This window comes from Scomber japonicus, chromosome 23 (genome assembly GCF_027409825.1).
Source record: "Scomber japonicus isolate fScoJap1 chromosome 23, fScoJap1.pri, whole genome shotgun sequence".
Lineage (NCBI taxonomy): Eukaryota > Metazoa > Chordata > Actinopteri > Scombriformes > Scombridae > Scomber > Scomber japonicus.
The window spans coordinates 10,308,905-10,380,496 of NC_070600.1; the positions used below are offsets into that span (position 1 = coordinate 10,308,905).

Sequence of the window (71,592 nt, forward strand, 5' to 3'; positions counted from 1 at the left end):
TGGATACACCATCTGAGCCAAATGATATCTGATATATCTTGACTGCAGCAGCTGAGATTGAAAGAGACAGGAAAAACGCCGAAAGGGGGGAACTGCGACACGTGGCTCCATGTAAGGTCAGAAATAAAAACAAATAAATATGGTTGAAGGCACTTGTAAAGACAGTTTTGGAAGTGGTGCTCCAGCTCTGCCACACTGGTTCTTGAAACTGAATTATGCAGTTAGTAAAAGAGAAAAAGAAAGAAGAAAAAGATGATGAGCTGTCTGTGAGCTGAAATATAGCACATACAGCTCTGCAGATGATAATGGTCATGGTAATCACACATGTACAGTAGATATCTATGATGAGTCATGAAAGTTCAGGCTGGAAACTCATAGCCTGCAGTCCATTAGCCCACTCTGTGGCACGATAGCTATAAACGACCAATCACACCGCTTTCCCTGAACAGAGCAAACTATTCATTTGTTGCCCACTCAGTCTGCTGCTGTGTAATCCACCAACCTGATCTCTCAGAAATACATGAAACAACTACAACCTCTTAACCCTAAATCATGTGGTGGTGGCTTGTAATGTGTACAAATCACGAATATCTGTGCTTTCCAGAAGCATTACAAATCACTGTTAAAAAATAATGTGTTATGATGTGACAACACTGTAGTTAAGGTCTGGTTAGGTTTAGGCACAAAATCCACTTGGTTGGGGTTAGGGAAGATCATGGTTTGGGTTAAAATGATCACTTGAAAAGTGAAGTTACTACTTCCTCTAAGTTACTGTAGGCAGCTTTCATAGTCATTGCAACAGTACACACAATGATAATCGTAGTCACAGTTTTTAAAAAACTATCCTGACTCACATTTGGAAACGGGAAGTGAACAGCAGTCTCCTAACAGCTAAGTCCACCCAACCCGCCAGATGTCATCTGAACTGTGTCACCTTTCTGGGTCATATTCACAGGATAGTGGAAAAAAATCCTGAGCTGAACTTTTTTCCGTGCCCTGGGAGGTGGGGGGTGCTATGTATGTGGCACCATTTTAACACATAACATATATAACATTATTTGAAAATAACCCTTTTAACTATCTCGCCCCTTATCTGTCATATTGTCTCATTGTTCTTAGCATACTCTGACTACAGATTATACTACATCAATACAAAGAAAGGTCAGTAGGTGGCAATAGTACTCCAAAGTAGAACAATATTTGATTAGTAGCCTAACCTTTGACTTAAGTGTAAAATATGCACCATTTATTTTAAATAGTTTTGAAATAGTTACAGTGCAACAGTGCAGTGTAGATAATACTGTAATCCTAAAGTTGTTTCTTCAAAACAACTAAAAGTTAAAGTTATCTAAAAATAGAAAATTAATAAATATAGTTTACTTCAGGAAACGACCATTCAGTTCCTTTAATAATAACATCTTTGGTGTGCCCTACTTCTGATTGGCTATTGGCCTACTGTTAGTGTGGTTGAGAGTGAGAGCTTTGTTTCTCTTGGATCCAGAGAAATGTCTGTTAGATCTGTGCGAACCCCCTTTTATTTTAACGCAGTCACGCCAGTATGCCGGAGATCCGGCACGGCGCCGGAATACTATCAGCCATGTATTCATGTGTCTACCACAACAAAGGATCATCATTGACTTTCCATTGGCATTGTTTCCGTAGGTCTGGCACGTAATTTTAACACATTATGTGACACCACCACCAAGTGCGGTGTTACGAGGTTGTGGTCATTTGACATATTGCTGGCAGGACATCAGGCAGGATTCGCTCTTGCTTTTGCTGCATGATGCAACAGTTTTGCTGCTTTGGCTCACCCACCACCACCAGTTACCACCTGCTTAGATGTGCTTTTATGTGCTGCAGAGAGGGATATTATACACCCTCTGATAGGTGTGCACTGGTGTCTGCAGGCAGGACACAAAAGCAGGTCTATCCGCTGCCACCGTAACTTGAAAGTTGTAACACCATGTCATCGTATTTGGTAATTCCTTCAAACTGAATGTGTAAGTTGTCCTTACTGCTGAAGATCAGAATTTTACTGCATGCAAACAGTACGGTGTGAATAACAGTAATTATACATTACTCAACTCAAGCACTTCTTTTCATCTCATTTCAAGGATTACCCTGTAAACCAACATCTTCCTTTGGAAACGCTACCTTTTAAGTTAACTGGTGCATTACTAAATTGATCAAATACAAAGATGACTATTAAAACTGATGAAAAAATTGCTTCCAATAAAAATTTTAACAAGAGGAAGGCATAGAGTAGGTTTCAATGCCATTTTTGAACAAGAAATAGAGAAATCCTCTGTTATGGTTTCCAAAGCTTGGAGAGCAATTGGACACAGAAACCAAATGTAATTTATTGATGCAGTGTGGGACTGAGGAGCCTAAAGCCTGGGGAACACACAGGCCCTAAAACCCACAAATGGGATATTGATCGCTTTGAGGGAGGGAAAAGGAAAAAAAGTTATATTTAACCATGAAGTGCCTCATTTACTCTATGGTTACTCGAGTGTTTAACATTCTCGCTTTTTACTCTGCCTCTGTGCCTCTCCCACAGCCACTTTCATACACACTACATTCAACAGCGCTGTGACATTCAACAGTGTATGTTCCTATGACAACCCATCAAATTGCCCGTTGGGAGCAGGGCTGACAGCACCTCAGGGTGTTTAAATAAGAAGACTGTGATCTCGACTATACAAGATCCTATAGTGGATGTGTTCTGTACTATACTGCACTGTACTCTGTGATAGGACAAAAAGCGGAGCTCAGTATTCTTTGCTCCAGTTGTGTGTATTCATCTTTTTATTCAGCCCCTAGGGCCAGCAGTAATCCACTGTGTGTGTGTAAGTGAGTGTGTGTGTATGTGCTACGCATGTGCCTGCTTGCCTCTGCACACGTGTACTCCTGTTTGCAATGTCCTGAATTTGACCATCCTAACTAGCACGTCTCGTAAACAATGAGTACCAGACAGTGAGAAAAAGAGCATCCATTCCATTTATGATGGATCCGGCTACAAAAGAACCAGCTATGTTGGCTAATTGCGAGCACAAGAGCTTTGCTGCAATATTCACTGGCATGTATTTTGAAACACAAGTCAGGGATGAAACCATAGCAACAATACTTTAGCAAAGAGAGAAAGGAGAATCAAAAAGCACAGTTATTGTCGGCATGAATATGTTCAAGCCCACCGAAACTCGTCTGTCTCCCTGTGCACGTCCGGAAAAATGCCTCTAAGTGGTGGTGTCCAAAACAAACAGGAAAAACAATAGGAGCGTGATTACAGGACTACTCACTCACTGCTAAAAATACAAAGAGAGTTTGATTTGATTCTGCATTTCATGTTTGGGTAGCTTCAGGCTTTCCAATTTTCCCTGATACAAAATAAAAACAGATCTTGTGTATCTGCAGCTAACTGGAAAAGGCGATCGCTCCACGTTAAGTTCCACACTGAGATTTTAACAACTAAAAACAAACATCACAAACCTTAACGTGTCAATCTGTCTAGAAAAAGTTATTACTCTCATGAAACGTATAATCAGTGCTCTGTCGTTTGATTTTTTTTTTTTGCTCAAAGCTAAAGGAATCACTTATAGAAACAAACCTACAGAGAATTATCGTATGACTCTTCAGTTCATCTCCACACTTCAAAGCATCTCTTCAGATCATGGTTTTGGTTTCACAGCCTGCAACTTCACTGTTTTGGTTCAGTCTATTTCTGCTTTGCTTGTTCATCACTCTGAACAGTTGTGATAAACGCACTGTATGCTACCTGCCCAGCATCGTACAGCAGACTAAATTAGCAACTAGCTGACACAGCAGAGCACTTAGCAGCTAAAGAACCTGATAAGTCCCACACCAGAAATAGAACTAGAAGAAAAGTGTCTGATGGGTGTGTTAACAGACAATTGTTTACTAAAACACTCTTCATAATAAATGTATATGGGAAAAATAAGAACACTTTAAGTTTACAGCTTTACAGGTAAAACCAAGATACTACATTTTAATTGTCGAGCTTTGGAGTAAGCCAGGCTAGCTGTTAACTTGTTTCCAGTCTTTATGCTAAGCTAAGCTAATAGACTCCAGATTCTAGCTCCATATTGTAATATTTAGATATTTACATTCATATTTTAATTGATATGAGAGTGGTGTTAATCTTTAGGTATAACTCATGTCACTCCAAATGTGTCAAACTATTCCTTAAAAATTTGAAAAAAAACATTTGCAATAATATGGTTTGAATACATACAGGTATAAGCGGTCCGTGTACCCTCTTTCCGCTGTGTTCAACTTGTTTGATAACAGGATAAACAAATATAGAAATCATGTTTTGTTTTTCTATTCTTCATGTGAATTTAAGACATAACATATATAACATAAAAAAAAACAGAATCCATGTGTTATTGGAATATAAATTAAACCAAAACCAAAAAGCTACTTGTTGTCAGTCTTTTTTATAGAGCCAAATTCCCTCTTTTTGTTATGATCCAGCTCAACAGGGAAACACTGTTAATTAACATTAATTAACATAAGATCCTGACCTGTCCTGTCGGCGCGTCTGTAGATTTAAACAACCAATGAAGTTACGCTGCTTCCCTATCATTGTTTCGATGTACAATGTTTCCCTGTTGAGCTGAAGTGGAAGGATCATAAGTGCATCTCCTCATTAAATGACATGCTTTCCATATTTACAAGGCACAGAATAAAAGTAAATAATGCATTGTATATTTATTTATCCTGTTATCAAACAACTTGACTACAGCTTTGGACGTAGGGAACATCATTCATATTATTCTCTAAAGCAACAAGATAACAAAATAGCTAGTTGGTTAACTATTGAATAATGAATCTAAAAATCAGAAAGTATGTGAAGTGTGTTTTTAGTGAAACCAATAGTAGAGTAATCACTGTTTAACCAACTTTCTGTTTCAGATTGCTAGATAAATGTTAGATTAATCAGGAGTGAGATATGCCAGAATTCTCCTCTCTCAACACATCAGGGGCACCATGTTTAACAAAGCAAGCAGCTCATTTTCTGATGTAAGTAGCCACTAAATGAAATGCAACACTCGTATCAAGTGTCTTAATACAAGCCCTGAGAAGTTTATTCTCTTGATTTTTCATTTAATCCTCTTCTGTATTTTTGTCAGCAGTAAGAAAAAATACACAACTGATTCAAAAACCTCTAGCACTCACAAACAACAATAGGCCTATTTAAGTTTTGATGAACAAAAACACTTGTGTGATAGAGTTGAGAATGTCTAAAATGAGAATTTTGATCCAGTCTGATGACTTTTTGTGAGTGCCTCTTAAAAAAGAAAGCAGTCAAATGGGTAAAATGTGATTCAATAGTAAAGACTCCTGAAAACTCTTTAGAAGGTGCAATATGTAATAGTTTTTGGAGAATTATAGTTTAAACATTTCAAAATTCATCTTGTGGACTGATTTCTGAGTAAAAGAAGGTTTTGCCAGGCGCTCCCAACTGCCTCGCCTTTCTGTCGTCCCCTTACAGCTCCAACACGGTGCAAAACACTAGCTAACATTAGCTAATATTACTGCAGAGCATGTAAGATAGACTGTGATATTATGCTTTTAGCTCGCTAATGTTAGCTTAGATATGGAGTCATTCCTAGACACACGAGTGCCACCAACCTGACTGCAGTTAACTTAACAACCACCATTGTTATTAATGAGAGGGAATTTCTGAATCTTACATATTGCACCTTTAATAGAGTGTCAGATCACTAGAGTAATTCTGGTGTACCTTTGTACAGATATGGAAATGCTTACCTATATTTGAGAGGCTGAGATACTGCACTACTCTTTTTAAAAAATCTATTTGGTGTTTTGTTTTCAGCAATATAGCCAACACTCCTCTCTGATAAGAGAGCAGGAGGAGGTGAGGGTTCAGTGTCTCAGTCAAGGGTAATTTGATGGGGTGTGTGACACATTTGGCTTTTGCTTGTGAAAACCGCCAAACTCACCTGTGCATATGTGAGATAGAGTGTGTGTGAATGAGAAGGGATGAGGAGTGAGAAGAACAGATTAGGAAGAAATTTCATTATTTTTTTTTTTGCTTTGTTGATAGTAAAAAGAAAAACACTCAAAAATACAGCAAGTCGTGTTCAAATGGATTGATGTCTGGTGACTGAGATAACCAATGCAGGGAGTTTGTTTTGTTTTCATCTTCATCAAACCAGCCAGTTATGCCCTGTGGATGAGGATACTGAGTTCCTGCAACAAGGAAAAATAGACATATGCTTCCTTCCTCAAGTCTTATTTTTCTTGTCTCCCCCAAACAGTTGTGATCTCCCTTGGATCGAGGACACTGTGGTATCTACCAATGGCTGCTTGTAATGAAGTTAATCTAGAAAGTTTTCTCTGTTTTTGATGTGCCTGACAAGAAATATCTCGAAAGTATTAAAATAGAAAAATAAGTTTCATAAGTTGCAGCCCTGTTTTCTGCTATCTACTGAACTCAAATCATATAGTGTGTATATTCTCAAAGTATACTCAAAGCTTTTTGTTCCTTGGGATTGTCATTCTTAGTTTTATGTTAAAGTAAAATTTAAGTTTGTAGTAAAAAATCATGTCGAATTTCTAAAACACAGCAGTGTGGTTTTCAAAAAAGATGAACTCTGTTGTAAAGAATAGATGATTTGTAGTGAATGGGCTAAAACATGCAAAAGCACAGTTATGGTCTTTTTCATTGCACGAGCATTACACACATTATAACCAAACCATGCTAACAGATTAAACCATTTCAAATTTTCCAGTAAACACATTAGATTGATTGATAAATAGATAACAATGACATTTGGTCAGAGGATCAGCAGGCACATTTACATACTACTTATGCAGCATTTCCCTCCCATAACTGCCATATTAGAGGCCTTTAATGACTGTGTATCACATTGTGTCTGCTGTTACAAGCTCTGCAGTAACACTTTAAAGTGCAGCTGTCATTTTTATGTGCCCTTATAGAGCAAAGCATGAATATGGTTTTTATGTGCAACACCACGATCCCTCATCATTGGTCATTGCAGGGATGTGGTTTAAGCTGGTGGTGTTGATGGGGGGGTGGGGGTGGGGGGGCGCAAGCTAATGAGGATGTTAGCAGGTCTTTTAGCCGCGAGCTGTCCGTTTATCAGCCGGGAGGGCCCTGTGTATAGATGTCAGTTCACGCTTGATTCACATCTGATGATTATTGCCGTCTATGCCTAGCTTGCGGTTCCGCGGCCCAATCGGCGCACTGTGCTGATGAGAGGTACAATAACCACCTTGAGAGGTGCTTAGCAGCTGTAACAATGAGGCTGAGAGTGTGGCGCAATAAGAGGATGGGGAACTAGTTGTGGGAGTGAAGGGCTCTAGCCATCAAAACTAAGTATACCCCTGACCTTTTTGTGTTCTGCAGTAGTACATTTTCAGTCAACCGTGCACACACACGGACACAAGTGCAAACACAGAAACACTCCATGTCAAACTTACACTTCATCACGAAGTCTATTTTCTCTCCGTTCCACTGTTCTTTCTCTGAGAGCCCCTCCATTTATAAACACAAAAAGACTTCCAGCTCCTTCTTCCTTTTCATACATTTCTACCTTCTTTTCCATTTTTTTCCCCCTCATTCACAAGTAAAGTCTGACAGTAACTGACCTACGGTGCCCAGTCAATCAGTCTCTTTTCTCCCTTTCCTCTCCTGTTTGCCTTTCTCTCCGCTCTGGACCTCTGCTGAATGCTGCAGGATGTCTATAAGAGGAAACAAGACATGAACATTTTCAAAAGGGAGCTCAATTGTCTAAAACGAGCTTCCAGCGAGAAAGAAAGGACTATAGCGTCCTATTTGCATGAGCAGACAGAAGGTTAATAACGCAAGCCCTGCTGTGACAAAGGAGAAAAAGAACATAGAGTAGGTAGGAGGGATGGAAAGTGCTGATCCTCCACTTCTGGCTCCTGAGAATCCATCTAAGACACAAGGGAGGAGCGTGGAAGTAATTAGAGCCCTGGATATATGATGGGTTTCATGTTCGGCACCTCCTCCCTTTTTCTCTGCGGCACCTCATTTCCCACAATGCATGTTAATAGGGGACAGCAGCAACAGCCACAAATCTAAAATAGTGTGTGTTTTACATCAGTGTTTAACAAAAAATGGGTACTTCTATAGTTGCCGGGGGGTAGGTGGAAAGAATGTAGAGCAGTTCAACTACTTTTAAAAAGTAGCCATTAATTTCCCTTTTTACACATACATATAATATGTTAAGGAGAAAAATAAACACTGCTGATGCCCTGAGTGTACAGTACATGACCCCACCTACCTGAGTCAGCTGTACCTTGAAACATTATGTGTTGCTAAAAAAAAAAAACATTATGTGTTGCTATTGAGAGTAAGTGAAAAATAGTTAGCAAGCAAGCAGAGAAGTGTAAATAGTTGAAAGTAATGGATTAACAGTTTGCATAGGTTAAAGTAATGGATAAATGGTTTAAATAGGTTAAAGTAATGGATGACGCATTGAAATAGTTCCCTAAACGTAATGGATAGATGGTTGACATAATTAGCTAAAAGTATTAGCTAAATGTTTAAAATAGCCAGCTTCAAATAATGGATTTATGGTTGGAGTAGTTTTACTTAAAGTAAATGGTTGGAGTAGTCTTCTGATTAGGTAATGAGTGAAAGACATTGTTAGCTTAAAATAATAGATAAATGGTTCAAATAGTTAGCTTAAAAGAAAGGATAAATGGTTAATACTTTCAGCTTCTGCCAATTCAATTGGTTACATAGTGGAAACCACTTATATGGATCAAAAAGCTCAGGACAGAATCATTCCTGTACAAATACTGTTTAAATAATTAGCTTATAGTAATCAAGTAGTCTGCTTACATACAACATATGAAAAACTTTAAACTACAGTAATTCCTTTTTTTTTACTTTACTCCCATTATACATGTATGACACATACCATTATTGCCTCACTGTAGCCTCCTGCTGGTTACCTGATGCTGCTGCTGCTGCTGCGTGCACATTGAAATCATGACATGAAAAAAAAAGTTGTTTTCCCTCAAGGAAAAACGTCATCTTCTTGAAGCTTATGACAAACTGCCAAAAATGAGCCAGCTAGATGCAGCAGTGACAACGACAAGCTTTACTGTATTTTGAAACAGTCCATAAAATTCACTAAAAGCAAAGCTGTCCATTTCACTACTTTATATTCATGTCATTAATATAAAAATGTCGATACGATGGTAATCTGGATGAGAAAAAGAGAAAAAAGAAAAAAAAAATGTGGTTATAATAATCATCCGCTTATAGTAATCAATGTGACCCAGACAGATGTGATCATTATAAGCGGTTTCCACTGTAGTGTGAATGCAAACCTGACCAAAACAACCCAAACACTGACATTTCTATTGCAATGACAAGTGGTCTTGATGAGGGTATATTTGAGCTCATCAGACAGGGTTGCATCAGACATAAAAAAAAAAAAAGGTACCACTGTTTTACATGATGCAGGGGGAAACTGATGAAAGCGGTTTGTGGTGGCTGGAAAAGAGAAGTGATGAGTGTGATGGGGAGACAGTCCTGTGTGGGAGGGAGCATCAAAATCAAATGTGTGTTTCTTTCTCTGTGCCTCTTTCACTGTTTGTTTTAGTCAGGATACCAAATTATTTGTTGATGATAAAGCACCTTGGAGATGAACAGACACACACATGCAGTCAAGTACAGTTAAAAGAGAAGAAAACAAACTAAAAATATGTTATCGATCTGGCATCCGTCTATCCGTTTGCTCAGCTTGCACAAGTTTAGAAAGCTTTTTTTCCCTCCTCTTCTCCTGCATGGTGGCTGAAGAGTGCAGTTCAGAAGTCACCAGAGGGATCTGATTATCAACAGGCGGGGGCTGGATCCTTCCCTGCCTCGGCATAATGAAGCTCTCTATTTTGGGACCATCAGGTGTTTTTTAGGCTTCTTGTCGCTATTCCTAGCCTCTCTTGCTTCTCCTCTGTATCCTCGGATCATACCAGCCCAGATATGAGTGCACTGGGAATAAAGCGTGAATACATTTTTTTAAAGTCTAATTCAAAGTTATAAAGCTCTTTTTTTTTTCTGGCAACAATGGGATGCAACTAAATCCGCATTGCGATAGTTTGGCTGTGACAGTATTTCAACTGCATGATGGAAACAAACAAGAGAGGGGGGAGAAAAAAAAGCTGATATGCAAACACGAGCTCCGACAATTAAACACACACACACACACACACACACATACGCAGGTGCACAGGCAACAAACACGCAGAAACGCATGTGTGAATAAACAAAGACACACCAACAACCTATAAATAGCGGAGATCCATGGCAACCTGAGATTTGTTGTTTGCCGTCACATGCTGCTGAGAGCGAGAGAAGAGCGAGGACTTAAATAACACTGGGAGATTGGTTTGTGTGAGAGGCAAAGTCAAAACAAATTACGCCTTTTCTATCACTTTGGGCCTGCCGGTAAAGCATCTGAAATAGCTTTGTGCCTGGGGACATTTTACCGCTGAAAGAATATGGTGGCAATATCCTCCCAGGACCTTAAAAAACAAGGGATGAGGGAAGGAGGAGAAGGACGGGGAATGAGAGGGTTTAGTTTTACTGTGGATCACAGGTGGCGCCTCGACCACCTAACTAACTCTTTTCACTTTATTCCTTCCCATCCCTCCTCCCCTCGCCTGTCTCTTCCTATCTGGTTGCAGTGCACTGCTGTCACACTGAAGGTCCCCTCTATTGAAAAATGTGAAATACCATTACCAATTCCTTACTGTTTATTTGACTTTTTGTTTTATTAAGGTGGGGAGGTCCTGAGTGGTCCGGCATTACGACGACATTCAAACATAATGAATATGGAATTCATACTCTTGAGAGGCAGCCAATTTCAAGACAGCTCTAACTTGTTGATTTAACTTGTTTTTCAGGCAAACAAAAGAAATTCCTGCCTTTCACTATTTAAACTGACCTTCAGCAGAACTTTTACTTTCCTCTCTCTTTCTAATGCAAATAAGCACTTGAAAAAATAAAAATAAACACAGGCTTGCATTTTCCCTCCTGTTCTGTTTTGCTGTTCCAACATGTATATCAGGCTTTAATTGATTTTTGTTTTGCAAGATAAAGTAATTTGGTGCAATTGTTTCAGTTTGGCGGCGTATTCGCACTTGCTCCCATATGCTGTTCATTAATTTGCCGCTAGTGGGTGATTTATCAACCTATTACACTTGGGCTTGCGCCCTCACCACACACAGACACACATGCACAGACACACACACACACATAAACATACCCGCCCACAGTTTGTTCCCTCTGGTATCTTGAGGAGGCATACATGTGGCACTGCTTTGGTGGCTGGTGCTGTAATAGTTGTGCTAAAGGGCTGGGAGAGAGCCAGGCCCTATCCAACTGCAGATGGATGGACCCACAGGCTACATACACACGCACATACACACACAGATACACACACACACACACACACAAAAACACACAGGCTGCCTGCCCTGACCCTGTCTCGCCTAGACTGGACTGGTACAGCCAACTTAGGAGCTATAGCGAGAATAATTGGGGTAAACAGACCTAGAGTAAATCAAAATGCTAATACCACAAGATGAAAATCACTTGTAATTACTTGATTCCGAGGCGCAAAAAAAGAAAATCTGTGCACCTTTGTTTGGGTTGGGAATACTTGCTGTGTTAAGCTATGGAGAGGCATTAATGAATTCACAAATAAGCATTTCAGGATGTAATCTAGAGAACTTGAAGAGTCTAAAATCTTTGACTTCCTGAGGGATGCAAAAACATAAATCTATATGGTTTAAACAGAGAGTAGAAAATATGATGGTCTGCTGATCTCCACAAAATAAAAAAGCTAACAAGATCCACAGGAAAGCCTTTGTTATTCTCCCACCTCTTTATGCATGAGTGTGAAGCGGGGGGGGGGGGGGGGGGGGGGGGGGGGGAACAAAAAACAAATGAAGCTCAGAGACAACTGATGCATCATTTGTTAAAACTGGATCATGCAGTTCAATAACAGGAATGTGGTCTTAATATCACTTAGCTCTCGTAGTACTTAGGAATATAGTCAATCACTGATGACATGTGTGGTGTTATATGGTGCTAACAATGGTGTTAAATCCCCTGCTGTTATTTGTGAGAAGCAGTGATAAAGAGTGGTGGAGGAAAACATTTCTGTTGTTGTGACTGCTTTGGAGAGCTGAGAATTTTTATTTATTTTTATTTTTTACAAGCATCAGTTTAAAAACGGCACAAATAAAATTAAAAACTGAGCGATAAAACTGTCTCCGGCTGTGACGAGTTTCACAGGTTTCGTAAAGTGACACCCAGTACATTTTGGAGAGTGTACGACACAGCAGACATGTTTGTTGGATTGGATGTCAAAGCATACTGCCAAGAGGAATAGTAGAGAGTCTCTGTATTATTGATTTTAGACAAAAAAGGCCTGAAGTGTCTGTGTTTGAGTTGGCTGATCTTTCCACAGCTGCGTCGCTCCTTTACCTCGCAGCGTAAAAAAAAAAAAAAAAAAAACCCTTACGCCACTGGAAGCTACTTTCTGTCAAAGAGAGCAATTCTAAAAGAAAATGCTTCACTGAAATGTTCTAAGGCTGGCAATGAACTTCCTTTGATTATTTACATGTTTCCTCTAAAGAACAGAAGTACGTCAGTGCCAAGGCATAGTACTGAAGCTGGCACCTAGATACACATTTTTCTTGGAAGTCACATCGTAACTTCCAACACTTTTTTTTATAAAGTCTGTCTCTGCCACTTTCTAATTAATTATGAGTGTTATTGTGGCACTCAAAGAGACTTAAGCCTATTTTTCACAAAGACATATCATTACCTGAGCACATGCTGTCTTACCTTTCTTCCACTTTTATAATTGAACAAATTGCTTCTTGACGTGCCTGTAATTTCATGACAGCTATTTCTGGAGACCACAGTGTATCTCATAGTATATATTACACATATATGTATGTGCGGTATCAACCACACACATGTGATATCTCTGAAAAAGTAGCATATAAGGTTCTCTGATTGTGTCTGATTCTTTTTTTCTCCTAATTAGAAAAATATGATGTTCATAGTTTGGACTTAGCTCCACCAGCGTTCGCCACAACCAAATGTATCCCCAATTGCTGAGTTTAATTTTACATGATATCTAAATATAGTCACGTTTCTATTTCACACGTCTCGTCTTCAGCCTGTATACCCGCTTTCTCTCGCGCTCGCCCACACTCGTGCGCTTTCTGTTTCCGTCTCCCTTCCTGACCGGTGGCTCTCACACGTACTTCACGACGGGTGAAGCGCCTTCAAATGAGCAAGCTAATAACAAGGTTGCATCTGAACTAGAATGAATATAGCACATATATATATAGCATATAGAAGATAGCTTCTTTTTTATTTGACACTGTATTTTGACTGTTAAACTACAATGAATCTAGGCTTGAGATTAGTTGACTCATCTCAAGTCAGAGGCAGATAGGACGGGGCTCATGTAAGAATTTACAAAAGAAAAAAGTAAAGGAAAACATTAGAGAAATCACTACTCAAGGTGACCCTATTTCGTAGCCTGCACCATCAACAACTCCGAGCATTATCAAATCAAAAGATCTTTTTGTGGATCTAAAACCATTGGAAAAGAGAAAAAAATGCTATTATCTGCCCCATAAAGTAATCTTCATCTTATAGTGCTAACAGAAGTCTTCATATTCATCAAAGAGCTGAAGCTACACAGATGAAATTTCAGTGCGTCTTTAAATCAAATGGAAATGGTGGACTGTGATCATGACTTTCTCATTAACTCACTGAGAGTCATTTCCTTCATCCTTGAACTACTGGACATTCATGACTAATCCAGTGTGGTGCCCCTCTGTGCCACCTTAAAAACCAGCCAATTTATAAAGCCATGCAAAAAAAATCCATAAGCAAAGAAACCTTTCAGCCAGGGTGCTTTTATTCCTTTTTGTGCAGAGTACTTGCAGTGCTTTAATTAACCTTAATTAATTTTATGTGAGTATTTCTACTTAATGAGCTATAACATGCAAAACCACTCGACACTCCCCCCTCCTCTTAAGGAATCAATATTTCCACTAAAGACTGTTCACATTGGCTTCGGCTTACAGTTTCTGGGATGCTGTGATGGATATTGGTGGTGAAACCTTCCTTATGCCCATATACGGATTTCCTAGCTGGGAAATATGTCGTGTTTCCTTTCCTGACAAGTGACAAGAGCCTCACTTTCAGCTACTAATGCATTATACAGAGCAGGGTTAAGCCTCCAGGCAAGCCTGCACACACACACACACACACACACACACAAACACACACAGTCAGGACCAGTATGCAGATGAAATCATAGCCGACATTAATAGGTAATCACACCAAAGTAAATAAACTCCATTAAAAAACTGACATGTTTAATTTAGCTGAGCTTTTTGCCTTATCGGCTCGGCTGTGCTTTTGTTTAACAGGGAGTGAGAGAGAGTGAGAGAGAGAGCACTGCAGGTAATTATACTCCATACACTTGTAATGTGGGGGTCAGCCCGAGTCCCTCCCCTCTGTTCTACAATCAATAGCCTCTGAGGAGGTGGTGAGAGCAAGGAGGAGGAGAGGAAGAAGCGAGGGGGGAAGAGACAGAGCGACAAAGTTTGTGGCTCCTTATATTCTACATGAATCATTTAACAGCAGGAGTGTGGGCAGGTGGGAGAGCACAAACACAGCCGAACACAAACACTTAAGTAGTCTGGTGCGACGGGGAAATATCTGGTGGCATTAACAGGGCCTCTTCAGGAGAACAGAGACTAGACCCCGTGAAAGGATTGGTTGGAGAGGAGGCACAATAAAAAAGAGCCAAAGAAAGCTGGAGGGAGAGAGAGAAAGAGAGAGAGGAAGAATCGCTTTTACTTAATCTAGCGATCTGTGGGGAAAGAAACGGCGGTGACTTTATTGTCCCCATCTAGCGAGATAACTTAGTGGCTTTATTTGACAGGAGTATGGTGATAAAAAAAGAAAAAAAAAGAGCAGATAGTGGGAAAGAAAGTACACCAATATTCCTTCTCTAACCAGTTAGACAGACTATACTTTATTTTTTAACTACCGCCAACTTGAGTGATTCATTCCCCTGTATCAGCTGCTACTGTATGTGGATATATACCCTTCCCCAAATAACGACCTCACTGCAACAGTTAGTGGTGACGGGCATCCCTCTATATATACAGTATACTGCATATCTGTCCCACCAGAATTATGTTAAGGTTTTTGTGTTGATCACAGCCCAGAATGATTTGAATTTGTGAGGGCTTTTGTCAATTTTTGCAATTTTTTTCAAAAATGTAATATTTACGCTTGTCTTAGATTTTTAAAGTGCTTCTTTTCCCCTGAATTCCTCCAAGTGCATAAAGTAACCTTGGTGCTTGGTTAGTTTTAGGTCAGCAATTCAGCATTATTTTTATATATCAATCAATTTGTTCATTTTTGTTGTAAATACTAAAAAGGTCTAAGGTGATGTTTGTCAAATATATTCACTTAACTCTTGTAGAAGACTGAGAGAACAGCAAATATTCATATTAGAGAAGCTGAAACCATCAAGTTTGTAGCATTTTTCCCAAAGAACGACTTAAACGATTGATCTTTTATCTTAATAGTTGCCAATTAGCTTTCTGTAAATCAATTAATCTACTATTTGCTTGTTAGGTATTAGAAATAGTTCACTTTAACTTTAAAAATGCTCATTGTGGAAGCTTTATTGGGAGGATACACAGCTATGAGAGTTCTGGCACTGTGGTTAAAAGGAAGGATTGTTTTGTTGTTGAGACTGAAGCTTTATTTTTGACCTTGGCTCATAAAAGCATTTCTGAATTAGTTCACACGCTGTGATCTAGACTGAGGTCTGCTACCTGGCCCTGAATCTGACAGGTCGTGAAAAAGTATCAGGTTTCGGGTCAGGTTCAGGGTGTTTTGACGTGTAAAGAGTAAAGCTTCAGGCAAGGGACTCGTGTAATTTATTAACACACTTATCTCTCTTTCTCTGCCTATTTAGTCCTGCAAATTAAAGGTCAGTAACGGATACAATTTGCAAAAATATAGCTTTGGGTGTGAGGTCAGGTGTCACATTTGGCTAAAAAGTCAGATCTTAAAGATGCAAATATGGGTTTGTCTTGGGTCTCATATTTAAGCCTGTGTAGAACTATTCTGTGGTGAAAATCGCAGCAACTGTTTGACTTTCCATTCAATTTAACAAGTGCAAGATTACGAGGAACTCCTGGAGGAACAAATATATGGTGAAACAATTATTTATGAAGCACTTGTAATATACAGAACCTTCAGGATCAAAACGCAGATAAAACACAGCACATCACACCGCGTGTGTTTGTGCACCTCCACACACGTACCGACGGATAAAAGACGCCACTTCAGCTGTGTCTCCACATGGAACTGAGATAGAAGCTCATTGTTTGCTTCTTGACTGCAATGGGGATCTGTCCTGGTCTGCGTTCGCTTTCTCAACCTCAGAAGCAGATGGAGATAAGGAGGGACGCTATTGCAGTAATGTCAGTCTTGAGCCATTCGGATAAACCTGGATGGCAGGCTTTTCGTCGACGATAAGGATGTTACTGCCACAGATCTGCGCCAGACAAGAGTGGGCTATCTAAAAAGCTGAGGAGAATGAGGCCCGCAGCTTCACAACACGGAGCGTGGTGAGCTGATGCTACAATTTTCAAAGCTCTGAATGGTATCGCAATGACGACAGTCTCAAGGTATCTTTATTCTGGATGTCTTTGGGATTGATGGTAGCTTGCACTGGTATAAAAGGCTCTTTATGTAGACACTGACAGCTAATGTCACTGCAGAGACAAGTTCAAATGCCTTTCACTCCAGCCCGGTTTTATTTCAGGCCCCATGCTGCTGTTTAGGGACGTGATTAAGCCTTGATGTATACCGGGTGGGGGAACTTTTGCTTGTTATGCAACCAAGAGTTGCCACGCCACCTCACCACAGACAGAGCTGGGTGTGGCGTTTGTGACAAGCCCGCCACAAATCATTGTTTTGTTTCATCCCATCAGTGCTTTGAAGCGTGAGGAAGCCAGCGGGGGGAACTGCGATTATTCAGCTAAATTCTGCGAGGGGAAATTACAGCTCTGTGGCAGCAGGTGCATCTACAATCAACACCACACACCCCCACCCCCCTCCAAACACACCCTCTTCGCACCCTCAGGCATAAACAGGCATGCAATCGTGGACAGTCAGGCGCATATGCCACAAAACACACCTGTATATAAAATACATATACGCAAAACGAACACACGCATCAAAACAAGCCTTCCCCAGTCACACCTGCTCTTTTTTTTTCCCCCTCCGCACAAATCCTCCCCAGCATCCCTGGAAAGATACGAGTAAGCACAATCACTCAGCGACACAGATCCGTGCATGATCTCGCCACGATGCAGCGCGCGGGGCAGGCAGGAGCTGCTCCAGAAGAGGTAATTCTGTTCCTGTTTGTTCGGCAGAGAAAGAGAGAGAGGAGAAGATAGGAGGGGGAGGGTACGGGGGGGGGGGGGGGGGGTGGAAAGTGTAAATCTAACATGTGGCCCCCGTGGCAGAGCCCCCAGGATCAAATCCAATTCTGCCAAGATACACATTAAGCCCCGTCAATCACAACAGTGTCCTTGGAATGCGGCAGAATGGTGATGAAAACGGCGGGGGAGTATCTTTTCCGCAAAGAGCCGGGATAAAGCCACTTAGGCTGGAGATAAACTCGCTTTTTACCAAGTTTGCGTGCGTACTTAATTGCTGCCTCGCGTATCCTGCGTCCTTTTGAAGCACTGGTTGTACACATCCTCAGAAATGAATGCATCCTCAAGATTTAATACAAGTATGAATGGTAGGGGCAGAGTCAGGGGTGAGGAAGTCCACACTTACCTCCATCTGTACAATGTGTCATTGAGATGGCATAGTTACAAATATGTCACCATGCAAATCTGGAAGTTCTATTTATAACCTTATTTCTCTAGTGTGCCCTCTAGTGGAATCTTCCAGTAACATGCCAAGTATATACGTGAACAATTCCATTCACGATGTAGCCGAACACGTGGTTAAAAAGCAAGTCCATCTCCAGCCTTAAACACAGGTCTGTGCACACAAAAAATATTCCTGGCACCAAGAGGGGTCCCCACGTTTAACCCCAACCAAATGCACACACACATATATGACATCTTCCACACTAAACTGCACTGAAATAGAGGGGAAAGAACGTGTGTCCAGAAACATATATGAAACCTGAACCAAATCACACACTCTGAATCTAATTTAACTTTCAGCAAAGAGGAACATCGCATGCTGTTTGGCTCGCAGCTTGAATTCATTCAGGCTACAGTGGAAGCGACAGTTAGCCTATTTACTTTTATTCTGGACTTTTGCTAATTATCTTAACTACACAAGTAATTATCTTTCACATCAAAGGGCCGCGCTCTGAGCCCTGCTGGCCTCCCCCCACCCCCCCACCCAGACACACACATATACACACACACACACACACACACACACACACACACACACACACACACACACACACACACACACACACACACACACCCTACCGTCCCCATGTTTCCGGAGCCAGCTGAATCATGACATTAATAGATAATTAGGCGATCGCCTCGCTGCCGTTTGATGGGGGCACATGTGATGAGCGGAAGAGCGACTGAATGGAGATGCATGGCGGCTATTAGATCTCAGGTGTTAATCTGCAGGCTTGGTGGAGGCCGACATAGTTTGTTACAGATTAGCGGTAAATAAATGACGCCCCAAGGGACCACAGATAGTTTTTTGTTTTTTTTTCTTTTTTGGCTTCCTACGTGATGAGTAGCCCTTTCATCTCAACCATTAGCGAGGCTGCTTCTGATCACAGTCCGCTCTGATCAATGAATAATGTAGCTGCTGGTTTGATTGGTGCCCAAAAGGCATGACTTAATGGCAGGACCTCTCAACAGAGAACATACAGCCAGTATTTGCTTTTACTCACTTTATCTGCTACATTCACAGATGCCTCTGGGCTCCTGTTTCTGAAAACAGACAATAATCAGGTCATCTGGCATCAGGCGTGAATCCTTCATTAACAATCTAACGATAATCTCCAAAGAAACATGTGACTGTGGGAAAGAATTTACATGAACTGCATTTAAATTCCTTTGAAGTTGTTTGTTTTGCTCACCTTGGAAACACTATTTCTACTTCTCCTCTGTGGTAAGAAGTAAACGCACCCCATAAATATTTATCTACCTAGGGCCCATGCTATTCTGGCCCAGTGTTTTGAACCTAGCCACTGGAGATTGGGCCTATCAGGGACTCACAGAGAGAGAGAGGGAGGGAGGGAGAGAGAGAGAGAGAGAGAGAGAGAGAGAGAGAGAGAGAGAGAGAGAGAGAGAGAGAGAGAGAGAGAGAGAGAGAGAGAGAGAGAGAGAGAGAGAGAGAAAGAGAGAGAGAGAGTGAGAGAGAGAGAAGTGGGAAGAAGAGTGGAGGGGGGCGGGGGGGTTGCAAGGGAGAGGTGGAGGATAATATTTTTGTGCGTGCTCCAAAATGGAAAGTGGACGGTTTGCGTGATGTTTAATGCAGGAGGATCGGGGCAGGGTTCAGAGTGTGTTTCCTTTACGAGTCACCTCACACACCTCCAACTTTCAGTTGCAAATAAGAAGACTCTCAGCAGCAGACATTTTGTGCTTGTAGAGAATGTTTAACCTCTCGCCCCACAGAGAGGTCAATCCTGTGTTGTTTGTTCAAACCTACAGAACTTTATTTTTAACTTCTGGCTGAGATCCCAAAGTTTCCAAAGATACCAAATATGTCAGGTTGAGTTTGAGGGGAATGTGTATAAAAAGAAGTACGTTAGAGAGGCAGAATTAAATTATTTTCTCCAACCTTAAAGCTACTTATGAGGATATAAAAGTGAAAAAAATGGATTTCAAAATTTAATCTGCATCTATTTTCATAATCAAATAATCGACTTAGTAATTTTTTATGCAAAAATGCCAGAAATTAGCTCGTTTTAGATTCACATATCATATTATTTAATGATTTTCTTTGTCAAACTAAATATATTCAAGTTTTGGACTGTTGGTCAAAAATGAAGATTTGTGGACTCTGAGAAGTTATAATGGGCATTTTTCACTATTTTTCAGACATTCAAAAGACTAGATGACCAATCCATGAGTCGAGAAAATGATCCCCAGATGAATCCATAATGAAAGTAACCATTAACTCAACTGCAGCCCTACTCACTATTAAACAATGGTTCGTTTAGCCTATGAGATGCCAAAAAAATATGAGAAAGTGTCCATCACAGCTCCTCAAAATCAAAGTTGACATCTTAAAATGTCTTGTTTTGTTGGAGCAAAAGTCCAAAATCCAAAGATATTCAGTTTGCAATGACATATGACAAAGAAAAGGTTTTTTTTTCTTGAAAACAGACTGAAACATTTCATCATTTCTCAAAATAGTTGTCAATTATGTTTCTGTTGTTTCTGAAGTTTTACTGTATTACAGCATCCAATAGTTTCTGAGGGACATATGCAAAGACCTGGCAACTCTGCTTTACTGTGAGAGAAAAACAATGGCTCAGACACAAAATAAGCAGCATGTTTCAATGTCATTCCATCCTGAATTAATCTAGTGAGAAAAGTCAAAAATGCCAAAAAAGGACCTTTTTCTGTGGCACTACTTATCATCAAAATCGTGCAGGAGGAAGAAAAGTTATCAGGCATTAGTTGCCAGGTCTGACACTGGGGTGCAACACAGGCAATTTTGGCTGTCACTTCCTGACGTGGAGCCACAGAACTGCTGCTGATGGCACAAGTTCATAATAATCAGATGCATGAATATGAAATATACACGTGCACATTTACAACTATGAACTTGTGCAGTTCCCAGTGCCTGCCCGCCTGCCTCCCTGTGCAGAGAAGTGTATCTGTGTGGGAACATGACATTTCCTCCCTGAACCCAGATGACACCTCTGAGCAGGGAGGTTGGATTATACATCCACAGCCCTGTCACACACACGCACACACGCACACAGACACACACACACACACACACACACACACACACTCTCACTCTCTCTCTTTCTCTCTCTCTCTCTCTCTCTCTCTCTCTCTCTCACCTGTTAGCTAGTGAGCTCTGCAGGCTTCCGTAACTTCAGAGCCCTCCACCTGGATGTTGTTGCCGCCCGTGGCATCCTGCTCCACCACTCTAATGAGCCTGCCTCAACTCAGTCAAAGTCATCTGATGACACTGATGTGGGAAGATTGATATTCACGCTTGACTTGCCGTCCTCTCCACTTGACTGCTGTGTTTACCTCCCCACACAATTAGTATCTGGTGAAGACAGACAGACAAAGAGAGAAGAGAGGGATGGAGTCAGACTCTGCTGTGTGTTTGTGTGTGACCACATTAGCTCCAATTGTTTATAAAGATGGGAGATGTCTTTCAACGCGGCTTGAAGGTGGCTTTCTATATCACAGGGCCATTACTAGCTCATTTAATCCCCATAAAGGTACTATACCACTCTGAATGTCGGCAGCTTGAAAATACAAAAACTGGATTGGCTTAAGTAAAATGCATATTTCATATTTTCACCCAAATTTGCATCTAAGACGTGCCTCGCTTCGGCCTTTTAAGAGGCAGCTGTAAGAATGAACCTGCAGAGCAAACTCCACCAGTGAGACAGAGCAGGTTCAAAACCAGCCCATTACATTTCTCTCCTTTCCATCTCCATTAGTTAACTTTCATCTGAGTATTAGCATACAAACAAATAAAACACTTAAGAACAAAATTGACTGCCCACTCTCTGTGAGGAAAAAAGAAAAAAAAGGAGGTGGCAGAGAAAAAGAGATGGCTGGTGATTGGCATTAGCAGACTTTTAGCTGAGCTCAGGGGGAGAGAGAGAGATGCCAAACCAGCAGCCATGTCAACAGCAGCCATGTCTTCAAACTGATTTAGCATTAATTGACATTCTCTCTAATCGGTGCATTCACCATTTCAACACAGTGATGAAAACGGTTTATATACTGAATACTGATGCCTACCTGTGAGGAGGAATGAGTGCAGCTGAGGGGAGCAGGTGGACACTCAGGTGGGTTTGTAAACGGCCGTCTTGGCAAAATGGCGGGAGATTTTGTGTGGAACCACAGCGCTCCTCAGTGGACAGACTGAAAATGGCAGGCTCTTAATGTGGAGCTGATAGCAAACATGCTGAATCTCTTTGAGTAGTTTTAAGGGTGTTGTTAACCAGTGGTAAAAAGTAACAAAGTATATTACCTCAAGTGCTACACTTAAGAATATTTTTTTTCTATTTTTACTTGTACATTTTAGAAATACTGTGCTTTTACTCCTACACTACATTTAACGTTCTGCTAGGCTGCTATCTTTCAGTAGAGATTTGGCATTGAGAATACATATGGTATACATAATATACTATAATAATAATGCATAATACTAATGTTTCAACCTTTTTGGTTTGTGACTCCTTTCCAAATATATATATCTTGGTCACATTTCAGAATGTGAAGGGTAGCCTATAGCTTTGAAAACTAAAACTCTCAGACAGAGAGACACTGAGGTGTGTAATGTGAGTAAGGTACATGTTAGTCTATGTAGAGGCCTAAAGCAGTGGTCTTTTATTCAGTCTATGGGTCTAACATGTTTTTCCCAGGATGGAAGCCCAGAGATGGTAGAACATATAGAAAGTATACTCAAGCTGTAGTTGAATAAATTAAAACATTGTTGAGGTCCTTTAAAGTGAATGAAACTAACTTATCCAATTTCTTTTCAGCTTTCTGAAAGAATAAAAAATGGCAGACAGAAAATGTTGCATTAAGTCATTCTCCACACGTGTTAGTTCCCAACTCAGACACCTCAGCAAATATAGGTATATAAGTACCTGGAGGTTGTGGGAGAGGGTAGTTTCGGAATGGTGCTAAAATGTTTAGAGAAAGACACTAAGATAAGGACATTGTATTTGTAAAGATCCCCAAACGTGTCAACACTACTAGAAGGGAGGAAAGACACTGTTGATATTCACACCTTTGGTACACTAGATACCCAGTATCAGGTTATATTTGGTGTTACGTGTTTTAGTGTGTTCACTTATATAACAACCAAGGGCGTAGAAATGAGTTTAACATTGGGGAGGACACATATTGGAAACCTGACAGATGCGTTCATGGTTTGAACAGAAATATGTCATAAATTAACTACACTGCAAAACGTTCACAAATATATTTTATTCTACTAAAAAGATACATTTTTTAAAGGTAAACACATTTTGCCTTGCTTTGTCAGCTTAAATAACTATATAATAATGTATGGACGGCTATGCCTGGATGACATTAGAGTGATTAAATCAAACAGCAAGCAAAGCACTGAACACTGTCAGTTTGAAACTGTGCTTTTACGCTATATGACTGTCCTTGTACTTGCAGGTGGCCACAGCATTTGATGCACTGAGAAGCATCAAGATTATCAGCACAGATGTCAAACCAGACAACATAATGCTGGTTAATCATAAGGTCCACCCCCTCAGAGCCAAGCTGACTTTGGCATGGTCATTCGCAGATGTGAAGCCAAGCAGGGCATGAAATTGCAAATACTTTATTTTAGGTGAGGTCTACAGAGATTTTGATCACTATTATACTAGAGTGAGTTTTGTAGTCTGGCAGTTTTACTAGCAGCTGGGTGTTTCCTGTCCATACTGGTTCTTATCCCTGTACTAGATTGAATTTTTAATCCTTAAAATATGACAGTGTTCCTTATTCTGGCATGCTTTTCTTCCACACTCAGGACTCCAGAAATCATTTTCAGAGGCCATTGATATGTGGTCAATGGGATGTGTGTTGGCCGCCATGATGCTTGACTATACTGTTCCCGGGACAAGATGAATATTGATTCATAAGTCACGAAGTCACTCTTTTAATACATCATGTACTGTTGCATGTACTCTTCTTGGAGGAACAGTCTAAATTTGCTATCTAAAGAATGACTGGGTGGGGATTTTAAAAGCAAAATTCTCTTCTTCTACACTAAGTGGTCTTTGTTTGCCATTGGTACCACAGTAGAAGTACTGTGATCAAGGTTGTACATTACATATATCACACTTTACATTAGTAAAGACAGTAGTTTTAGCAATAGCATCTAAACAAATGACAGGAAGCCTACCTGTTGTATATTTTGCTGTAATGCAGTTTTTTTTTTTAATCTTCAGTTGAGATTCATGGTTGAACTTCTGGGTCAACCAGAGGAGAATCTTTTGAAAGAGGGCAGAAAAAAACACACTTTATTTCTCAAGGTACCACAATTATTCATCTTTACCAATCTCTTTTCTAATTAAGACGTGTTTCATCCTTCCAACATTTCAACAGTTAACTAGTTAGATTAATTGCGATATGTTGAACCTTTGGATTCTATAAAGGACCGTTACATTGCCCAATGGTGCTACAAATTTTGCTCACTGGATCTTATTAAACATGTAAGTATAAAGTTGTTGCTAACTGTTATTGTCACCATCTGTTGATGTATTTTAATGAATCATGAGGACAAGTTTACTGCTAGTGGATTTGATCATTGTTTTCTTAACTAGATGCGTTGTTGGAAGAAGCGGAACACTGACACAGATGAGCTTTTGAAGGCATTGCTAAACATGGATGCAGCTGAGAAAATAACTCCCAGTGGAGTCCTCACTCATCCTTTCATGGTAGGAGGCCATCACAATTCTGGGTAAGTGTGTGTGTGGTGAGATGTAAGCCATTTCGGTCATGATTTCATTATGTGTTGTCAGACAACAGCAGGAAGTGTCAGTGTCAGTATATAATTGGATCGTTAATTGATTTGTGGTGGTATGTCCCGTTTCCTGGCCATCAATCTAACAGTGAGGTCTTTGTCTTTTGGTAGCAATGAAGCTTCACAGGTGCAGAGCATGATTGAGCCCACAGAGAAGACCAGTGCTAATGAGAGATAAGTGTTAACTCATCCTTATCTTCCCTAGAGGAGTGTGCGGTACAGAGGCCACACTTCCTGCTAGTAGTAGTAGTCAAGTTGTTTCCAGGGTCCAGTTCATTTTTTGCATAGAGTTGGGACACTAAGGACATGGATTGTCCTTGTCGTCTCTTTATCTGTTTCTTTGATTTAAAAAAAAAAAAAAAAAAACTTCTATGAAAAATCTGCAACTACAACTCCAAAGCTTGTTTTCAGGAAAGATCCAAACACTGAGCCTAAAACTCTGTTGTTTGTTCAGTTAGCTGAAGCTTACACTGTTTATTTTCTGCATTAGTAATAAGTTTAGCATTAAGTTGGACATTTTTTTACACTTCACTCATGTTAAAATGCTAATATAAATTACAAACATCTCTATATCAGACTAAGGATATTCAGCAGAGCAACAGTTTTCCTACCGTGGTCATTACATCCAATCATTCCTCAGCCTGCGAAATCCACGGACAGTCTCAGTGTTGAGAGTTATATGAGGTAAGATGATTTCCATTCCTCATCTTTATCCCTCAGATACAAACAAGGGATAATATCTTAACTTTGTGTGTGTGTTTAGAATGTTGACTCATGTGAACCAGTGATTAAGAAATGAGACATCTGCTTCCCTCAGCTTGGACAGTGATCTTCCTTCACCTCATTTTTTTGAGGATGACACCACAAAGATCCACACAGATGATCACACTCCAGCTCCTGCAATGACACGCTCTGTTGTTATCAAGGTTCATCCTGCTCAGGAGAATGCAACCAGGTGATATGACTTCCTGTGGGCATGGTACTCATATTTCAGACAGAAGAGACAGTTGGGAGGATATTTACCTCTGTCTAAAGGTTACATGGCAATAACAGAAAGTGGTGGAGCTGGTTCAACTTCCACACTGCAGTCACCAAGTCCTGTCAGGAGAAATGTGTGTGTGTGTGTGTGTGTGTGTGTGTGTGTGTGTGTGTGTGTGTGTGTGTGTGTGTGTGTGTGTGTGTGTGTGTGTGTGTGTGTGTGTGTGTTTAGGTTGTTGGCTCACGTGAACAAGATCCAAAGTAGTGAAGAATGGGCTTGCCCTGGTGTCTGATCTAAAGGACAATGGCACCACCCTCATCCACACACACTACCATATTCCATCTCCTGTAATCCCACGTCCAGTAATGACCAAGGTTCGTCCTGCTGCACCGGACAACAGAGTGGAGTTGGAAAGTGAGAAGAGTGATACCAGGTGAGATGACTTCCTCTGGATCATGATACATGTGAAGGTTCAAGAAAATTGCAAGCTCTTTTTTAAAAGCATGATGTGTCCGAAGTTAATGGGTAATCGTGTTAAATAATCATGACCTCAGTAGTGACCAAAATAATCGTGATTATGATTTCTGCCATAATCAAGCAGCTCTATGTGTAAGTTTACACTACGATAACAGGAGTTTGTGTGTTTAGTTGCAGGCTGAATAATATATATGAATCTTCAATGGACTTCAATGAAAGTGACACATTATATATACCTGAGGAATCCACCACAACTGGTAAAAAACAGTCCTCTCTGCTTGTGGGTGGATTGTTCATTTAGAGGATGGTTGAGATATTTAATGTCCACCATGACAATGAAATAGGAGGAGCAGCAGCAAAACAAGAAAAAGAAGAACTGCTTCTGGAGCTTCTTCTCTTGGATGAAGAATAACTTCTGCTGCTACTGTACTGGAGGAAGGTGAGGAGTGAACATCTATGAAGGTTTTATAGCATGAATGTCTCTAAAAACCTTAACAGATGTTCAATGGCAGCACGGTGGAAGGTCTTTCTCCCCGTGTGTTTGCGTGGGTTTCCTGCAGGTGCTCTGGTTTCCTCCCACACTCCAAAGACATACAGCTCAGGTTAATTGGCCATGCTAAATTGTCACCAAAATGTATCAAATAATATTAAATCAATTAATCTAATTGTCAATATGCAATTTATAGAATACTACATACGTAATGTTTTTAGCATTTAACGCCTTCCACATTTAGTATGTTTTGTATTTATATATATTTTATCATATATTTTTTTATATTTATTTTCACCCCCCACCTCCTAGTCCCATCGCCATCCCCATATCAGTCAAATCAAACCAGTACAAACCAATTATTCAATTAATTTTCTCATTCATACCCTTCTTAATCCAAACCATAATCCCCCCCCTCCATACCCCATACTCTCCCCCACAACTTTCAAATCCCAATAAAACTTAAACAAAATATTCAACTTTGATTGAACCTTTGTGAGTCTACCAGAAGAACTTTAAACAGAGTAACAAGACAGTATTTTTCTTGCATTCATTCAACATTTTCATATCATACATACTTTTTTTTTACACAATCACAGTACAAGTTTCATGAAATGTTCAGCCCTTCTCAGATGTTTACAGTAGTGTGTATTGTGTTGTGATAATCATATACGGGTTCCTACAGGTTGGTCAGGGTGATGCATACACAGAGGTTGGGCTCTAAGGAAAGGTGATTTTTGAAGTTGCATTACAGGAAATGTAGAATCAAGTATTTTTGAAGGTTGACCCATGGTAGAGACTAAAAGCATAGCTCAGGATATCTCATCCTCATTTTGACTATTGTTTTAAGTATCTCACACAAATACAAGTATCAATAAATATTTCAGGTGAAAATATGATTTTAAAATGACTCTGACACACAATCAGCAGATCATTAGCATACTTTTTGGGTGTGTGGGGATGTAGAATCCAGTTATATATTTTATTATTCTCCCATGCCCAAAAAAATTACATCTTTCAAACTATAAATATTACCTTTATGTCTGAAAAAGGAAGAGGGATATGTGTTTATATCTTTTATTTTTTGCTTTGCTACAAAAAACAGTCCCAGCAATATTTTGTATTACCTGATTAAAAAAACTACTACAGTTAAATACAAAATGAAATATACCAAAACTACCCAATGCTACCCAGGAAAAAAAATAGGCAATAGTATAAAATGAAATGTCTTGAAGTCTACATCTACAAAAAAAAGTTAGAAAAGGTTACTTAAAAAGAAGGCAAGTATCCACCACAAAATGTGTCACTTTACCACAATCGATTTGCACGTCGTTCCTTGAATATAAAGTGATGCAAATACTTTACAATAAGTTAACGCAGGCACATCTCCCTACGACTACAGCAAAAATCAATAACAGTCAAATGTATCACATTAAATACATTTTCACTTTTTTTCCTCCTTTTTTTGGCAACAATTTCACACATCACACGGAAAATCAATCAGCAAAAACTTCTGGGTAGCAACATTTTTGGTTTCTTGAGAACAATATACGTCCTTTGTCCACAACATCAGACCGCCTGTATGAGCTTCAGAGACTTACATACTGTATTACTGTGTATTCAAATCATATAAATATATAGGAACAAAAATATACTAAAACTATTTTAATACAAAAAGGATTAATACCAAATGGAAGCTTACGATTATAAACTTCAATAACTTAAAAGAAAATGAAAAAAGGTATACTCTCATACTTTTCAAAACATGACATTTTAGCCCTAATCTCCTTAATACTAAGGCTTTTTTTCTCTTCTTGATCATACAGCACTGGCAAAATAGCACTCACACCTCAGTGCCAAGAAAGCATCAAGTATAAATACTAAGAAAACTCCTGTACAGTACCCATTTATGTCAAAACTACAAAATAAGTTAGTGTCAGGCAACTGTACACATTATTTACAGTTTAAATACAAAGGAAGGTACTTGTAAATGGAGATGATTTAAAGTATGGAAATGTGACCTTGACATAAATATAGACTTTGGCTACAGCTGAGTCAAGAGAACGTACAACTCAAGGGCCCTCGTGTAGTCAGGAAATGTACTTTTTTTTTTTCCAATTCGGCTATTGTGCCAGCTACTGTAGCTGCTTTTTAACAGAAATTGTGATTGGCTACCTGCCATGATAATGACCAGAGTTGAAAATCATATCAGCTGCAGCCAAAAATCTATCAGCATTTGGTTGGTGTGATGTTCTTGTATTGAGTCCAGAGACATGTTTGGTAAGTTTACCAAAGTGTAGGAAATCAATCACTAATGTTTTTTGCCTTGAAATGATGAATGATGATGGTTGGAGTGAGGGTGGAGGGACAAAAGAAGCAGTCTCTAAGCACAGTTACAAGCCTGGAGGTGGAGAAGTAAGATAGACACATTCATTTCAGCAGCAGCCGTATCCCATCGGCACATGGTAGGAGTGTGTACAAGTAGGAATGGATGAGGAGAGACACCACCTGTTACAGCAGGTGCCAAGTAAACATTTGAGTCTCCTGCAGAGACAGAGAGAGGGCGGGGAGAGGAAGGTATTTGGTACAGGAGAGGTACGAGTTTGTGTGTTTGTGTGTGAGGGAGAGAGAGTCAGTGAGTGTCTTCAGTCTACGTCGCTGAGGTCGCTGACTGGCTCGTCCTGCACTATGCTCAGGTGGTTCATGGCACGGCTGAAGGCGATCTGGACAGCCTTGCGAATGCTGGATGTGCGTCCTTCCATCATTTTGATCTTGTCGATGGTCTTGTCCATCCCCAGAGGAACCATTTTGGATCTAGGAAGCCATTGCCTGGAAGAGGAGAACAGATTAAAAACATTGTTAAAATGAATACTTTCAGGGAAAATATCATATCTCTTGCAAAATGGGATTTCTCACTTTAAATAAACCTTCATTTGAATCAAACCTATAGATAATTGGTATAAATAGATGTTTATTCTTTTTTTGATGTTGTTATTTAATTTCAGATGAAAAAAACATCCTGTGTCTCAACATAAACATCTCGCTGACAGATTTTGAACTCTGCTTTATTTTTGGCACACAGCTCAACTGCCAGCTGCCTTTTTTGGATGGAAAGTAAGTGCAAGAAACTATTGTAGCTGAAAATTTGATCCAGTTAAGTTACCATAATAACAGCAATGTAAGATCTGACTCTAGTATTCTAGTATTAAGCTACAGCAGATGCTTGGATGCTAATGGATGTTAATGAGGCTTACAGAAGGGATGCAATGAACGATTAGGTTTATTTATCAATCAATCAATTGCTTCATCTATGAAATGAAGTCAAATCCTCCAATTTGAGACACTGGAATTAGCAGATGTTTGAATATTTTCATCAATAGTTTGGAGAAAGCTGTTTCAGCCTGAGAACATGCAGGTGTTCACAGACACAAAAGCACACATATGCTTAAAATCACAGGTTTTTATGCAGGTGGTTTGTCGGGGGGATGGGTGAAAACTGGTGAGATTTCACAGATCATTATAGTAGCAGCAATAGTAATTAGTAACAATAATCCTAAAAGTACTGCTATTGCATCTGTGACTGCCTTACAATAGGAAAACATGTTTGGTGAAAATAAGGAAACATGATTAAAAATGTGCATGACAAACAAAATAGGACAACTAAAGAGATTTTTTTAAACACTAATAAAATAAAATACAAGAGTTTTAATATATGTAATCAACCTATGGGTGGTAAAGGAGAAAAAAACTTTTTAACAACTGATAGGAAGTCAAAAAAAAGCTTGATGTTTCTTTGTGCACTTTGTTTAAATAATAATTTAAACATTATTTATTGGTGTATTAAATTGTTTTTTCAACTTGTCTAACATCCTTTTAGTGCATTTCATTAGTTTCAGGGCTCAATAATGATCATAACGTAATGATGAGTGTGACACAGAGACTGCAGTAGCATCTTCACAAAAACATTTTCCTGCTGATGGGAGACGAAACTTTCAATTGCCTCAAGAGGCAAGGGCCATTTGTTGTCGCTCGAAAATGTATGCTATGCAGCCACAAGAATAATGATCAGCTGACAGACAGCGTGACAGGTTTACCCTTGTCGACACCTGTGTCGACTTCAATCATTCCTACACTCACCAGCTGCGCTTGTTGTCGAAGAAGAGGACGAGGTAGAGTTTCTCTTCGGCTTTGTACTGCATCTGTTCTCCGATGCGGAGCACGTCCATGGGGGGCATGGGGATGGACACCCCGTTGTGCTGGCAGCCCACACGCGGCATGTGGGGGTCGATGATCTACACACAGCAGGGGAGTCGAGAGTTACTCACACGCAAGCTCATGAATGCTAAAGCATGGCAAACATCTAATCGTTGGAGCATATAGTTAATGTAAATATACACGCTCACACACACTATGGCATGCTCACTACCAGCTTGTGGCAGCAGGATTCTTTCCCTTATTTGTCCTTTCATGCTAAGGTCAAATTACTGGTTAACAGCTAAAGGCTGCCACCTAGAGGAAAAACCTGTTAAAAATGCTACTAAATCCATCCTTTTCTCTCCCATCTGTCCACTTGACTCCAAAAAGAACAGCTGTCATAAAACTATTGCTTCCCCCTGTGGGATAAGACATCACATTTATGTTCCAGTGTGTCTCTATGTGAAGAGATGGCAGCAACACTTGTGAGTAAAAAGACATTAGTCAGTGATTGTCATGCGTTCCTCTTCCCACAAACACTCACCAAGGCAGGGTAGGAAGGGTATCCGCTACATTTGGCCCAAACTAGCTTTAGGGGTTCCAATGCAACTGTTGCAGCACTAGTGGGCATCCAAATATTGCTGTTGCCAACCTCTATGGGAGCAGGAACAACATCAAACAAGTTAGGTGTGGGTTTAAAACAAACACACACAGAGCGGCACATTTGCAAAGCCATGCCACACTTTAAGTGCAAGAGCACAGAGCGAATCAGGGTGGGAAATTAACTTTGCCCTTTAAGAGCAGCAGTGAACGACGGATATTAGAATTTAGTGGCTGCTTTTACCTGTTTAATCAGCCAAATGTGAATTTTAGACGAGGGAAGAATGTCCAGATGCTGACTGGTTATATGCCAAGTGTGAGAGGCAGAGTTGCAAAGACTCGCCGGTCACTGCCAACAGTCACAAGAACTTGGCCGGTAGCTGCTGTTAATTTCCAACCCTGCTTTTTATGTGTGTATGAATACCAAGTGTGTCTGCATGTTCTATAAAGTTAAACTTTTTAAGACCTTATTGGATGCTAGAGGCTAGACTGAAATATGCCTTCAATTCTCCAGTCAAAACAGTTGTAAAGATTTTAATGTTTACAGGACCTGCAGACATCCAGGAATATACACAACAGCTTCTATTACAACAGGCTGCATTGCATAAATTAATTTGTAGATGTATATATTGACCCTGTTTTAAATAAGTGAATGTCCACAGTTGCATACTTTTTCAAGCTAAATGCAAAGAATTCAACGAACCGGCGGCGATTCTTGCAGCTTTTGCGAAATTCCCATTTTCGATGCAGGCGATTAATTCACTCTTATCGTCCACAGTGTTTCTCCGGACCAACGCAGGTTTGCCTTTCCCACATTTTGGAAGACTGAGAATGGTGCTGAAAACAGAAAAAGAGACAAAAACACAATAGGAGTCAACTGTGTGAACCAAACATCTGCTGTCGTGATGACTCAAACAGAAAAGATACATTACTGACAGACAGACTGACATTTTTTACCCCCTAATTCTATCGAGGTAGTGTTTTATTATTCAGTGTTTCTTCATTCATGTTCAGCTGCTGCTTCAGTGATCAAATGTATCTTTGATCTAGTGGATTACCTGGTGCCTCCTGGCAGACTGCTACATGAGGAGATGGAGGACTCAGAGGCACAGCGTCTACGTGGTTCCACAGGTCTACTGGTTCTACTGGACGCTTCAAGCTCCTTCTCCTCTTCTTCTTCAAGGAAACCGCTTGACAGGCCTGAGAGGAGATGAAGGAAAAGAAAAAAAATCAAACTCCAGTTAGAAAAATTCTGGTGCAGAAGTCGTTTCTGAGCTGCTCCTGTCAAAATGTAGCTACAGGTTGTTAAATCAACCTCTAATCTAATTCGAGAAAAACGATGTATAAAAGTAAACAAGTGTCTGTGCAATTTAGGATTTGAGTGTGCAGACTTGTAGGCAGATAATTGCGATGTTTACACTGCCAGTTTCAGCTGTTGGCAGCAGAGCTAAATGCTGCTTTACTAATTTAATCAGGCACTTAAAGAAATGTCATTCAAACTTTCACGTACGGCGACTAAAAAGAAACGTCTACCCGTGCAGACAGTTTTAAAAACGTCCTGTCATGTCATTTTAAAGCCCATTTTTTCCAGTGGGTTTTTCTCTGAGCTTCTTACCAGTGTCAAGCCTTTTAACAGGGGACTCGCCCTCCTCTTCATGCTCTCCATCCCCTCCCTCGTCCTCGCTGTCTCTGCCGCCACTGTGCTTTCGCTTCTTGCCGTGAAGCAGCGTCTCCAGCCTGGGTATGACCACTGACAGGAAGGATTTGGAGCCCAGCTGTGCGCCGTCTTCGTCTTCCTCCTCCCCCTCTACCTCCCCTTCCTCACCCTTTTCTCTGTCGGCTCCGTCAACATCCTTCTCTCCACTCTTCGGGGGCTTGTGTGGACTGGAGGCCTTCGATTTACGGAAGAGCACAGCGGTCCGGCGATTCACGTTGCCCGCGGGCTCAGCGAGAGTGGACGTGGCCACCACGCTCACGTCTTTGTCTAGCAAAGAATTCTGGAGGCTGTCGTGGGAGAAGCCATTGAGGCGCGGGGCCGATGACAGCAGGTCCGGTATTTCCCTGTCGAACTTTGCGCCCTTTCCTTGAGTCTTGTCTTCGCAGTCTGGGGCAGCGTCGATTGGTTTGAGGGTGGGGGGTTCGGGGTCTGTGTCTGAGTGAATGAGAGGAGGAATAGAGTCTGAAGGCTCCAGTTTAGGAGGAAGAGATTTGTCTCCTGGAGGGTAGGAGAAGGGGGAAAAAAGCACTCATAAACCATTCACGGCTGGAATTTTTCACTTTTTACAGCTAACATTCATCATTTAAACTGTGACCATTAAGTGTAACACTATTATTAGGCACAATTGTATTTTCTTTGGTTTTTGGGTGCAGTGCATCAGATTCTATTATTTATATTCATGTATTTTTCCTTTTGCAATATTTATACTTTGTTCTTGTGTTTGCAGAAATGCTGACGCTGCAAATGATCATATGGCTTTTAGGTTTATCATATAAGAGAAACAAGGCTCCATTTAGCAAAATACTGCAGCACTCCTATAAATGAAAATATGAGAAAAAAATTACTTCTACGTTTCTTTTTTTTTCCACTTGCTCGTTATAATGCCATCTTCACCAGACACTTTATGTGACTGCTCATTGACCGGTCATTGTGTTATGACCAGAGGTGGAAAGTAAAGAATTACATTTACTTGCGTTACTGTAATTGAGTAGTTTTTTTGTGTACTTTTACTTTTACTTAAGCATATTTTGTGTGAAGTATAGTACTTCGCTACATTTTAAATCACATCCATTACTGAGTAAAAAATGTTGGTGATATGGGATAAAGAGTTCACTAAGTAACTAAGTAACTTTTACTCTAAGTACATATTTAACAAGCTACTTTTTACTTTTACTTGAGTACATTTTTAGACCAGTACTTTTACTTGTACTCAAGTAAAATTTCATCAAAGTAGTGGTACTTTTACTTGAGCAGAATATTTCAGTACTCTTTCCACCTCTGGTTATGATGATGTTTACAAATGTGAGCTGTGATTCTTGTACTGGCAGGCGTTCAGTTGGGAACATGAGGTGTGCTCATTTGGTCCGTTCAGGGATCAGTTTCAGTAGAGAACACGAGGATGTTGTGAGGATGCACCTATAACCTGTTTTCTCTGCGTCTAAAGCACAAACATCACCTCTATGTTATCCTTAAGATGTCGCTATCTGGTTCTGTGATATGGGATAAAGAGTTCACAAAAGGTTTTGTCTGTTCTTGTCGGTAAGCCTCTTGAGAAATTCTCAGTTTCAACAAAACTTGCAGCTTCTTTGCCTGCAAACAGTTTTATGACCCACAGAATGTCTGTTGGACCTTAAAAGACAAATCAGCACTCATAATATTATTTATATTATAGGTTTTTTTTAATCAATTAATGATATAATCAAGCTGCATTTGGCTGTCTTATTTCTAGTTTGAAGCGTTTAAAGTGTAGACTGTGCAGCTCTTAACATTACAAAATGTTAAGTATAATGATTATGTGTTATAGTACTAAAAGCACCTAGAAGGAGACTACACCTCCATGTTTAGACATAATGGGGAGGGGGGAAACAACATGACTTTTTAGCTCTTTGGGGCCATGTTTTGGGTTTGGGGTTGTGGGGTTAATCACAAATATATCAGTATTGGCATGTATGTTGTCCGATATGAGCTATTTTTAAAGGTTTTAATAATTCAAGTTTAATATATCCAATTAGCCAATTACATATCTTTTGTCATACATGTTTGATAATCACATTTGAGAGATCACTGCAAAAAATATGTGTTTATATATATGTATTCTGTATATAACCCTAACCCTAACCAATATATCGTCATTGGCCCTAAAATCCAGTATTGGTCGGGCCTTACTGAGAACGTGACGAGCACAGAAAACCAGATATTTCAACTTTATTATGAAGCTGAAACAAATCAATACATACCCTCATCGTCTGGGACGTGTCCATTAGTCTTTAATTTCTCCTCTTTAGGTTTACCCGACTCTGGCTGGTAGGGAACTGATGATGATGATGCAGATGTGGAAGGGGCTGTGGAGGGAGTGCGGTGGTGGTGATGGTGGTGGTGGTGATGGTGATGGTGGTGAGAGGGTAGGACTCTTTTTAGGCTCATTTCGCTTCGCACGTCATTGATGGTCTTTTTTAACAGCTTGATGCGTTTGCTGCGGGAGGGGCTGGACTTCATGGCGCAGGTCAGATCGAACTTCTCCAGTAGCTGCTGTAGCTGCTTGTCCAGTGACAGGTGCTCCCGATTGGCTGGCACGAGTAGGTGATCCACTAAAGAGAGAATTGAAGCAATCAACATAAGATTAAAAGTTGAGTTTTTTTCAGCACATTTTATTTGTTTTTCACAATTCACAAACGTAGAGATGCATGTTTGCTTCTGAACCTACCGTCCTCCCAAGAAAAGGATGGCGGTGTTTTGATTTCAGGAGCTTCTGTCAGATGCATGCCGCTTTCCATGTCAAAGCCGATCCTCTCCACCTCGCGTCGTGCCTTTCTAAGCAGCGCCCCGCCCTGGTCTCGGAGTCGAACTGCAGCCCGGTAGAAATATGTGTCCTTCGAGTTGTATTTCATGCAGTTGTCAACAATGAGGTTGAAGTCATGCTCAAACTGCTCCAAGTTGCAGTACCTCTGGGCATCAATTCGCTGCCGCATGGTGGAGAAATCCATAGGGTGCTTGATGTGGTCCAGGTAGTCGGGCACCTACAGGAAACAGTAGATATATAAAAGTTATTTTAAAGCTTTTTTAATAACACTATACTCAAGAGTATTACATAGTTCCTAAACGTAAGGGTCTCATTGTGAACAAAACCTGTTGCACAACTCACCCAGAACATGAAAAATCAACTAGTACTGAACTGAAACTAGAGTCAAAAACTGCGCCCAACGTGGGGCTCGAACCCACGACCCTGAGATTAAGAGTCTCATGCTCTACCGACTGAGCTAGCCGGGCTTACAATAAGAAGCACCCTTCAATTTTTACAGACATGGCCATCTGCCCGTGGACCTTACTCTCAAGTTACACAGCAGTTTAGCAGGAAGTCACATTGCTCAACATTGACTACTCGGGGGGGATGGGGTTGTTGATTTATAACGTAAGTCACCATGATCGGATCCTGTGCAGCAGAGTGAGTGGTTGTGTGCTGGTTGCAAGTCTCTGTGGTGTGTTTGAGTTCAACTTTTGCCAGAGGTGGGGCGGTGTGAAGGAAAGAAAAAGCCTGTGGTTACTCTATTTTTGTGTGTGTCAGTTGTTTGAGGTCTGTTTGGTGTGACGCGGCCAGGCTGAAATCAATGATCGCTTAACAAGGTCACGCTGTGCTGACTTTCACTTAAATTCCTGTGTACACTTTGCTAAACTAAAAGCACAAAAACAGGTAGATAGAAAAAAAATTGCATGGGTTTGAGTCAACTTTAAGTATTTAAACCCTGGATGATATTTTAAGCAATCACCAGCCAATTATAGCACTGAAAAACTGGTAAAACAGACCTGATGTTGTTAGTGGGCTTTCACCCTGACTATAGCACAATAGCATAATGCAAGACACCGTGTTGCTACATGGTACAAGTGCTGAACATGATGAAATATAAACCAGTGAGTCCAGTTTCAAATTGTATCAAACAGCAAATCTCTGTATGACAGTTTAAAATCACTGTTTTCATTTAAAGCTGGATTGAACACCTCTTGAAACACATTTGCATAAAAATATCCCTTGTGAAATGAAACTGTTGTGTAAAAAAAAAAACGAAAGTAAGTTGCAACATATTCTTGCATGGGTGAACAGTATGTGTTGAATCCAGTTTTCAAGCATCTACTGAAGTTCACCTCGTTGACATCAACCGGCTGGGCGAAGATCTTGGCCTGGTCTTTAGCCAGGAGCTGGTCCAAGAGGGCTCTGAGCAAAATACTGAAGGGAGTCAGCTGCATCTCAAGAAGAGTCTCCTGGAACTTAATCTGTATCAGGATGCAAAAGAAGACCATTAGCAGGTGAGATAGTTTCATTCATTTTGCATATTTGGCTGTTATCTTGCAAAATTTCTCCCACTCCTGCTGAAATATTCAAACAGTTAAACATCCATCCGCTTACCTCTTCCCTCTTGAGCTTCTCCCTCTTGCGGATTAGCTCCAGCAGCAGCCGGGCTCTCTCCAGGTCATGCCGGAGCCGGTGCCATTCCTTCAGCTGGTCCTTCAGTGCTCTGGTCTCCTCCTCATTCTGCTTCTGCAGACAAGAATTGACATAGAAATAAATACACTGAAGAATAGAGTGGAATAGATAACATATAACGGCAACAGCAACAGCATACAGGGCAAAACAATAAAATTGTGAATGATTCGTGTGAATGATTGACACTTTATGACACATATTTCATGTTTTACAAACTACTTGTTCCATAGTAGAAAGCAAAAAGAAGACTCAAAGTCTTCTGTGATTGACTGACTGATGAACAAACCGGTTGCGCATTCTTCTGAGACTGCAGGCTTGTCTGGAGGCGTCTGATCAGGGGAAGCCCGTTCCTGGATTGCCTTTTAAGAGTCCAGTAATTTAGAACCAGCTCCACAAATGCTTTCTTCTTCTGGATAGACACCTGGTTGAGAATATTTTGTAACCTAGGGGAGGGGGAAAAACGGTTATTAGAAAGACACTGCCAGATAACTAGCAAGAGTCACTACTTGAGCAGTCAAGTAAGTCAAGAAAACAGACGACGGGAACGTACTGGTTTCCTGTGGTTGTGGTTTTCACTAATAATAAAACTCAACAGCCACACAGAATTTAACTGTCATTTCACACTAATTCACAAAAGCAGTTCACTGGGGGCAAACATTAGCCAGGGTCACATTTTCAAAGCCACGTGCCCTACAGGTGTTCTCCAAAGAGACAGAAGTTCCTTTCTGTTTCATTGCTCACACACTCATCAAGTATAAATGTAAACATAACTATACAGATAAATAACAAAATATTACATCTTCCATCCTTAACATCGCTCATGTCTATACCTGTGAGCAGGAAAAGTAGGCACAGTAACGGGGGCTGGTTCTTCACTTTCAACTTCAGGCTCAGGCTCAGGCTCAGGCTTCTTACTCTTACTCTTCTTCTTCTGTTTTCCTTTGGACTGTCCTTTACCAACTCCTCTCCCCTTGTCCACTTTCTTACACAGTCCGTTTTTGGGCTTGGCATCATCATAGATTGTAAGTGGCCTCCTTACGCAGCCATTAGGTGTGTGAGCTCCACAGTAGGCTGTCTTTTTAACAGAGAAGGTGGGCTCACCCGTCTCTGTTACGTCTTTGATGGGCTCCATCTTCATAAAGAGACCAGCCTTTTGGGCACAGCTGACGTGGAAGGCGGTGTAACAGTTTGCTTTGTGGCACTGGATGCATGCCCCAACGCCTTTCTCTTTACACAAATAGCAGGTGAGCTTCCAGCGGGCTGGGGGAATGTGGCTGACGCCATCGATGGGTTCGATAAAGGTTGTGTTGGAGAAGCCAACTTCGGGGACCCAGAGGGCACACACAACGTGGCCCCAGCGGTCATCTTCTGTCTTTTTTACTGCTCCACCCTTGCTGGGACAAAGGATGCAGTCTGCAGGTTGGGTGGGTGACTGGAGGCAATGTCTGCAGAGCCACTGGCCCTCAGGAATGTAGGGCACGCCGTAACATTCCTGGTGTACGGCCACGTTGCACATATCACAAAATAGAATAGCGTTGCTGTTGTGACACTCGCCGTCCATACAGATGCAGCAAACAGCATCGTCATCAATCGGAGCCTGCTTTTCACTGCTTTTATCCAAGCTCTCCAGGTACGACTCTTTCTCAAAGCGATCAACCAGGAACTCAAAAACGTTGTGAGAGATCTGACTGATCCCTTCACTTCGTCGTTTTTCATTGACCAAATCAAGCCAGGCATAATCTTCCTCGTCCATGTCGTACTCTGTCTCCTCGTCCAGTTCTTCTTCAGTCTTCTCTTGATATTTATAAAAGGCAGCTGGACGCTTAGGAACTGCTGGAAGGTTATATTCCACAGTACGAAATTTAGGGTCTGGAAGAGTCGGACCAGCGTTGCCACCAGCATGATGTCCACCTCCCTCTCCATGACTGGTGATGCCCAGCGCAGCGTTTCTCTTCTCCTGATTGTTTTTTAGTCTGACCGACCTCAAGAGGACCTGCTGCTGCGGTTTATCAGCATTCTCCTTATTGCTGGTGCACTCCATCATCTCTTGCACCATGGGGTTATCGTCCGAGATCACCTCCAGCTTGTCATATATGCTGAGCCGATGGATGCGTCCATCGATATCAAGCTCCACCATACGCTGTGCCTGGGCGTAAGTCAGGATCTGCTTGTTGGGGGAAGGCTTGATGGGAGATGGCGGCCTCTGCGGCACCGCAACCCGGTGCTGCCGAGCTTTCTTCTTCATCTTGAAGCTCCGTGTTGCTGTGGAGATAGCGAAAGGACAGAAACAGTTTGACATCTGCATGCATTTCACTGCGGTCAATTAAATTATATGAAGAGCAGAGGACGTCCAATTCAGTGTTTTGAGACAGTCGCCTTATAAGGTTTAGGAATGATTGGTGCAATTTTCTATGGTGTAACACACACACATAAAAATGTCATTCAAACAGTATACTACCAAAGCCCAAACTGTGTTCAAAAGGTAGGCTTCCCTAAATATCAAAAACTGGTTATCAAAGTGTAATGGGCTCCATGCAAGCGAGAAAACAAATAAAAAATGCAGATATTTGTGCATGTAATACATTTATTATAGTTAACTGCTTTGATAATGTAACTGTTGTACACTGATACATAAGCTCTTCAAATTTAAACATCCGGTCCAAAACATAGTCAAAAAGAAGTTTGACACTGTGTGATCTGAATGCACTGGGTTAACTTTAACCTTCCCAGCAGACTAAGAAAAGCTTTCATTGGTGTCACTGCATCGGACTGGGGTGACTGTTTATGTTGTGAAATATAATGAAGCCACTAGCCAGCTGTACGTTAGTTTTTTTTATCAATGAGAGGCATTTAAACGCGGTGGGAGGCGGCCAAACAGGGCACAGTGAATAAGACTGCACCGGAACTTAACGCCTGGCCATTTGGTGCAGAGATAAGATGACCCTTTTCACTCACAACTCACAAAGTGGCCAAGTTGCTAACAATAACATTAGCCAGCCAGCTAACTAGCAAGACGGGCTAGCTACCCCCCCTTAAACGGAGCAAATGGCGTCAAACAAAACAGGAGCTCTTTAAAAAACGTTAAGGTCGCTTGGTAACGGCGTAACGTTAAAAAAACAACAAATGCACCGAGAGCCTCTTTGCAGTTCACACAGAAAGCACATACATTAAAATAAACCCAAACAAAAACACATACCTGGGCTTCACGAACAGCTTTGCTAGTTGAAGCAGACGGTAGCTAGCCAGCAGCCTTACAAAGCAATGGCGACACGGCCTGCTAAGCGGCTCTATTTCCTCACACAATGTTCTCATCCAACGGGCGATACTGGGGTGTTTTCAGCTACTCATAAAAAAGAGAAAAGATGGCTGCTTGGTGTCTTTTAGGTTTCGATAGTAGGTTCTACAGTGGATACAGTTATCTGCTTTGTGGACCATTCATAGGCTAGAGAGTCAGTCGCTAGCCACAGTCGACCAGGAGCAAACAGCAGCAGCAGCAGTACGGACGGCTCATCCCCCAACACAACAATGCGTTTGAGCAGACAACTCCCACCCGTACGCACTACTCTACGTGTGACGCTAGAGGTCATGTTGGTGGTGAGTCGCAGATTTCACACAAAAGCCCATCTGTCTGTCACACAATCAATGCATTTGCCTTTTTTGTCGATCCTTACGAGGCTGCACACGCACAAAGCTGCAAACAAAGCGCGAATCAGGGCAGTAGCACTATCTGGGTCAGCTGAGACACATATAGTCTCTGTGAGCAGGGATGGATTATTAATAAATGAATGAGTTTCTCAAATTGCTACGTCTCCCAGTGATGCGCTGCCTTGTTTGATTCAGCATTTCTCCTCTAGTCACAGTCAGAGGACAGCCAGGACACACGCAAGGACAACAACAAACCAGTTGCGATGCCCCACCCTGACCAGTTCGCCCAGTATTGTCCTTGAGGTCAAGAAACCCCCTGTCGGTTTAACACAGTAACCTATTGTGTTTGTAAATACTACAAGTTCCCCTTTTCTTAATCCCAGACTGACCGTGAATGCAACATACAGCAGCATCTATTGAACACTTGAGCTCAGTGTAACAAGCTGTATTTTCAATGTGTGTTAATGTGTAAACCAACAGTTATCACAGTTATTAAGCTGCTGCTGAAAACTAGCTTTTTGAACTATATTATTGTTGCTATTGTTAGTAGTTGTGGCTGTAGTAGTATTGCATAGTAGTAGGCTATTACGAGTTTATTTATTTATGACTAGCATTATTGTTATTATTATTATTATTATTGTTATATTATTAGTAGCAGTAGTAGTAGTTGTAGTAGTATTGCACAGTAGCATTATGAGTTCATCTATCTATGTATCTATCTATGTATCTATCTATCTATCTATCTATCTATCTATCTATCTATCTATATATTACAGTTATTGTTATTATTAGTAGTAGTTGTAGTGAGTGAGTCCTGGTATTGGTAGTATTGCATAGTCATATTATGAGTTCATTTTATTTATTTATTACCACTGTAAAAAAAAAAAAAAAAAAAAAAAGAAAAAAAAGTTTCTAATTAAGTGGATTCAATACTGATCTCATATGTTGTATTAAAAGGCTCACATAGAACACTAATTTTCTGCAATTAATAAGTAGTCACGTCGTAATTCTATCACAAAAATAATAATACCAATATCAGATGTAACCACTGTAGCTTTGAACCCAACCACTTCCAGCCATTTCCTCCTCAAAAAAGAGGCAGTTTCATTCCAAGTATGTGTGATTCTTCCTTCAAAATAAACAGTCATTTGCACAACCGTTTCAGAGTCCTGATACTCATTATAATCTGGTACTGATGAGCCAAAAGATTAAATATTTCTTTATTTGGATTGGATGCAGTGCTCTTCTGATGCTTTCCTTTGAAAAATGTATTCAAATGTGTTATATTACAACTTTAGTCTTGTAATATTATGACTTTTCCATAGACTTATGACTTTATGCTCATAATATCACAACTTTTTCTCATAGACTTACAACTTTATTCTCTCAGCGTGGCTCTAATATGATACTAATACTCTGTTGTTGTTTTCTCAACTCTTTAGTGTGTTAGTGTGTGACAACTTACAACATGTGACATAAGCATCATAATGAAATATGGGTAGCATAACAGATTTGACTAAACTGTCAATAGGACTGTACAGCGCAAAACTTAGGCAATAAAATGACATTTCTTTGAACACTAAGACTTCGTCGTCGTGGAGACCCTACGGCCGGTGTGACGTCATTAAAACATGTTCCTTCCGTCCGACGCTGTGTGGAGCTGCTCCGGCCGAACGTGAACTGCTAGCAAACCAGCAGACAAAAGCAACAAAGTGAGCCCCCCCTCCGGATCAATCAAATGTGTCATATTTAACCGTTTAAGAGCCGAAAACCCAGTGATCACTTCGCCCTACTTCACAGTAAGTACACTGAGAGCATGTACTCGTCTGTGAAGCTTTTAACGCGGTCAGGACGTCGTGGTGAATGCCGTACTGACTCGGATCCAGGGTGGTTCGTGTGTTGCCACGGCTGGGTTCTGCCTCGCCAGGTTAGCTAGTATGTCCTGTGTGTGTGTGGCCTAGCTGGCAGCTAACCAGCTAGCAATCGTGGTGTGGTCCGAAATTTACCTACGGCATTTCACAGGTTATTATAACGCTGGTGAGATAGCTGTTTAAGTTACGACGCCTTGGATTTTTGTGCTACAAAGCCATGTGATAGAAGTCTTATACCTGCGTGTTTGTTTTTGTGTGTGTATTAGTTAGCCTTTGCGGCTAACCCAGTTAGCCACCTTGGTGTTTACTGATATTGTCGCGTAACTGCCACTTATGTTTTAATATAGCTTTAAATATTTATTAGTCTGGGGGTCACACACGTTTCAGGATGTGTGTTGGCGATTGTTGTATTGAGATGAGCTGAAAGCAGGGTTGTGGATGTCTTTTTTTAAGTCGTTGTGTGTTGAGTGAAGATGAAAGCTAGTCAGCGTTGTGGCTATTTTCTGCTGTCCTCTCGCATCTTCCTGACTAGCACTTGAGCCAAACCCGGAAAACTGGCTGTCACTCCTCACTTAGGAAATGGCTTACTTGCTTTTTTTGGATTCCTACTTAAACGTATTACTAAATATGGGTATAAATGGTCACATCGACCACATTTATAAAGTTCGATTGAAGTAAATGATTGATTATTGTTCATGTTTATGTCGAGAGTCCCACTAGTTGGCCGGTTTGCATTTGAGTGATACTTGTGTACTTAAGCTAATGCTGTTAGGAACGATGTGTCTAGCACATACACGCACTGTTCCTTTTGTTAATGTTTATCCTCTTCTACTGGTTGTTTGCTCATGTATTGTAAAGATAACTTTTAATTTTGTAACAAGGGAGTGTTTACTCAACATGGTCACTCACTTGTTTTATGTTGTATAGTATACTCTACTTCATGTCGATGCTTTTGGTCCATAGCAAAACAAAACGTATATTTATTAGTTATTACATTATAAGGAAAATAGTGTTACGCCAATTCGGTGCAAAGGTGGTGCTGTGTAATACAACAATTTTGCAGTAAAAAATAAATATATATATATAATATTAGGAGAGAGGTGTTGATTTAAACTTAGAGGCTGTAGGTTGTGGTGCTGTTTAACAGTATCGCATTATACTTGGAGGTGTTAATAATATTCTGTCTACCCCATTTATATCAGTGAGGGTACATTGAATATCAGACAGATTTCTGTCTAAAACAGTTTTGTTTGTTTTTTTAACAAAAAATGAACACTAATTTCTAACTACCTTAATTGTACTAAAATGATTATACACATACTCATTTGCTAGTGTGGTTCAGATAATGTATTCACAGCCTGGTAACATCCTGATATTGCCTCATGGTCAAAATGGTAGATTAGTTGTGTCTAAACTTGGGAGGAATTGTATTTTTCTCTGACTTTTTTTTTTAAACCAAACACCAGATATGCCCCAGCTGACTTCAGTGATTAGTTCCCCCAAGATTTCTTAATCAGTCATATCATCTGGTGAAGTGTTGAGATTTTAGAAGGATCCAATCTCGTATATCAAAGATTTAAGCAGTTTGTGTGCGGAGCTGTAGACTGTTGTCAGTCTTTTATGAGCCCAGTGTATTATGAGGCAGTTACACATAATCAAATGGGATAAGAAAGAAGCTCGTAGTATTACAGAGCATAAAGTGTAAAGCCCATAACTCAAATGGCTTGCATGGAGTTCTGAATCAACAGAAATGTTGTTTATATTTCTTGGTAATCACAGTGGGAAAGAGTAATTTTGGGTGTGAATGTTATTACACTAAATGCTGAACGAATTGAGCAAGAGTTCTGTGGAAGAAGCTTGGAGAGGGGTTGTGTTCTTGATGGATGATTAGCATTTCCCAGTTGGTTGTGTGCACATGTAAGCTGTGTCGCAATTCAGGAAATGGATCCTGCAGAGGCCCGTGAAGTGTGTCCTCTGCAGGAGCTGAACATCAGGCTGGGCCTGCACCTGTAAATGAGACAGAGACCAAAACTAACACTGTTTGGGCGGTGCTTGTCAACTTCAATCATAATAAATCATGATTTATTGCCGAAGTGGTTTAAAAATCAAACCACTTTAATACCAGTGTTAAATTGAGGGACTTGAACTTGATTTTATATCAGAAGTTGTGACTTTTAGCTTCAACATACCATTGCTGCAGGCAAACCTTGCTTTAAAGAGCTGGTCATACAGTCTTAAAAAATATATAATATATACATTTTCATGTCAGATCTTCTGTGTTATTGTGGAATACCTGTTAGGAATGGGATGGTATGAACATTTCATGTCACAATTATCCTGGCCTAAATAATTGTGGTTGACAATGTTATCTTAATGTTCTTAAAATACTTAAAATGGCACGAAAACATACTGGAATCAATTTACTTTAAATTTTGTTATGAAATTATTATTTTTTATTATATCATAGATAGGACATATATATTTTTAGTGAACATCATCCCAAGTGAAAAACAATTTAACTATCTTAAATGAGATAATCATAAGGCCCACTGCATTAATAATGAAATGGCAACATTTTGTGAGTCTGTTCTTCCTTATTCTTCTGATAATATTTTTAAATAAAGAAATCAGGTCGTCCAACTGCCATTGTTTCATAGTCAAATTGCACAACTTATTTTTTCTTCCAAGTCACTTGTGAGGATAGTCACAATTATCCAGATTCATGATTATTCTGCTAATGGAAACTCCCCATGTTCAATTTATCGTGTCTTTTAACGCAGTCTCTGATTAAAATCACCTATCATCCAATCCCTAAAACCTGAATTACCTGTTGTTTTGGAATCTTGTTTTATTTTTAGAATACACTTTGATGTATTTTCTCTCTCTTTTGTCCCCCTCTCTCTCTCTCTCTCACTCTCACTCTTTCAATCAAGGTTGTGTGCGGAGAGGCGAAACCATTTCAGTCATAAATGGAGAGGGACAAGCAGGCACCTTGTGTCCTGGACAGCCACACACGCATAACAACACCTGCTTGAGAGCTGCAGTATCGATGACTACACCTGACAAAATTGATTACATTTGACAACGCAGACCTGACTATTCTACAGAAACTCTTGGGCTGCTGCCATGGACGGGGAGGAAGAGGTCTCTCAAATGAGCGAGGAGATGGTCACTGAACCTAATGGCTCCTTAGAAAACAAGAAAAGAGAGGCAAAAGGGACATGCCTGAAAATTGAGGGCCAGGATGGCTACGTCTTCAAATCGTACAGCATTAACCCTCATGACTCTGCGGATGCAAAGTCATGTGCTTCTTCCTCAATAACACTGGATAAAGACTCTCCCCATTCTATTGATTTATCTTCTCAGGGTGACAAACAGATGGAGTCAGACATAGAAAAAGAGACTGATCCAGCTTCTCCCACTCTTTCAAACAAATGCGTAAACACTGATACTGAGGAAAATACAGAGAATCAAAAGTGTGAAAATGGCAATGAGGCAAGTCAACATATCAAAGAGGAGAGTGGGGATGCAAATGGGATGGAGGAGGAAACCCAGGATGATGAAAGGCTAGCATTTGGTAGCTCAATTGGCCCTTTTGTAACTAAAGATGGTGATGAGTACAGTAACTTACTTAGTGGATACACAAGCACCCTTTATGATGTCGCCATGGACGCTGTCACCCAGAGCCTTTTGTCATCTATGAGGAGTCACACCAACCCGAGGAAAAAATCTCCTGCATGGAATCACTTCTGCATATCACCACGAGACAGTACCAAAGCAATCTGTTTATACTGCATGAAAGAGTTCAGTCGGGGGAAGAATGAGAAAGACCTCAGTACAAGTTGTTTAATGAGGCATGTACGAAGGGCTCACCCCACTGTGCTTTTACAAGACGGAGCAGACACATCCGCAAACAATCTGACTAGCGCCCTTGCCTCACCTTTGATACCTCCTTCCCCAAACTCACCAAAAAACGGAGACTTGACAAATAGCATTAATACTTCTGCCTCAAAGAACACTTCACCGTCCACCTCCTCAGCTGAAAATGCAGACCTGTCATCCAAAGAAGTGTTACCCAAAGTCGAACCAAAACTAGAACCGTATGCCAACACTGACACTGTTTGCAGCATACTCTCATCCTCACATTCCAATGAAAACAACCTTGAAGACATGTCAGACGGGGGGCCCGAGCGCCTTCCCGGAACCCCAAAAAGTGCTAGTTCCCGCCGTAGATCAGCTGTATGGAAACACTTCTACCTTTCACCTGCTGACAATTCCAAAGCAGTATGTATCCATTGCATGAATGAATTCAGTAGAGGTAAAAATGGAAAAGATCTTGGGACAAGCTGTCTTATTCGTCACATGTGGAGGGCCCACAAAGAGGTTGTCATTGAGGAAAATGGACAGGGAAATCACATTCCCCCACCCTACACAAACCCGCCCTCACTGTTGTCACGATCACAGCTACAGGACCCACTGGAAGTAAAGAAAGAATCACCCCTTCTTCCATCCTCACCAGAAACTATATCAGATGAATTGCCCCAAAGCATGGAGGAGAGTATGGATATAAAGGAGGAACCAGATGAGATGATGCTTCTCCCAGGGCAGGAGCCCTCACTCAATCTCTCCTTCGGGGCTCAGGTGGAGGATACACCCTTAACTTCATCGCCATGTGATCGCTCTGAGGGTCCCAGCTTCAATCAGGATCATTCAGTTTTCCAGCAAAACAAGAAGATCATGAAACGGGTGAAATCTGAGGTTTGGCACCATTTCATTGTGTCACCAGTTGACCAGTTAAAAGCCCTGTGCCGTTACTGTCCATGTGTCATCAGTCGGGGGAAACGGGGTGACTTTGGTACAAGCTGCCTGATGAGGCACCTCATGAGACGCCACCCAGACTTCCTCAAAAACCAAAAAAGCACAGAAGACAAGGAGTCCTCTCCTAGTCCCCATACCAACCTCACCGCAACAGACGCAGTTTCAACCAAAGAAACTGAAAGCCCTGCCATTCAGAAAAAGCCACAAACCTTGCCTGTTTTCAGTAAAAAGACGTCAAAACTGTGGAACCATTTCTCCATCTCACCTGCTGACCCCACAAAGGTGGTTTGTTTGCACTGTAGCCGCACAATTAGCAGAGGCAAAAAGACTACAAACCTCGGCACAAGCTGCCTCTTCAGGCACATGCAGAGGTTTCATGGACATGTTCTTGAAAATAATAATACTATCTCAGGTGATGTGCCATCTGCAGAGATTCATGTCAAACAAGAGCTCATGGATACTACTGTGTATGAAACAGAGCAGACCCGTGAGAGGTTCGATGAACACCACCCGGTTGCCAAAAAAATCACCAAACTTATCGCAGAAATGCTCGCACTGGATCTTCAGCCATCAGCTGTGGTGGAGAATGCTGGACTGAACAGACTACTTGAGTACCTCCAGCCTCAGTATTCTCTACCACCTTCTTCTTATTTTACCAGCACTGCCATACCAGATATGTACGAAAGGGTTAAGGATGTTGTGCTGACACATCTAAAAGAGGCTGAAGGTGGTGTTGTCCACTTCACGACTAGTATTTGGGTCAGTAGCCAGACAAGGGAATACCTGACCCTCACAGCCCACTGGGCGACGTACGAGTCAAGTGTCAGACCCCAGGGTCAGGACTTTCACTGCTCTGCTCTCCTCAGTGTCTCACAAATAGACTGTGATCACGATATGCATGACATCCCAAAACAGCTAGAGTATCTGTGGGATTCTTGGATCACCTCATCAGGGCTGAAAAAGGGGTTCACTGTAACTGATAACAACACCATAAGAAACACCTTGGAGGACCATGGCCATGTCACCATGCAGTGTTTCGGACACACTATAGACCTCATTGTTAGCGAAGCCATAAAGAGCCAGAGAATGGTTCAGAACCTTCTGAGTATTGCACGAAAGATCTGTGAACGCGTGCACCGCTCGGCAAAGGCCAAGGAGAAGCTGGCTGAGCTCCAGAGGGCCCACCAGCTGCCAGAGAACCAGCTGATCCAGGATGTTCCTTCCAAATGGAAGACCTCCTTTTTCATGCTGGAGCGCCTGGTGGAGCAGAAGAAAGCCATCGACGAGATGTCGATCGAGTGCAATTTCAGGGAAATGATCAGTTGCGATCAGTGGGAGGTGATGCTGTCGGTCTGCAATGCACTGAAACCTTTCGAAGTCGCCTGCAGGGAGATGAACAATCGCACTGCCACTCTGGGACAAGTGATACCACTCATTCACATCCTCAACAGAAAGATCGACCTGCTGTTTGATGAGACCGTGGGCATAGACAACATGCTCAAGTCTCTAAAAGAAGCCATGGTGAGCAGGATGTCCGCAACTTTGCACGACCCACAGTACACTTGGGCCACCATGCTGGACCCACGATACAAGACTTCATTATTCACAGAGGAAGAAGCAGAGCGATTTAAACAAGACCTAATCCAGGAGTTGGACTTGTCCTCTTCTACCTCAGTTGAAGAAAAGTCTCCGCTGCCCAACGGCTGCAACGAGGCCCCTTTGTCATCCGCCAACTCCCATTCAAACAAAGACAACCTCTGGTCCCTGATGGCTGACATCAGACAAAAGATAAAACACGAGGAGAAGCCAAAGTCTTCAGAGCTGGCAGTGCTGGAGTACCTTGAGGAAGACATACTTGATCAAAGCTGTGACCCCCTCGACTACTGGAACCTGAAAAAGTTCCTGTGGCCCGATCTTGCCAAAGTAGCCGCCCGTTACGTGGGTTGCCCCCCCAGCATCATCCCAGCAGAGACACTGTTCAGCACAGCTAGCGTCAACTGTGCCCTAAATCAGCCCAGGCCTTTACTGGAGAACGTGGAGGGTATGCTGTTCCTCAAGGTCAACCTCCCTCTGATTTATTTTCAGTACTGATTTTCAAAAATGAAGCATTAACTTGAAAACCCTTTTTATCAAGGACCAAGAGACATAGCTGTGAAACGGGGGGTTTTCTGTCGGGCGAAAATGTAAAATATCAATTTATACACTGATCGAATCTCAATGCAAAGGCCAGATTTGGAGGTTTTATTGTGTTCTGTGTACTACTGTTAAAACACTTTCGAGCTGTTGTGATGAAAAGTCTCAGTCAGAAGTGTATCAGGGAGGGAGGGTTTTTCTAGCTGTAGGGGTTGGTGATGTGTGTTTTTTCTTGTAAATCGATGTGTTTTTTTTTTTGTTTTTTTTTTTCTTATGTTCTGTGTCTACTCTCTCCTTGTGCCTTATCCAAAACTACTTCAGGTCAAAATGCTGTAAATATTTTGTTAAATTTGCGCAGATCATGTCAGGATGCTTTTTTGATTATAATGGATTAAAAAAAAAAAAGATAGATGCAGAGTTGTTTTCTGTATGAAAACATGGCCCAAAAATAAATGCTGTGACTGAAAGATGTTTTAAGTTAATGTTATTTAATTTCCATTGTGAAATCGTGGTTCATGGTACTGTCATTTAGAAATAGACCTTTTTTTTTTTTTCTTTTTTTTTTTACTTGCTGAAATGTTTTTAATAAGATCATGTATTATATTGCTGTATTTTCAGAAAAAAGACGTTTGTTTGGATTATACAATTTTTTGTCTCTTAAGCACAATTTAAGTTTATGTCCAGGGGATTAAATTATGGGTTTATTATTGAGTAAACCAATGTACTGTACATTTTTATATGAAATGACTTCTGAACCTAATTTGATAAATGTTTTAGCATTGAGACTGGAACCATGCAATTTGTGGTCATTTGTAAATAAAGGTTTTCCTTATGCAACATTTGGGATAGGGTTTCTTTTTGTTACATAGATACATAGACTCAAAGGTTTGAAGTCATATCAGCAAATCTGGTTCCACTCATTTCAACTTTATTCATCTATAAAACATCTTATCTTCACAACATACAAACAACAGCCTGAGGTAAATAATACAGCACACTCTGTAGAAGATACAAGAGCTTCTTTGTAAGAAAACACTTCATTTTCTCTCTTACCAGTCATGAAAAATACAATGCATAACAACTCCAGTATGTTTCTTAGCATGTGAAATGAGAAAACCATTTCCACGGGTGTAACATTTTAAACATGAGTTCAATGCAACTTCTACTGGGCTAGCACATGATATTGGAATGTGACAGATATTAGTCCTGTCATTTCTGTAAAACCTGCAGAGATGCACATTACACACCCATATCCTATTACAATCTGTGAGAATAGATTAAATGTCAGCTTTGGTCAATAAGAAAATAACTCCTCAGTCCTATTCAGTACGGTCTTTCTTTTGCCCGGCTCCAGTCCTTCTCTCCATCAGCACAGTCTTTCTCTCTAATCTCACACTCACAGGAGGGAAGTGAAACGCTTTGAAGCCGATGTTGCTGTAACCTTCTATGAAAGCCAGAGGCTGATGAGTGTCCCGGAGTTGCCGGATCTTGGTGTCATTAGCCTCCATTAGTAGGTGTGAGTACATTTTGATCTGAGGATTAGTGGGGCTCATGTCCTCTCGTTTGTCATATCTGTTGGAAGAAATGTGAATAAACTGAAGAATTCGATAGAAGTTAGTCCAAAACTAGGAAAACACACCTACCTCCAGTTTCTGTTCTGCTCCAAGAAGCGTGATACTCCAGTTTCAGCAGCATAGGTGTCGATATGAACAAAGACATCTGAAATGACAAAACTAATGTGTGATTATATCTGTGCAGTGTACTCTGAATAAATATGTATATAGCATGTTTGGTAACAAGCTCAAACAGAAAAGCTAAGATTGTATGTCTCCTGCACTGTCAACATGGTTGTTATGGTTTGGTATACACACTAAAGTAATTAACTATGTTTAGATTTCACTTACTCTCCAATTTAAAGCTTGTATGGATCAATAGTTTCTGATATTGTGTGTATATACAGTGATCTTCCTGTTAATCAAATTGAGCTAATGAGATAATTCCAACCTGCTGTGGATGGCAACAGTCTGTGGAGTTCCAGCATCCCTCGGCCTCCCGGGTAGTTGTGGTGGGAAACATAGAGACAAATACCAGAGTACAGCGTGTTGGTTAACAGCTGGCCAATCACAACTGCAGAGCCCAGTTTATACATCCAGGATTTCTGGTAGTTGCACAAACTAAGGCACACGGGGGGAAAAGAAAAAGACATTACACATATGGCTGGTAAAGTGATACAAGTTTCTGGGATGTGCTCGAATCCATCCAACACTTGATAAAATGTAAATTTCACAGTTTTTCACTGTTAACGTTATATCTCAACTTACATAAAAGAGCAGCCTCGGGCGGCCACCAAGCTGAGCACGGGGAAAGTGTATATGATGAATCGCAACTCCTTGTGTGGCAGCAGCGAGTAGATGAGGATGAAGCCCACTGTAGGTAGCAGAATCAGCCTCATCCGTCTATCAAGGAGACCAAGGGGGACGAAGAGCAGTGTGCAGCCCAGGGCTCGGGGCACCGCGGAGTAGAAGTACCAGAGGAAAGGGGAGGTTTACTGGGGAGGGGAGGGTCAAGGAGAACTTGAGGGTGGAGATGATATTAAAATCTTAATGAATTTTATTGAGAGTAAATTCACAGTAAGTAAATGAAGTGATTTGTGAAATGAAAGGATATTCCCCAGTTGGAACTCTTGTTGAGAATAGTGTTGTACCACAAAACCTGTCCCTCAGGCCACAAGAGCTTATTCCAAAAGAAACTGTCAACTGCCACAGTCAGAGCTGCAAAATATAGAGACATAGTATTAAAACTTACTGCTCATTTATTGAGTTCATTGAGCATAGAATTCAAAACTCACCCAGTGACAAGATCCCAGCAGGTACGGCATAATAAAGCAACTCCATCAGTCCCAGCTTCCTGCTCAGCAGCGATATCAACAACATGAGACCCATGAAGATGCAGAGCTCCGACCGGAACACAATGATGACTAACGCAGAGAGGCTGATGAATCTCCCGTATCTCTGAGCCATCCAAGAAGTGAATGCCACAAGAACTGGGAATATAAATTTAGCATCATCATGTTTGTGGATTCAATTCGTTCCAAAAATGATTTAGAAGAACAGCAAGATAAAAAAGCTTGAGATTATCATGACTGGAACATCTTACCTAGTGGCAGTGCAAACACATTAGGGAGTGTCCTGGTGCTGTAGAACATTAGGTGAAACTGTGAAGCACACGTCACACAGAAGAGTCCTGCAACCGTGGAGCCAAACTGCCTCCTCACCTCTCTCTGCATGTGCCATAGGGCACCGACTACACAGAGTCCCAGAGAAGCTCGCACTGCACAGAGAGCAAAAGACACCATCAGTTAGAACTGTTTGAAACCAAAGAGCTTTATTATTATTATTAACATATAATTTGGATGAAAAATGATTTTAGTACGATTTTTTTTACCCATTAACTGTGTGAAGAATTTCGGCGCATCCAGCAGAGAGGACAGAAACACAGCAGGAGAGCAGAAGGCGGAGAGGAACAACGGGCCAACGAAAGTTCGTGGCACCACGCCAGGGAACTCATGATGGTCATACTGAAAAACAGAACAGGCACTTTTCAGACAACACTAACAAAGCTAAAAGTTCATCCAGAAGATATTTTTAACTTGAGTTAAAATCATGTTACATGTTCTTCCTCAGCTGGTGAACTCAGTTATTAATGCAAAAAAGGTCAATTTGAAAATTTCCAAGGCAACTATGCAACCCTTGTCCTCATGGTGAAGATCATATGATATGATCAAAACTCCAGAACAGCTATTAAAAAAAAAAAAAACATCTCTCTCTCTCTCTCTCTCTCTAATATTGTTTTGTCAGTTCTTTTGGCACTGTATAGATAACAATAATAATAATAATAATAATAATAATAATAATAATAAGTATGTATAGCCACTTCATAGAAAAAATGAAAATATATGTATATAATGTAAACATTAATGTAGTATTATAGTATGATATTCCTATATACTACACTGTATTATCTAATATAGTAACAACAGCACTTATTGCTATGTTTGAGGCTGAATCACTCAAATTAAACGTTTGTTAATCCTCTTTGTAACTGTTTCACATATATTATTTTTTATTAATTCATATATTACCTCAAGTATACAAATATAGGTTAAAAAGGGAAAGATGAAGAAAAGATAGAGCAGAACGCTATACAAATCTGTTAATATCTGCTGACCTTAAGTGTCTGTTTGATTTTGTGTTAGCATAATACAGCTGCTTACCTTGTGAAAGTCAAACCTGTGGTACAGGATGTCGTGAGCCGCTTGTAAATTAAAGCTCTCCTCAACTTTAGTGAACGGACACACGCATAAATGAAGGAGAAACACAGAAAATAACAGAAACAGCAGTGGGAGCCCCAAAACCTGCCTTTTTTCAGCCATGACAGCTGAGAGATGTTTCATCACGTCCGGGCAAGACCGGAAGTAAGCAACGTAACATGTTTCAATATCGCTAAAATATAAACATTATTTTTTTAAATGATGATATTAAAGTGTTGTGTATTAATTGGATAATTTAATTTAAAAATAATTTGTTTCTGATATTTACAAATACCACAGACTGTATAAAGGAAATAGGGCACTCTAAAAGGAAAATACAAATACCCGTCTTTCCTGTTTTTGTCCCGGGCGTGGCGGCGTGTGATTGGTCCAGCGCTTGATAAACAGGCGCTCTCAGCCAATGACCACAAGCCACACTGCGACAGAGAGGCTGACGCGGAAAACTAGAAAGGCATCGTGTTTTTTCTTCACCCGGCATGTAAATACTACTTTGTTGCCCTTTGCATAGATAACGCTTACTGCCATTTAATGTTTAGAGCAGTTCATTTAGATGTGTCCGGGCTGTGCGGCACGTTAGTAGATTTAGTATCAAACGTGTGTTATGAAACTGTGTGTGTGAGCTGAACGGAGGAGATGCTGTCCACCGGTCCAGAGCTGCGGCTCCTACGGCGGCTACTGTCTTGTATAACTCTTGTTTTACTTTTTCAAGCCACCGACTCCAAGAGGGATTTAAAAAGCGCCTGTACCACCTGTCAGAAAATTACTGATAACTTCAACAAGGTCAGACAACTAAATAATATGACATACACATGGACGTCTTATACTGTGAATGTGAAATGCCTCTATTGTCTGTGTTTTTCTCTTTGTCACCTTTCCGTTTTCTCCTCCACCAAACATTGATTGAGTCTGTATTTCAGGGCTTTGACAGAACAGCAAAGCAGAACTTTGGTGGAGGAAACACAGCCTGGGAGGAGAGGAAATTATCTAAATATGAGACAAGGTGAGACCGTGCATCCTGTTCTGTCCAAACTCCAGGTCACCCTGCCACAGGTGTGTTACATTCGGTGTTACATCATACTTGGTGACCTACCAGATTCTGTGACCTGCCCTGATATTCATACACTAACCATCTCTCTCCTCATGCCTAAACCTAACAAACACTGCAAGTCACTGATTCTAATGTGTCATTAAATACGGTGTAACACCGAAAATCAGAGTTGTGTTTGTTTCACACTCAGAGCTGTGGATTGTTGCACTTGGCACAAGAAGCGTATCACGGTTTTAGATAAGAAACATGCATTTAAAATCCAAAATGAAGTGTCTGGCGCGGACAAAAGTGTCGCATTTGGCAGATATCTGGTGTTAATCTCTCACTCTACTTTGCTTTCCTGCATTTTCACACATCTTAAACTAAATTCTAAGCAACACTTCCTTTTTTTTATCACCTAGATTTTGTCTTAACACATTCTCATATCTGCCTCATCTTTCTTACACCATGTGCTTACCCTGTGCTGTTTTGTTACAGTGAGATTCGTCTGGTGGAGATCGTGGAGGGGCTGTGTGATAGCAGCAGCTTTGAGTGCAACCACATGGTAGAAGAGCATGAGGAGCATTTTGAGACTTGGTGGTTCAAGAGGTGAGTAGTCAGCTTTCATAGTGGCAAGTACACACAACTTGAATGAGAAAAACAGTGATTCCCTGCCAGCACAGTTAGGCAAACAAACAGAAGTATAATCTTTAGCTATAATCTACAGTCATTTCAACAAATCTGATGCAGTAACCCAGATCTCTTCCTGTTTCATATCCTGTTGCAATACAGGAAAACAAAACATCCTGATTTGCATAAATGGTTCTGCGTTGAAACCATCAAAGTGTGCTGTCCAAAAGGAACGTTTGGACCGGACTGCAATGGTGAGAGAACTCCTCTAGTTAACCAGAGAGCAGCATTTGGCACATACTAAAGTTGTTTAACTGTTGTCTTTATTCGTCTTCTGTCTGATTAATTTAAAGCATGTGTCGGAGGCTCTGAGAGACCCTGTCATGGAAATGGAATGTGCGACGGTGACGGAACTCGAGGAGGTGACGGACAGTGCAGCTGTGACCACGGTTATAAAGGGGAGTTCTGCCTGGACTGCATAGACGGTTACTTCAATGAAGTGAGGAATGACACCTTCTCCTTGTGCACAGGTACAATTCACAAATACAAGTGGATAAGCAGCTTTATCTATGACTTGTCTTCTTTTTTTATACATTCATACATTCATACGTACAGTAAGAGGACTGACTAGTAAATCTGCTGTTACAGAATGTCACACTTCCTGCAAGACCTGTACTGGAGGAACCAATCAGGACTGTGATGAGTGTAAAGAAGGCTGGGAGGAGGATGACCAGGAAGCTTGTGTCGGTAAGAAGAACAGTAATAAGTCTCCATGTGGTGACTAGTCTACAGGAAAAAGTAACTAAAATGTATACATATTTTAATCACAAGTCTTGTGTCATTGAAAATAAATGCAAATAACTTCTTTCAGCTGAGTATACTTTTAAACTCAATGTCAGCACAGCAAGACTTTAATGATAAAACAGTAATGATTTCAATTGAAGAAAAAGCTGTAATTGTGCTGATTAGCTCAGCACAATTACACAATACATCATACTCTATTGCAGGTTGCCTGACCAGTCTTACTAGTAGAAGTTTAGGAAGTACTGTAGAAGTTTAGGAAGCAGAGAGCAGTTAATCAGTGTATTCACAACAATCTGTCAGTTCACTTCTGAATAAGGAGCACTACATTTGATGCAGCACCCTAATGGAAAAGCATAGTAGCACCCATTAGTCTGCCTGCTAGTCTCCAGACTAGACAGACAGACAGACAGACAGACAGACAGACAGACGTATCAAAGAACTTAAAATACTGTGAGATGAAAGCATGTTTGATCTGCTATATTTCATAAGGATGTATTTCATTCTGATGTGATAAGCACATAAAGGTAAAGTAGATTATTGCTGCAATGATTAGTTGATTTAACAAGTAGTTGTCAACTATTTGATTGCCATTTATTTATAATCAATTAATTTTTTTTTAAGAAAAAAGTGTTCAAATTCTGTGATTCCAGTTTCAAAATGTGTTCCTCAAATGTGCATATTTGCTAGTTTCATCAGTCTCCTGTTCTATGTGCACCAGTTTACCTCACTGCAGTCCATCTGATGTGTTACAGATGTAAATGAGTGCTCCAAAGACTCTTCCCCATGTGATGAAGATCAATACTGCCTCAACACAGAGGGTTCCTACTCCTGCAAGGGTAAGAGGACATAATGCAATCAGCATGTGCGCAACATTTTGGACATTAACCATTTCCAGTGTCTTTTAAAGTATTATCTTAGTTGAAGAAAGATGTTTATCCTCACTGTGCTGAGAAAGTCTCTCAAAATTGGGACCATGAACGTTCTGAAAATGCATTATGATGTTTCACAAACGTACAGCTATCAAACTGGAAATGATTCAGAGGTTTTTCAGTAACATTCATCTTTTGTTTGTTTGTCCTTCACAGCCTGTGATAAAGTTTGCTCGGGCTGCACAGGAGCCGGTCCTGATAACTGCCAGGCGTGTGCCAGCGGGTACCAGCTCACAGAGGGCACCTGCACAGGTATGTTATTGGAAACACAGTTTGAAGGGATTCATTCATAAATGCTGTGTGTTCATTCTTGAGGGATTTGTTAGTCAGGGGTCAGTATTTCTAAATCTGATTCAGTGCTCTAAATTGCAACAAAACTATTTTTCACAGAATGGAGACACATGGTGAACAATTCAAGTTTAGATATATGGTGTTTTTGTTTTTTGACAGATTTTAGCACCAAGACACAACTTTATTAATGTACACGACTGAAATACTTTGTTTTTTATGAACAATTTAATTTATTTAAATGTCATTATTCACATTTCCTCCCCAAATGTATAATTTTTCTATTTTGTAGGTCATTACAACACTGAACACACATGTCAGCATCATCCACCTTAATGTTAAATCATAGTCATACATATTTATTTCTGTCTTTCATCCCTTACAGTCTTGCACTGAAAGTAATTACATAGGTGCTAACAGGTCTCCATTTAGTTAGCTCAAGATTTCAGATATTTAATATCCTGATGTTTACAGTGTTTTTTCACATTAGCATTAAAGTTACCATTATGTCAAAACAAACCAACAACTTATTAGCATGCTCATCTTTCATGCTGTTTTTATCCATTTATTTGGCTCTTCTTCTCCTTGCTGCAATATACTGACAGCAGCCCGGAACAGACAAACCAAACACTGACTCCAGAAAAGGGCTTGCACTTTTTTTTATTAGTTTCACGGTTCGGTTTCACGGTTCTGCTACACACTTTGAATGCAAGGTGGATGCAGCTGGCTGCAATCTGTAGCCTCACCACTAGATGCCACTAGATCATACACACTGGTCCTTTTTTAATAGTTTAAAGCAATCTATGTTAGAAGACAGAGGGGGAAAAAACAGGTAAAGGTAAATAATGAAATAGTGTTAGTGTATCAGTATTTGATTAATTGTTTATTCTGTCTGTTTTTTGCCAGATATTGATGAGTGTTTTGAGCAAGAGTCGGTATGTGCAAAGGAGCACCAGGAGTGTGTCAACACAAAAGGCAGCTACATGTGCAACTGCTCGAGCGGCTATGAGGAGCAAGATGGCGAGTGTGTCCAAATGCCGGAGCCAGGTGAGGATTACTGTTGATTTTAAGGAGTGGTTTTATGGCATTTATGCTCTACTGAGTATAAACAGCATGACTATGTTCAAATTCAGTGAGTCATATCAGTAGTTGATAAGATACTAGAGCATTTCGACACTATTTGAAGCAAGTTTTACATGTTACAACTTTAAAGTTTTCACCGTAAAACTTCTTTTGAAATACATACTACATCCTTGTCATCAGAAAAAGAGGAGGAACCAGAACCATCCGAGACCACCACAACTCCACACCCGGAACTTTGATGTAAAAACTGGCACCCAAAGGAGCTGATCTGGAAGAACTGTTGGGATCACTTGTTTTAAAATGATTGAATACATGCACTTAGCATCCAACCTGCACTCAGAACCAACAAAAGCTGTCAGCTAGTGTTTTCTACCAGTGGATCAAGGATTCCAGGACAAAAGAGACATTTTCTGCTCTGTGTGCTGTCGTTGCTTTTCTCTGGCGTAGTTAAACTACCACTCATTGTCTTTATTTGTTGTATGGTTTTAAGAAAATTAAAAGGTGTTACCAATAAAGTGAAAAATGTCAAAGATACATGTGAACACAATGTTTATATTTTCTTGTAAAATTTGGGGTCTTTTGAGGTATTATTATGAGGTAGTAGAGATTTGTGTTGCAGTGATGTTAAGTGACCACAAGGTGGCACTCTAGCCATATGAAATGCAGACGACCAATACTGACTCTGAAAATTTGTGCATTACCTTAATTGATGTAGTAAAGCCTAGACAGTCCCGACAGACTCAGTTTTGAATTGTTTAAAACCTCTTAAGTTAATATTATATCATATACCATCTTATTTACCCCACATAATCATGTTGTACTTCTTTATATGTATATATTCTATATTTTCATTTTTTTGGGTATTTCCAATCACAACATTATCCAGTTTTACTACGTTGCCCAGACATAACCAGTCACCTATATCTGACATATTTTGGTCTTCGGAAAGTACCGTCATCACTCTGGTGTTAAGATGCTTTTTGGAAAGACCTTCCTCTGGCCCCATTTGGATCAAAGCATATTTTTCTAACCCAAGTCTCACCTTTCAAAAAGAATTCCCAGCTTCCTGTGGGATGATGTCAGCTGTTTTGACTCGACAGGCCTGCCAAGGTGGATGAACAGCCAGTTGAGACCTGTCTGAGCTGGCAGTGAGGCAGCAGAGATTCAATCATACCACAGCTCCCCCCCACACCCACCCACCATACTTCACACACACACTGCTGTCCCTCCAATTTTCACCCCTGGTTGTTAAGTGCACTATATAGAAAGGTTCAGGAAGGACAGAAAATGTTTCATCTTCAAATGTACATAAAAATGCAATGCTACACTGATATAGAATTATTTTTATCAACCACATGTCGATAACCATTTTCTTTTTAGTTCCACAATTAAAGGGATAGTTCAACCTTTTGGGAACTATGCTAATTAGCTTTCTTGATAAGAGTTACATTAGTTTAGCACAAAGCAGGTTGCCTGACTGTCCAATTCCAACAAAATCAGCTAAGCATATTGTGTCATTTTAGGTTCTATATGCACTAAAAAACAAAAAAAAAACAAGATAACATTAGTTTAATAGTAGGTTTTTGGTGTTGGCGCTGGTAGATGGATAGAGCGAGGTTAGCTGCATCCTGTTTCCAGACTTTAAGCTAAGATAACCAGTTGCTGGCTGTAATTTACGGATTTGAGAGAAGTAATCTCATCTAACTCTTGGCAAGAAAGTAAAGTAAACTCATTTCCTAAAATGTCCAATTATTTTTTAATGCAATAATATAATGAGGTCGTAGAAAGAAACAGTTCCAAAGCAGCAAACGAGGAGCAGGATTAATCAGAATGAGCACCCAAAAGGAGATGAAAATGGAGAAAACGTGTCAGTATACTGACTAATGCTGGTATCAGTGGACCTGTAATGATAGCACACCCATCAAGGTGAATTTAATTCATCTAGTCTTAATAGAGCTATGACACATGAAAAATATTGGATATGATGCATCATTTCTTGGATACAGGATCAACTCTCCACTTTCACCACCTCAATGATCATTTCACAGCAAGCTGATGCTGAGTAACTGTTACCATGAGTAATAGTTTCACCTGGCTTTTCTTCCTCTTACAGGGGCATTTGTTATTTGATAAACACCTAGGCAGTTCAGCAGCAAAGATGTGGTGATTCAAGCTGTAGTAATATAATATAATCCACCCTTCTTATCAGCCTAAACCACAAAGTGGAGCTGCAAAAACAGTGTTTAATTTTTTCTTCCTGAGACACATATTTACTCTTTGCACAGACTTGGGGTTAGTTTAGACTTTCTTTGAATTTTAAAATAAGGTGTTGAAATAAGGTAATGGAAAATTCTAGTATTTGTCAACTTGGTTTTAGTCCTAAAACTGTGTCCATTCTGATTGAATTTGCAAACGTCGCCTCAAAAATTCAGGAAACTACCTGATCTATCCCTATGTATTGAGCTACCATAGCAAAGTCAGGTGGCTTCCCTTTTCTCACTCTGTTTAATCTGATCAACTGAGCATGCGGGTCACTTTAGGAAGCCACATTTAGTGTAATATGAACAAAAAAATCGGATTTGAGCGATAATTGGAATTGCGGTGTGAACGTAGCCAAAGAGACAAGCATCTGAAATGATTTATGTGCACTGAAGTTTATCTGGAAAGCTAGCAATACTTGTCTTGATACTTGTTTTGCTAGAGCTTGCCAGAAACTCTAAATTGGAGGTGCGAGTGCAAAGTTCACATCACCCATTAACATGGGATAATTACAAACGAGACACAGGTGAAACACATCGGGTAACCAACCAAGGATGGAAAACACAAGAAGTAAAGATGACAGAAACACAAGGAGAAAATATTTCAAAATAAAATAGGAACTAAACAAACACAAAAATAATTATTTAGAAGGTCTTAGGATGCTCGCACTGCTTGTTGTAATGTTTTGATGGAATTTGATGTTCCTTGACCTACAGTAGTGAGTGCAAACATAGCATGACTATCTTATCCAGAACTTGCAAAATGAAAATCACATTTCAGATTAGAGATATGTAATGAACAGGTGGGTAGGCATTCATGATCTAGATTCAAATTTTCAGTCTTTCATAGTGAACTTGTAACCTTTCTAAGACAGCTCCTCTAACCACTAGGCTTGCCCGCTGTTGAAATTAAAGTATTGTTTATGCTGCATGCTAGCCTCCCCTTTCGTGTGGCGTAGTGGATCCTTGGTCAGATTCCACAAAATGCACATCAAGAAAGTTGGTGTTTGTGTGTCGGCACATGCACACCATTGCCCGGGTGTTTATATACACTGGAGTAGCATGCGCTGTGGTTGAAGGGGCACCGTGCTCTTTTCTCTTGACTTTGTGGTGGTTTTCTTCTGCCAGTAAACCTCAGCTGTGGAGCACATGGTCCAGCTGTAGCGGGGTGACTATGAGGACAATGAGAGGGTTATTGAGGAAACCCAGGAGCATGCAGAGCTAGAAAGTGGCCTGACAGTGAGCTGTTAGCACTGTAATCTCCTCCATTCAAAGATGCTTTTTTACTTGAGTTAGCAGGACACTTTGCCCTCTATTCCCTGGTATCATTATTGTGACCGATTCTCATCTTCACCCTGATTCATCAGCGGCTAAATCTTAGGGCTGCTGTTTCCCAAAGCTATCCTTAGACAACAATCTTCTTTGTTCCATTGTAAGGCAGTGGGACAGAGATAATCATAGTGCTGAGGTATGTGTATGTGCTGCGTTTTAAACTAGAAGCCAGATGTGGCACCATGTGCTTTTGTTCAGCTGACAGTGGCCTACACCGCCTCTGATGTCAGGCACTCCTTAAACTTGCTGCCCTCTCTGATGCGGTCGGGACTGCCTTTCTTTCACCCAGCTGGAAGCTCAACCGCCAGCAATTAAGCCTGACAAATTGGAAACTCTGCAGAGCAAACCCAAATGGAGCTCAAATATAGAAGTTCTCAAGGTGCTGTTTGGGAATCTGTTTTGCTTTGCAGACCACTGAGAAGGGAGGTGCAAGGAGCTTCAGTGAATGAATGAGACCAGCTCTCCTACTCCAAGATGCTTTATAGATGCTTGCACTAGCTTCCTGAATGCAGACTTTGGCTGGAAGTAGAAGCATTAGATGAAGGACAGAGGAGCAGCTGGGGTAGCATGTGTAGATGTAGCTGCCTGCCTGAGGTTTAGGAAGGGAAATTGGAAATTTGTGTTGTGTGCGAAGAAGATAAAACACACCGACTCACAGCCTGTGTGACCCCTGAAACAAAGATGAACTGGTGCAGTCCACCAGATGCAGTGTCTTCAGATCCAGCTGCTCATTATTACCTGTTTACATTGTTAAAGCTGCATTAATAGATTATTTTGCCTCTTGGGGAAGCACAAGATGTTAGGACAATATTAACAAACCTTACAGCTTTATATAAGTAACTGACCAATTATTTATTTATACATGAAACAGTTATTCAAACAACATTAGCATTCATTTAGGGTTGTGTTTGTGTCCACCTGATGAAGTCCAGTGTTCACTTATATACTTAACCATATTTAACCATTGAGTACATTCAGTTTATCAGAACTTTTTTTTGCTACAAATAACATCCTGTAGCTGATGAGACAGTGAGAGGGAAAACAATGAGCTGAAAGACACTAATACTGTTAAGCAGTAGAGCTGAGGGGAACAGTTGGGTGATTAACAAAGAGCCTTACCCCTCTCACTTTATATCTTCATTTGATGCTTCGTTGATATAAAAATATTCACTAGTGCAACTTTAAATTGAATCTAAATGAATTGCTATTTATTTTAAATGAGGTTTTACATTACATTTTTTCATAGTGTTTACTCATTACAGTTTACAGCTTTTGATTTAAGCCAAATTGAGGCATTTTCTCTCAAAATGTTATGTTATGATAATGTATTGATATCAGGTATGTTGCTCCTGCTGTGTAACTTCTGTTGTTTTTGCTGCCGGTTATCAAAATTAATTTTAAAAAGAAGATTAAGGCAGTTCTCTTTACAGGAATCGAGCTGTACTGCAGACTCTGCATTTACTGACTGTGTGTTGGATTGATAACAAGGTCTGTTTCAGGATATCCAATTGACTTTTTATGGTAGCAAAGAGAGAAACATAATGTAAATCTGAATTATTTACATCACAAGGTCATGATTCTTTTTTTCACAATACAATATGGTGCACAGAGATCATAGATTAGATGTATTTCATGTGTAAAAATGATATTTTACCAACCAGGGACAATTGTGTTCAATATGAGTGTAGAACCAATCCAAACATTTTTAATTATTAAGCATGTTATTTGGCCCTGTTGGTTAATTGTGCTGGGAGTAAAAAGTTGGAGGAAAAAATATGATACCATTTTCTTTATTACCTGGTAACCTGTGAGTAAATGTAGTCATAAAAGGCTCACATTGTGTTTACTTTCAATGTGCTGTATACACAGGAGGAGTGAATGTGACACCTATCCAAATAGAGACCTTTTTCATTCTTTGTTGTTTCCTGTTATTTCAAATAAGATGCTACTTTCAGCACAGCCTCTTATAAAACAATGCATCCACTAAATCGTTTTTTAGAGGCGCATTTCATCTGGGAGGAGGAGGAAGGGGGGAGGGGGGCAGGGAGTGGCATGGTGCTAGCTGGCACGCTCTCTGCTGCACACAGATTTTGCAGACAGGTAGAATGGATTGATGTTTCCCACCTTTGTTTGATCTTAAAGCCAGCGCCCATGTCTGTGTGTGTCTGTGTGTGTGTGTGTGTGTGTGTGTCTCTGTTTGCACGTGCAGGCATCCACTTGTGTGTGTGTGTGTGTGTGTGTCTGCATGACACTATGATGAGATTTGGCATGTGTGTGTGTGTGTGTGTGAGTGCAGCTCTACAGTGTGACTGTACCGTCTGGCCTCTGATCTCTTTCACCCATCAGGAATGAGAGGAGACATACAGGGTGACTTTGATCTCCCAAGGATATTTTTAAAGAGATGCTGCAGTCCTCCCTGCTAAAATCTCTGCTTTCTCAGACACTAAGATACTGACTGAAGATGCTGCTACTGTGTATTGTTTTCTTCTGTATTGCATTGATTTAAATGACACTCTTATATTAGAGGTTCTTTATGACACCTCATGTGCAACCTGTGTAATTAAACATATTAACAAGACACTACTTTTATTGTAATCAAGGAATGTCATTTTATTTTTGGGAAAGCACCCTTATAGAGGAGGTCACCATCATCGGATTATCATTAACCTTCTAGTCTGCAAACATCAAGGAGAAAAACATTCATGAGTGGAGCGTGACTTTAAGGAAAGAATATGGCATCCTCAAGTGAACGAGAGAACGTGCTGCAGTGGTGGCATTTTTTCTTAAGCTTGACGTGCAGGTACATATTTGAGTAGGGGTACAGTAAACATGCCACAAAAATACAACAAGCAGAAGTGGCAGTGACTTGGCTATATGTCAGTTTTAGACACAGAACTAGAAGAGGATCAAATTTATAACCTTACATTTTGGTATTCAGCCTTTATCAAGCTTGTTTTTGTAGGTTTTAAGGTTTCATTTGCCTTGATTCTAATGTCACGTTGTCTTCTTCTGGTTTACTCAACAACGAAGACCTGGATATGCTATGAACTCCAATGACACCTTTATTTGGGAGACACAAAGGCACCAAAGCTCCCTCTTCCCCAGCTCTTTTTGGTTGCCATAAATCCACCATATTCTCCCTGCGTGAACATGCCAAACTTAATTTCATTTGTAATAAGCTTCCAGCTGTAAAGACACGTATTGAATGTAGGGATCAAGCTTGTGGTATTTCATTTGTAGGACCGTAACCAACCAGATGTTGATGGTGAAGAGAGGCAGTGAACTTTAAACTGTGAATGCCAACATCCAGAACATTTATCTTCATGACAAAGTATCTCAAGAGCCTCACAAAAAAGCTCACCTGAGTAAACTCATGCAGTAACCCTGACAGGCAGATTGGTTTTTATAAACCCTGTTAGGACCCAAACACGGGCTCTATACCACGCCAACACCTTTTCCATGAGTCTATTTATATTTTTAAGGCTTACAACTGTAGTTTAATCCTAAAATAAAGTCCATCAGTCAAGGTGTAATTGATAGCATGACCTATTTCACACTGGTGTTGTAAAACTGATTTTTCTGGTATGAATAGAGCATATTTTGTATTGTTAACCTATTTTAACACCTGCAAGTAACATAAAACACTCACTGGCTCCTCACATCAAAGGCATTCTTCTCTCACAGTGTTGGACACAACTTCAAAGTATTTCTCTCAACCTTTTCTCTATAACCAGTTGTAAAACCTTGGTGGAAGCAGAGGCCCTGTGTTACGTTCTTTTCGTAGCGGTGTGTGTTGCCATGGCGCTCAGGCGGTGTTGACACTGGAGGGTGTAAATAGACGTGGAGGAGAGGAAACAAGGTGGTGGTGTTCAGGGAATAGAGGAGGTCATACACAGGCTCAGACAGACAACACAGTCTAGGCGGCAGGCTGGATTAGTTTTTAGTGAGACTGGATGGGTCACAGGTTTGATTCTGTGTATATCCTCACTGATTCAGTTATAATAAGCCACATACTTATTCAGTTAAATACACATTCAAACACTGCAAGGAGAAAAAAACAGATTTATTGCTGTCTGGTACCTTTTTTCTCATTCGACTAACAAAATGAAGTCACGTCGTGATTCTCTGTACTGAAGTTAAAATCAGGCTCTCTTTAAAAAAAATTACAGTAGCAATTATGCCTACATGTAGAGACACAGAGCAACATTAAGATTAATATCTTTAGCTAACCTTGTCTGTCTGCCATTTGGAACTTTATAGGTCTTGTACATGGTTTTATCAAAGCTAAAAAAGCTTCCTGCTGACTCAGAAACTGGGGTCGATGAGAGCAGTGAACCTAAACAGTAAGTTCTGTTAGCTGTAAAACCAAAACAATCAACACTCATATTAAACATCATCAACATCATTTGATCCATTGTTAATATAAATGAATTGATTAATGCAGCTTTAATAGTAAGATGGCATGGATCATAATGTCAAGTGTTAGAGGGATATCAAAATATAATGTTGGATTTCAACGTGTGTTTAACATTATGGACATTTAGTTTAGTTTAGTTTATTTACGTGGTGTACGCAGTCGGAGCGAGAAACGTCTGGTACAAACATAGTGGAGAAGGAGAGGTGACCAACAAACAAAGTTAGAAAAACATTTAATATAAAAGTAGGACTTTGACCAGACAAGGACTCGCGAACACATCGGTGTGGTTTTATAACGGCGGAGGGACCAACGGATACCCTGCGGAGGGACCGGCGGAGGGACAGACGGAGACCCGACAGAGGAGCGGTGAGTGAAGGCAGACGCTGCTTTACATAAACTGTAACGTTACCTGCTGACATTCAGCTCACTGTCTAGTTAGTCAGGATATGTTGTTGTTGTGATGTTAGCTGTAAAGTAGCAGAGTTGTTACTACAGCTGTTTGACGTTCTGCACGTTAGCTTCGCAGCTAAAGTTAGCAGCGTGCTAACGTAACCTACAACGTAGCTGCTGTGTAGTTGCTCGCTGTTTATCTGGTGTTTGTTCACTGCTTTCAAAGTGTTTACAGTCATGAAGACATATAACACAGGTTTGCTATCACAATAATCTCACATGAGATTGAGACGCGGTCTGGTGTTAGCCAGGCTAGCCACCTGTACTATCAGAGAAATAAATGCTGCTATCAAACTAAAGCTAACTTACCGTCCCACAGCAGACGCTTCAGACTCCGCTTGCTTGCGCAGTGGTTACGTCCGTTACCATGACAATGCGCGGCCATGAACTTCGGGGGTGAAGCACAAGGGAGGGTGGGGGGTTGTTTTGGTTTTCACTCAAATATCAACAACTTTTCTCCTCGTTTTCCCCCACATCGCTTACTATACCTAACCGTAAGTTTATTTTTAAAGGATTTATAACTGGTGCAATATCTTACATCCGCAGGGAGAGTATTCCAATAGCTTGAGGCACGTACATTGATGCAGTCCAGTCCTAGCTGGCAGTGCCTGGGCCCCTTATCTGATTGAATTACCCCATAAATTGATCTAAATCAAGAAAAACTGAACAAAAATGTGATTTCTCTTCCCTGTTGCTGCACTGCACAATGCGGGGGTGAATCTGAGTGATGTTGGAGTGTTAGCAGACAGGCAGCAATGCATTGGGAATTCAACATTCCAAATTGGGAGAAAGCTGGAAATAATACAGGCAATGTCAGAGCAAAATAAATAAATGATGTTACAAAAATACTGTTTGGTGTTTTAAAAATTGATCAAACAATGGAAGATTACTGTACATTATATTATACTGTACATAATTATTTTAATGTTAAAGCACTAAAAGAAGCCGGATGTATGTGTGACTGTAACCCTGCCTGCTAGTTGGAGACTGTGACAGACTGGCATGCTGTTCCGGGGGCAGAAGTGGAAGACTGGTTCTTGGCTGATGAGTGGGTTGCAAATAGCTACATATGTATATATAACTCCACTCACTCAAGTCTAATTTGCGGTATTTGTTGTTGTTGTTTTAAATGTACTCAATTTGCTACATAGTCTAGTCTTAAATGTCAGTCTTGGTGTTTTTTTCCACTCTATTCTGTCAGTCTCACAGTCAAAATACAGCCTGCTACTGCATGGCAGCACTGGGTCATCAAAACATTCTCACATCTCCGTCCAGCTTCCTGAACGTGACTCTGTCTAATCCCCGTTTTATTGGGTAGTTTAGTGGATGTGTTTCATTGCAGTGTAATAAGAGAGGACATGAGTCTCTTATGAACCTTGAAAGCCAAACAGCCACATGAAAGCAAAAGGCGGCCTGTCACAACAACAACAACAGGCATCAATTCCATTTTCCCATTATTATAATCGACTAGATATGAAACAGGCCTGAGCTTCTGTGTCATTCTCCATGGAACTCATTTCCTGGCTGTTATCAGTTCATATGGCTTTGTTTTTTCTGGACGGGAACCCTAGAAACGAGAGAGCAGCGATCACAGGAGGGCTCAACAGCTTAACTATGCTGACCACCCCACTGATGGTAGTTATGCAACTGACAAGGCTACTTTCGGTCAGCACAAGGGGTGATTCACGTTCAGTTCAACAAACTCAGCCTAAAAAAAAATCTTGACTCCATGAAGGCAGCTCTCGTGATCATTTTAAAATAGCACATGCTTTCAGTTAGAAGGGTTTAGTGGAAATTAATGGCACCCAAATCCTTTCTTTTAACTGCAAAGTAGACGTTGGACAGTTCCAGGAAAAAGAGTGCATTTTGTATTGAAGGCTATGCTGATGAGTCTGCAGTCAGACAGAGAGAGGGAGAGTGAGCAGCACTGCTGGGTCAGCTAAGCCTTGCCTGTCACCTCTCTGTCAGCTCAGCACTTCTGGACATATATCTGCCATGTAGAGCTGCTGGGCCGTTGACATGCCACTCATTCCCCTCTGAAGCCTACTCTGATGAAGTCTTTCACTTCCTACATCCCCTTTATAACTTTTTACTCATAAAATACTTAAAAATGTGTCCAATTAAAGGAACAATGGAATAAAAACATATTATTTTAGATATATCATCCCAAGTATCTCTAGAAACAGACTTATATCTAAAAAGCGCCCTGTTCAAACCCACCAAACCTTCGCAAAATTTGAAGTTACCAATAATTTTGAAGATAGGGAAAATAAATAGTATAGAGGTGTATGTCATTAGTCATAGGAATAATATAACAGGTGCAGCTTTGAGAAGTAGTAGATGTAGTAGAAGCAGGGATAATCAATAAATTAACAAATTCTTTGACAATGTAAATTTCAGTCTTTAAATGCTGCTAATTGGCATTCACCCCAAAGTTTTGTGGCAGAGTTTGCATTCATCATTTGGCCCTTCTTTCTTGTGTTGTTTCCTATATTTTTCTACACTATCTACTTTGTTCAGTGTATAAATGAGTATTCAGATAGATGAAGAAGAATAGCAATACCACGCTGTAAAAATACTCAAGTACAAGTAAAAGTCTTGCATTCAACATCATACTAATGTGAAAAGTACATTAGTATCATCTGCTAAATGTACCTAAAGCAACTGTAACTGATATCTGTTATTACAATAGTGCTTAAGTAGAGTACTTAAGTAATTGTACTCAGTAACTTACCCTACTCTCTATGATAGCACTGATTCAGGTTAAGTGATGTGTCTCTCCTCCTGTCGTTACACATCTGACCACTGGGTGGCGACCTTAATGTAATAGGCTCATCTGTCAGTTTTACCTCAGTGGGCCGGCACATGTACTGACTTAATAGCCAGAAACATCTGGACACACAAGCAATTCAAAGGCTGGACACAGCTGTAGACAGGAATCATCCAGCAGAGTGTTTTCCTCCAGGCGGCCTGTCTTTGTTTTACTGTTCTGAGTTGGTACCTGCGTGAGCTTCTCTCGCCTCAGGAACTAAATCTTTGAGTTTACGGCAGTGCCAGTAAAAGACATTGATCCTCACTGTAGTAATGTTAACAACACTATGGCTTCCCATCACGTCCTCTTCTGGTAGAACATGCCCTCGGGTGGTGATCTTCAGTCAGATTGTCTTGTTTGTGCTTTAGTTTAATAGGACACATGAGGAGAGTGATGCAGCATGTCTTTTTTAAGCAGGCTTTACCATTAATATATGCTTGTATGCAAATTTGTGCATGTTTGGGAAGGGAGGGTGCGGTTGGGAATGGGGGGTGTTCAATTGTTACGCTACCACATTCACAGTTTTATGATCGTTGCTCCTTCTGTTCCTCTTTTCAATTATGTTCCTTTCTTTTCTTCTCCTCCCTCCCCATTATCTTGCAATGGATAGTAGAAGGACATTGTGGCTGGTTATTCTGGCCTGACTGAGGATGCATTAAGGTGACATAACACAGCCTCTGTCTTTGATTTGCAGGCTTTTTCAGACGTTTCCCTTTATTTCAACCTGTAGTTGCTGCTAAAGAAGAGAAGAGAAGACAAGAGCTTCCGGTGTTTCATTCCATCCCTGAAAATGTAAATGAAGCGTGTGACCAAATGACTACACAGCTTGATCTGGCAGGTTTACATAATGCTGGAACTGAGTCGGCTTCCTGTGGCCAAGCAATAGCAGCTCCGGCTTGGCTTACATCCTGTTTCTGGGACTCTTTAGTGATGACTGTGAATGGCTCTGCGTTGTGGTAGCAA

General features: G+C 40.6%; 4 protein-coding genes and 1 non-coding gene across 7 annotated transcripts; 2 read left to right on the forward strand and 3 right to left on the reverse strand.

Annotated features, from left to right (window-relative positions):
• Window positions 1-27,807: 27,807 nt before the first annotated feature.
• brd1a (bromodomain containing 1a) lies at window positions 27,808-41,300 on the reverse strand. Of its 3 annotated transcripts, XM_053344061.1 has the most exons (13): window positions 40,999-41,300; window positions 38,633-40,064; window positions 38,089-38,245; window positions 37,725-37,856; window positions 37,463-37,591; window positions 36,030-36,342; window positions 35,563-35,913; window positions 33,224-33,823; window positions 32,667-32,808; window positions 32,312-32,445; window positions 31,553-31,662; window positions 30,952-31,106; window positions 27,808-29,643 (listed from the first exon to the last, which is right to left on the reverse strand). In XM_053344061.1, exons 2-13 carry the CDS (start codon window positions 40,045-40,047, stop codon window positions 29,460-29,462), a joined length of 3,822 nt encoding a protein of 1,273 aa, XP_053200036.1. In that variant the 5' UTR covers window positions 40,048-40,064; window positions 40,999-41,300; the 3' UTR covers window positions 27,808-29,459. The 3 variants fall into 3 exon arrangements, 2 of the variants coding, with proteins under 2 accessions (XP_053200036.1, XP_053200037.1); XM_053344062.1 differs by lacking the exon at window positions 31,553-31,662 and having other exon boundaries at window positions 29,485-29,643; XR_008324659.1 differs by lacking the exon at window positions 27,808-29,643 and having other exon boundaries at window positions 31,082-31,106; window positions 32,279-32,445.
• On the reverse strand, window positions 36,520-36,592 carry trnak-cuu (transfer RNA lysine (anticodon CUU)). Its single transcript has one exon. It is a non-coding gene; the product is annotated as a tRNA-Lys (tRNA).
• A 1,832-nt stretch (window positions 41,301-43,132) lies between the features above and the next one.
• zbed4 (zinc finger, BED-type containing 4) lies at window positions 43,133-51,104 on the forward strand. Its single transcript, XM_053344063.1, has 2 exons — window positions 43,133-43,246; window positions 46,252-51,104. The coding sequence occupies exon 2, from the start codon at window positions 46,445-46,447 to the stop codon at window positions 50,225-50,227; it is 3,783 nt and encodes a 1,260-aa protein (XP_053200038.1). The 5' UTR covers window positions 43,133-43,246; window positions 46,252-46,444; the 3' UTR covers window positions 50,228-51,104.
• On the reverse strand, window positions 50,514-54,716 carry alg12 (ALG12 alpha-1,6-mannosyltransferase). Its single transcript, XM_053344064.1, has 10 exons — window positions 54,543-54,716; window positions 53,714-53,846; window positions 53,426-53,599; window positions 53,118-53,312; window positions 52,936-53,040; window positions 52,591-52,813; window positions 52,274-52,443; window positions 51,913-51,988; window positions 51,187-51,841; window positions 50,514-50,539 (listed from the first exon to the last, which is right to left on the reverse strand). The coding sequence occupies exons 1-9, from the start codon at window positions 54,699-54,701 to the stop codon at window positions 51,589-51,591; spliced, it is 1,488 nt and encodes a 495-aa protein (XP_053200039.1). The 5' UTR covers window positions 54,702-54,716; the 3' UTR covers window positions 50,514-50,539; window positions 51,187-51,588.
• Window positions 54,717-55,026: 310 nt separating this feature from the next.
• Window positions 55,027-59,894, forward strand: creld2 (cysteine-rich with EGF-like domains 2). The gene is made up of 10 exons (XM_053344188.1): window positions 55,027-55,379; window positions 55,517-55,599; window positions 56,125-56,235; window positions 56,419-56,510; window positions 56,610-56,786; window positions 56,905-57,003; window positions 57,813-57,896; window positions 58,146-58,241; window positions 59,184-59,324; window positions 59,541-59,894. The coding sequence occupies exons 1-10, from the start codon at window positions 55,233-55,235 to the stop codon at window positions 59,597-59,599; spliced, it is 1,089 nt and encodes a 362-aa protein (XP_053200163.1). The 5' UTR covers window positions 55,027-55,232; the 3' UTR covers window positions 59,600-59,894.
• The last annotated feature ends 11,698 nt before the right edge of the window (window positions 59,895-71,592 follow it).

Bases quoted from the DNA above. Each gene is read 5' to 3' on its own strand.
- brd1a (XM_053344061.1), bottom strand. From the start codon at position 40,047: ATGAAGAAGAAAGCTCGGCAGCACCGGGTTGCGGTGCCGCAGAGGCCG. The intron at 37,592-37,724 runs GTAAGCGGATGG...ATCCTGATACAG, and splicing joins AGAAGCTCAAGAGGGAAGAG to ATTAAGTTCCAGGAGACTCT. The intron at 31,107-31,552 runs GTGAGTGTTTGT...TGCTGTGTGTAG, and splicing joins ACCCTTCCTACCCTGCCTTG to ATCATCGACCCCCACATGCC.
- zbed4 (XM_053344063.1), top strand. From the start codon at position 46,445: ATGGACGGGGAGGAAGAGGTCTCTCAAATGAGCGAGGAGATGGTCACT.
- alg12 (XM_053344064.1), bottom strand. From the start codon at position 54,701: ATGGCTGAAAAAAGGCAGGTTTTGGGGCTCCCACTGCTGTTTCTGTTA. The intron at 53,600-53,713 runs GTAAAAAAAATC...CTCTCTGTGCAG, and splicing joins ATTCTTCACACAGTTAATGG to TGCGAGCTTCTCTGGGACTC. The intron at 53,041-53,117 runs GTGAGTTTTGAA...TATATTTTGCAG, and splicing joins TGCTGGGATCTTGTCACTGG to CTCTGACTGTGGCAGTTGAC.
- creld2 (XM_053344188.1), top strand. From the start codon at position 55,233: ATGCTGTCCACCGGTCCAGAGCTGCGGCTCCTACGGCGGCTACTGTCT. The intron at 56,511-56,609 runs GTGAGAGAACTC...ATTAATTTAAAG, and splicing joins GTTTGGACCGGACTGCAATG to CATGTGTCGGAGGCTCTGAG. The intron at 56,787-56,904 runs GTACAATTCACA...CTGCTGTTACAG, and splicing joins CACCTTCTCCTTGTGCACAG to AATGTCACACTTCCTGCAAG.